Raw genomic sequence first — 72,089 nt, forward strand, 5'->3', positions numbered from 1 at the left:
CATCTTTTTATAGTGTGGGTCCATTAAAAAGTTATCCTAGCTATACTTATATTTAATACTTTTGTCTTTCAATTTTTATACTAAAGCTAAAAGTGATTTGTACACAACCATTACAGTGTTAGAGTGTTCTGAATTTGGCTATGTGCTTGCCTTTACCAATGAGTTTTATACCTTCATATGTTTCCAGGTCGTTAATTAGCATCTTTCTGTTATAACTTAAAGAACTCCCTTTAACATTTCTTGTAAGGCAGGTCTAGTGGTTGAATATCTCCCTCAGCTTTTGTTTGTCTGGGAATGTCTTTATCTTTCATTTCTGAAGGACAGCTTTTATGAACAGAGTTGTCAGCTTGGTTGTCAGTCTTTTCCTTTCAGCACTTTGACTGGTTCGTCCCACTCTCTCCTAGCCTGCAAAATTTCTTCTGAGAAATCTCCTGATAGCCTTATGCTGTTCCCTTGTATGTGACGACTGACTTTTCTCTTGCTGCTTTCAAACTTCTCTCTATGTCTTTGACTTTATGCTTTATATCTTGATTATAATGTGTCCTGGTGCAACTTTGTATGGGATGATTTTGCTTAAGGACCTTTGCGCCTCATGAACTTGGATGTCCATATCCCTCCAATTATTTGGGAAGTTTTCAGCCATTATTTCTATAATTAAGCTTCTACCCCTTTCTCTCTCTCTCTCTCTTCTGGGACACCCATAATGCATATATTGATTCATTTTATGGTATCCCCAAAATGCCATAGGCTTTCTTCACTCTCTCATTCTTTTTATCTTTTTTCTCTTCAGATTTGATAATTTCTACTGACCTGTCTTTGAGTGCATGGATTCTTTTTTCTGCCCGATGGAATCTGCTCTTGAAGCTCTCTATGGTGTTTTTCATTTCACTCGTTGTATTCTTCAGCTCCAGAATTTCTGTTTCAGTCTTTTGTATGAGTTTTACGTCTTTATTGAACTTTCTGCTTTCTTCAGGTATTGTTTTCCTGATTTCCCTGAGTTGTCTATCTCTGTTGACTTGTAGCTGGCTGGGTGTCCTTAAGCAATTATTTTGAATTCTTTGTCAGGCAATTCATGGACTCCATTTCTATGGGGCCGGTTACTGGACAATTAGCTCGTTTCTTCTGTGGTGTCACGTTTCCTAGATTTTTCCTGTTGCTTGAAGTCTTGTGTTGCAGTCTTCATGTGTGAGGAAGCAATCACCTCCTCCAGCATTTACTGACGTTCTTGAGGAGAGAAAGACCTTCACCAGTCAGCCAGGCTAGGAATTCTAGGGGTCTCTGAGGCCTTTTCTATGGATGCACCCGCTCCACTTCTCTTGTTCACTCTTGTGAGGGAGGTGTTAAAATTGTATGTCTCCTCCAAATTACGCAAAGCCTGGCCACTTGATGAAAGCCTCCTATTTATTTTCGTTAGGGCAGTGCCCTGAAGTGTTCAAGCTTGTGTTCCTTTTCCCAATCGAGCAGAGTCCAACCAGTTCACTTTGTGTTCTTGTGCATGATCTGCAGAGACTCAAGTGCACCATCTGCAAGGGTGCACGTGGGGCACTGACTCTAGGGGGGAGCAGCAAATGAAGTGCTGGGGATGCTCGTGAGCTAATTGGGGTTTCTGTAGGTGACATATCCTATGAGGTTTGTGAGTGGGCCTGGTGGTAGAGCCCATGAGGGGCTTTGTGGAAACTGCAGCCCTTTGTCGAGGTTGGTGCCCTGTTCAGTGTGAGCCCTTGACGCTTTTCCCAGCTCTTTGGTCTCCCCAGACTATTCAGCCATGCTTATCCCCTCTGTGTTCTTGGTGGGAGCAGAAAGAAGTGGGCCTCTTGGGCAGTGTCTAGCACAGCTGGGGGAAGTCAAGTGCTCACTACACTCTGACTTTCCCCCATGGGAGAAATTGCAGGCCGAGGGCGTCTCTCTCAGCTTTGAGATGAGCAGCTTTGGAAGAGGATTGACATCGGTAAAGTGAAACTGTTCTTACCCTCCTCAATGTGTCTTTCTTAGATTCTTTTCCTTCCACATGGTTCTGGGACTTCTGCACTGGACACCGGGGCTCCCACAAAGGTACTATCATCCATGATTGATTGCAAGGTAAGTGTTTATTTGGCTATGTGAGGGCTGAAAACTCCTATTCTTCCAACTTCCTGATGTCACACTCTAGAACTATTTTTTGAATGGCAAAATGTTTGAGTGAATAACAAGAGGCAATCCAGGAAAATACTCATTCTCTACTAATAATATACGCATATGTGAACCACAATTGTTTATTTTTAATGTGCTGCACATGGAGGGGCTCATCAAAATGTACTGGAGAGTCATATCCTCACAAATGACACAGCTCATGAGTAAACAGACTATATAGAAGCCCTACCCTCTCACATCTCTCCATCCTTTGCCCGGTAGAAGTTTACATTGTGGATGTAATTTTCTATTGCCATGCTATGGTAGTCCCCAAAGTATGAGCCTATTGCCTAGACATGTCAAATTTTACACTGTGATAGGGGGTGGGTGGGCATATCCAGCAATTTGTCATGGAGCACTACCAGCAACTGTCTCTCTTCTCCTCCACTGCTTAACACTGACAAGAAAGTTACTCCTAGATAAGTTAATGAGTTTCACAAAGGAACAAAGAAAAACATGTTTTGAATGCAATTTTCATAATGACCCAGACCCGTCTGATGATATCTCCTGTTTACACTTGCTAGGTAAGTCAATTTTGCTTTCTGAAAGTAAATTCACATAGGACATCTAGGTCAGTTGTACCTATTTGTGTTAGAACCAAAAGCTTTTGAGTATTTATATTTAAGTTAACAGTTTCACAACTATTCTGTTGCTCCCCTTTCCCATTTCTCTGTGTTGGATAAAGCCACTTCTCCTAAAGCCACTAGCTCTGACCTCCAAAGTGTCCACCACAAAACAAAAAAGATAAAAGAAGGAAAGGCTGTTCCCATTAAATCCTGCCAAGTTACATGCAAGAGAAATGGCTTATCATCCTGCCTTACCAAAATAAACTCAGTGCCTGATAAATGCAGTGCCTAAACTGGACCCCAGACATGCAGATCTTTAATGATAGAGTTTTTTCCCTGCCCCTCCTCAGTGTATAGTGGAGAGTGCTGACAGAGTCCCATTGATGGGACCAAATGTTTTCTAAAAGTTCCTAAGAAACTCGTGATAGTCATCTCAGAGAAAGAATGATTGATTAGAGTATCGAGTCTGACAGGATCAAAATCTGACTTACAGAAGAGTGATAATTAGAACCCCAGGATTTGTCTTTTGGTGAAAAAAGTTGATCCCAATCACCATCAGTTGAGCATAGGTGGACTAGACAAAATTCTTCTGCATCTTACACTGTCAATCTGTTCATTTGTTTGGAATTATAAGAACTAGGTTTGGGACAGAAAGCAGGTCTTGATGTCAGATTCCATCCTGTGACTGTTTATAGATGCTTGCTAAATCCAACTTAAAGGTTCGTAATAGGCTCTGTTGTAGCTAAATGTGTGCCTCCATTTTTGTATCCTGAATTTACGTGTCCCACAAGTAATTCTCCACAATTACATGAGACACACTGACTTGCACAAATACTGTCTTCTCTTACTATTCTTCACTCCAAACATTTCGACTTTCTTCAGTAGGTCTAGAAGCACACACACAGTCTCTTGTCTTTACCAAGTTGTTTGCCTAAGCCAGCAAACCAGAAAGAGCAGAGCAAATCTCTTCTGGACATACAGACGAAGCTGCAGTTTCCCGCACAAATCAGCAAAAGAGGTCCTCGTGGAATTGCCATTTAAAAAAAAAAAACAACCTACAATATATATTTTCCTTCTCCTTTATCTGTCCTCTCTGGGGAGGCACGGACAGGATACAAATACAGGAAAATCTAATGAATTCAGATTCCACTCATTTGTAATTGTTGGAGTTCAGGCAAGGGAACAGGTGTGATGTTTAAACTTTATGACGGTTCCCTTTTCAGTGCTTATTTAAAAGGAAATGACTTGAACTAACATCAAGAGTTGTATACAGCACTTTTATATACACATATTTCACATATTAGTGATAGGTTTATTTCTATACATAAACCTCAACTAGGGGTCGTCAAGTAGACTCAACTTTGACTAGGTCTAATTACTGACAGTACTTGAAATTACTTAAGTGACATTTCAGAGATCTCCCATGATGATCTCAACTTGTCAGTCACTGGGGCTGGTTTTCCAGGTTTTCTGAATTAGTAAGGCTGCACTAATACTACTCTCTGTCGACGAACCTCGTGGGTGACCAGAACACAGAGTTGGGGCCAGACTGGCTGTGGGCAACTCTCGGTTTGCCACCTACTGTATCTGTGACCTCTTAGGAAAGTGATTTAATCCCTCTGTACTTCAATTTCCTCATCTGTAAGTTTCTGTAACAGTACTTAGTCTATAGAGTTACCTCTCTTAAGTGAGTTATCCTTTTCAAGTGCATGGCCCACAGTAATCACTGTACACTTTTCTTTTCAAATTAACAACTAAAACTCATTAGATTTTCTTTAGTTTCCTTTACGCTTGCAGGGGACTTTAAGTCCACAACACTTCCCTGTCCCCACTGCTTAGGCTCTTACAGTAGATTCTACAGTATGCCCTCGATTATGGTTTTCAGGAGGATGTATTTCAATGTTACGTACTAAATTTCATGTGTTATTAGGGGAAAAAGCACGTAAAATGAACACATCAAAGAGGGATGTAAAGAGTAGGTACAGCCCAAGCTTGTGCACTGTGGAGGGTCACCTGGAGGCACCAACATTACAGAGGAGACCAGGAATGTGGGCAATCTCAGATCTCCAGGTCTCCTGAGGATAATGTTTTCCTGCAAAGGTGGATCAGGAGAATCCTACTGTCTTGGACCCTACTGTCAGGAAGGTGACTCAGCCCTCCGAAGCACAGGAGCATTGTGGGTTCCGAAGGCTACGGGTCACGTGGAGGCTGCCATCATGTCGCCAACAGTTATGTGGCAGGCCCAGCCCTACCTGTCATGTCGGCGCCATGGGCTCCTAAACCCAAAGGTCATGCCGTCTCTTTGGCCCTGTTGCCGCTATGGTCGTGTGGTAGGTCCAGCTCTTCAAGTCACTACAGCAGCGTGGACCCTTCTCTCATGTAGCCCTTACTGGCTACGAGCATGTGGAAGCCTCAGCCGTTGACGTCATATAGGTGAGCCACTGCTTAGTGTCACCTGGATGCTATGGTTATGTACCACCCCCGTGCCCATGGTACACGTGAAACTCAGCCATCTCTGTCACGTGAAGCTCGTGGGCTACTAAACACTGCAGATCCATGTAGAGGCAACAATGTGGCTCCTACCACACGTGGCAGACAAAGCCCTTTCAGTGACGTGGGCATTGCGCTACCGCTATTGGTCACGTGGATTCTGCGGTCACATGGCAGGATATGGTCACGCGAGACTCAGCCCTCTTAGTCACGCGAAGATTGAGGGCTCCTGAACCCTGAACGTAACGTGGATCCCGAGGTCATGCGACCCCTTGTGGTCGTGTAGCTCGGCTTAGCCTGCTGAGTTGCCGCCATTCCGTGCGGAAGACTTTAGAACTGCAGTGCGCCCCCTGGCTCAGGGGGAACTCTGTTGAGACTCGGGCTCGGATCGCAATCTCTCCACCAACTTGTATATCCTGCTGCGGTCTGCAGTGTCCGGTAAGGGGGCCGGCAGCCAGTATTAGAAGTTTAGTCAGAGAATTGGGCTTTTGGGGGCGGCCACGCGGCCGAAGACCTGAGAGGGGGCTGGGCAGACGTAGGGGGAGAGCTTCTGAATGTGGCCTGACTTTTGTCCACCGGTCAGAGCAGCCCTGTGGGTGTGTGTGACCTGATCCTAGACCCACGGGAGCTGCTGTCGGTGGAGAGTGAAGCGGCAGAGAGTGTTCTGCATCGGAGGGTGGGGGGGCCGTGGAGGGGGCTGCGGGGCTTCCTGGGCTTGTATGTCGTCTCAGCAGCAGGGCTCTGGAACCCGGACGGGACCCCCTTGCCCGCCCCCACACTAAAGCCTCATGCCTGCTTACCACCCCTCTATCTTCGCTGTCCGTGCAGTGTGACGGCCTCCTCTGACCATGCTGTGATTAAGGAGTCCAGAGACCTCCTAGATGCCGATTTGTATAGATGATTCCAAATCCTATCTTAATTTCTGCCACTTACTCGATTCTGTAAAGATTCTTCTTTATTCCCTCGATGTATTTTCCCCCCACAAACATTCCAAACGTGTGCTCAAGAAAGAAGCAAAGCGGAGCCAGCCCTGATGGCCTGGTGGTTGAAGTTTGGTGCTCACCGCTTTGCTGGCCTGGTTTGGTTCGGGTTTGGAACCGTCTGTCAGTTGCCATAATGTGACGGGGACTCACATAGAAGAACTAGAACTGCTTACAAATAGGATAAACCACCACGCACGGGGGCTTTGGGGAATTAAAAAAAAAGGAAGGTTGGCAACAGGTGTTAGCTCAGGGCGAATCTTTCCCTGCAGAAAGAAAGAAAGAAGCAAAACAGAGCTAGAGGGAGATGGAAAGGGGAGGAAGCGGCAGAGTGGGAGAGGAGGAGGAAGGGAGGGGAGAGAGAGAGAGAGTGAGTTTATTTTCAGGAATTTGATATTTCAGTAAAAGTGTCAAAGTAGCCTTGCTGTGAAGATTCAGACTTTATTTTTATACTTAATTTGAAGTTCAGGGGTTTTACAAAATACTTCTGGGAGCTGGGCAGCGATTTTTCCATGCTTAGGATTTCTAAATGGCTTAAAGCAGTTCAGCCAGACACTATTGTTTCTGGTTCCCCCCATGAGTTTCTAACCATTGCTTCTTAGACTTCTTGAAAACTCCCTCCGTTCCTTCACTTGGAAAATAATAGTGAATTGATTTAAGAAAACACTAGGTAAAATTGTGGGTGATACTCACATTTGGCACGTCACGAAAGTGGTATTGAGTAAGTAAAGTTGAGCGAATAGCAAGATTGTGCTTACATTTATGGGGGATTTGAGTACTTCTTGACAAGTATATTCAAGAGTTCAACAATTCTTCAAGGTTCAAGAATACTGTCATTTGTGATAGTGTGTAATACATGTGGCTGAAATAATACACTTTATTTTTCTCTCATTTCAGCATTTCCAAGTTTGTTCTGCAAACACCAGGGCCAAGAAAGAGCAACAACAAAAATGTACTCTACTTTACAGAAGGATAGGACAAACAGGACTGAAGGTAAATTAATTTCCACACTGTAGGAATTTTTTAGAGAATATGCTAATATGCAGTACGAATCTCCAAGGAAGGGATAGTTTGCCTAACTTACGTGGGAATGGAACATTTTTCCACGGAGCGTCTCGGGTGCTAGTGTTCTTCAGAAAATATTTTGGGAAATCCTGTCCAAACTAAATCTCTACCACTTTAAAGCCTTGTGTCGTTGTTTACTAAAAGCAATGGGATGTATGTTTATAATAATTATAATGTACTCTTCTTTTCACTAAGAAATTACTTACTGCTCTTTCATTCCTTTTATCTTATGTCATTGGCCAGTCTCTCTCTCGCTTAAATCTTGTCAGTTTTTCGTTCTTCAGAGCTAATCCCAATTTCTAAGCATGTTTCTCGTAGCCTGGTGGCAAGAATAAGTGCGTAAGTGCAAATCATTAGGAACGCTTATCTGTAGCAGCAAATATAGTGCCCCCATCTAGAAAGCAAGATACAACTTATCTATCAGGATCAGCAGACACAATGCCTCTCATTTTATACAAATACTCCACACTTTGTCAAAACAGTTTTGTTATTATTATTTAACAATTCTGGCTGCCATGTTTTGACTCTCTATTATATGTCAAGCACTGTGATAACCTCGTGGTCTGAGTTAACTCGTTTAATCTTCAGAAAAATCCTACGAGGGTTTATTTTAATTTACAAACGAGACATGAGAGTCTGGAGAGGCTGAGTTATGCCGTAGCAATAGACAATCCCCAAATCTCAGCGGCTGCTCCTCACTCCTACTGCATGTCCACGGCAGGTGCACGTCCATCACAGGATGGTGGATGTTGGGGGTCTGAGCAATTCTTATTGGAATGATTTGGAGACCCCAAACTGGCAAAGCAGCCACCATCTGGAAAACTGTCAGTCACTGTGCCCGAGGGGAAGAGGGCCCTGGGGGTCTCAAACCAGCAACCATAGGCTCTGGCCCAGAAATAACACATGTCACTCCCAAGCCATTAGCCAGCACTAGTCACATACACGGCCCTGCCCAAACAAAGGGCATCAAGCGAGAAAGGCAGTTCTACCAGGTGCCTGGAACAGGGGAGAAATGGAAGCACTTGGCAGACAGCACCACTGACTACTGCATGATGGGACTGAAACTCAGGGAGACTGAGTACTTGCCTAAAATCACATAGGCAGTAAGTGACAGAGCCGGGATTTGAAGCCAGACACGTATGTTTTCAAAGTCGATGTTCTCTCTATCCTCCTTTCAACATTGTATGCTATGCCCTTAAATGACATTCATATATATTTGTAACAGAGATTCCATGACTTAAATGCTCCAGTTCCCTCTTCCTTAATCATCTGCTATTCCAACAGTGCAACTGAACAGACATGATGGCATTGACCAAAAACAACAGCACTGCTAGGCCACACCTCTCTTCCAAACGAAAGAAGCTACTGGACTTTTGAGCGTCCGTTATATTCAAGAACAAAAATTAGAAACTAGGACCTGATGGTAGATGAAAAGACTGTTTATTGATCATTTGCTTAATAAAAACTAATCTCGTGTCTTTCCACCATTGTCAAGGAAAAATAATAAAAACAAGAGCAGAATGAAACTGCTAACTGATATGAGAGAATTCAACAAAAATGCTAAATGTCAGTACTTTTTTTTTGGTGAGGAAGATTGGCCCCGAGCTAACATCTGTTGCCAATCTTCCTCTTTTCGCTTGAGGATGATGGTCCCTGAGCTAACCTCTGTGCCAGTGTTCCTCTGTTTTATGTGGGATGCTGCCACAGCGTGGCTTGACGAGTGGTGCTAGGTCCGCGCCTGCGATCTGAACCTGTGAACCCCTGGCCGCTGAAGCAGAGCAGGTGACCTTAACCACCATGCCACCAGGCCAGCCCCCTAAATGTCAGTACTTTAGAGACATAGGATAATAAAGAAACCTCTGGCAACAGGGGTCAAGAAAATTAGAGATAAGGCACAGATAAGCCACTTGTGGAATGAAAAAGCTGTCATGCTTGCAGTTACAGCAAAGATTCAAGAGGTAAGATGATAATATGAGAAAGATAGGCTGATACATTTAAAATTTAGATTAAATAGGTAAATCCCAGAAAAAAATATAACTTTCCATACTGGTGTAATAGAAAATCTTAATATTTTTTTTCTTTCTGCTTTTTTCTCTCCAAATCACCCCAGTACATAGTTGTACATTTCAGTTGTGGGTCAGAAAATCTTAATATTATTAAAAGTATTCTTGACGAGGAATACACGAGAAGGCCAAATCATTAGCCAATCTCAACTAGTTACATAAACGCAGAAAAGTGTAAATAAATTAATAGCAAACTAAATCCAGCAATGGCTAAAACAGGTAATACTGCATGACAAAGTTGTGTTTAATCCCAAGCATGCAGCGTAGGTTTAACATTAGGAGGTCCGTAATGCAATTTAGCACGTTAGTGGAATAAAGGAAGGAGGAAAAGATGATTATCACAAAATATCCAGTAAAAACAGGTTTACCAAAAAAATCAAATCACCAATCAGGATTAAACAACAATAATAATAATTCTCGGCAATTAATAAATAGAAAGATATTTCTTTAAATTGACAAGAAGTATTAATAAAGAACAAACTACATCAAACCTCACTCTTAATCGTGAAACATTAAAAGCATTCCCTTTAAAATCAGAAAAGAGACAAAGATGACTCATATGACCACTTCTTTTCAGCATCATCCTGCGTCTCCTAAGCAGTACAGCAAGCCAGAATACATACACGCATCTATACATCCATAAAGAAATAAGTGTAATAATAAGTGAAAATAAAGCTCTCAATACCATATGGTCATCTTCATATAAATTCAGGAGAAGCTACAGAAAATTTAAAAGTGAAAATAAAGATTAATAAGTTTGTAGGACATAAGACTAATATACACAAAATAATTGTGACAAATAGAAAAATACCATTTTCATTCTGAACGTACCATTTACGAAAGCAAAAATTAGGACATTCTGTGAAATAAACTGTGAATCGGCTCCCTTGGTAATTATTCTAACATCCATAAACTCTTACATGCTTTCCTCTTCTATAGAGGCTAGAAAGCTTAAAACATGAAAGAGAACTAGTTGGTGGGTGTGTGTCTGTGACACACACATTAACCAGAATCCCTTGCAGCTAGGGTCCCAAGTGGAATCTCGGTTGTATCAGGCATATGCACCATCCTGAGACTTGGAGGTGTAACTGAATGACGTGGGAGCCCCATATGGCTCAATGACGCGGTCAGCTATGTGTGATGGGAGAGGTCTCTGGGTTTTGTGGAGCGACCATAGCAGGTGCCTAGAATTCAGTCTCTGTCATACATGTCAAGTGGTGGGCAGGCAGCAGTGGTGTTTCAGGTCTAACAGTCCGATAGTGTGAGTGAGCTTCCCCTGGCTGTGCAACATCCAAGGGTACTTTTTCTGGCCGTCACGGGGTTTTTGTAAGCTGTATAACATATTTTACTAAGATATCTTATTTTTATAAAATAGCTAGAATGAATTCTGGCATAGGCAAGTAGAAACCGTGGTTAATAGAGAACTTGACACCGAAACTGTTTGCAAGCAAAGGGCCCTGAAGGAGGCGGGGATCTGGGATAGGTTGTGTGACCTAGTTGGATCTGAAGAGAGTAAGGATCCAGTTGACATTAGAGGATGGGGTATTGGCACTCCAGGGCACGCAGTGGTGAAAGAGTCGCAAAAATTATCACGTGTGTTCACTGGAATTGAAATGTCTTTGAAGTCAGTGTGTCAGTGGAGCAAGCAGCTGCTGTGAGGGACTCAGAGGACACTCCTTTCCCCATGGTATCGGGAAACATGTTGGTGAGGAGAGCGTCTTCACATCTGAAGCGTTCTGAAGTGGCTGACTTGTGTAGGCCACAGGTGAGGTGGGAGGTCCTGCCACTGACATGGTCACCCTCATTTCAGTGGGGATGTTGGGATCCTGGAGCCACAGGCCAAGTAGAAGCACTTAACCCCCCGCGTCAAGGTGAGTGCTCTTGACCTTATTCGACAGCACAGATGGCAGGATGGTCACACTGATTTGACCTACCGTAACATTTGAGGGTGGCTACCTGATCAACAGATCCCTTGGATCTTGAAATATCTGAACAGTCTCTAAAGTTGCAACTGACCAGTGTAAAAGTAAGTAAAATTCAAACAAATATTTATTTACAATAAAATATAAGAACATAAAATATAAATAAATAAAACTTTACATCTGGTGACTTGAGCCATCTTGATGGCGAGTGATGGTCCCTTACTCAGTTCCCAACCTGACCCACAGCACCGTGAACGAAGGGACTACTGAAGAAATTCCCTACAATGAAGTCACAAGAAACTACAGTAAATCTTCTTCCTGGGCTTAGGCAGAGGGATCTCCAGCCATTTACCACAGTTACTGTGCACTTGCTTCAAGGACACTTGCTCCAAGCCAGAGCTCAAGAAGCTTTTCCTGGAAAGGGCCGGATCATAGATATCTGAGGCTTTGCAAGCCTGTTGGGCTCCAATGGAGCTACTCCAGTCCGCTGTGGTGGAAGAAAAGCTGCCATAGACGCAGCAAGGCTGTGTTCCAATAAAACTTTATGTATGGACACGGACGTCTGAGTTGCAAATGATTTTCAGGTGTCAGGAAATAGTATTCTGCTTTTGACTTTTTTCAGCCATTCAAATATGTAAAAACCATTCTTAGCTTGCGGACCATCCAAAAGGAGGCTGCGGGCCAGGTTAGGCCCATGGGCCATAGTTCATCAGTCTCTGCTCGAGCCAAGCTAATGGAATCACTAGGCCCCCAAAACAGCGCTGAGTGGAAACTCAGCAAAATGAGGTGGCAGCCATTCCTAGGGTCTTCTGGCAAGCATCCCAAAAGCTGGTGCTTTTTAACACAGTGGTTGTCAGACTTGGGTGCACGCTGCAACCACATGAAGAGTTTTAAAAATGTGGTTGCCTGGGGCTGCCCCCAATTCCGCTTTGGTGGTTGTGGCTGTAGCCTGGTGCTACTGATTTTTCCCATCTCCCCAAGTGGCTTTAGTGTGTAAACAAGGTTGAGAACTACCTGAACAACTTAAATGATGAGAGTGCAAGTGTTGTACAATATTTAATTTTAAAATCTTATAATTGTGGTTTTGGAATAATAATATTCTAATAATAAATACATACAACATTCCAATAACAATCAATATGTAGCTATGCTGAAAGTATGAAATAAGAATTCCCGTGTAAGAAATGGGGAAGACTCTCTTAGGTAAGAAAAAAAAAAGGAATTGGGACAACACAGTGGCAAGGCAGAGGCCACCAGTGTTAGGGCCAGGGAGGAAGCTCAGCCAGCGGCGAGGCCAGAGCAAGGTGTAGAGTCAAGCCAAGCCCCAGCGAGCCCAGCGCTGACTCAGCAGTGAAGCCTCCTCCGTAGGAGACAGTGAGAACCCAGGCTGAGCACGGAAGGGACGGAAGAAACTCAGCAAATGGAGTGATTTGTACTGAGGGAAGAGAAGAAACAGAGAAAGCTGCAAAAGACCTTAAGATAATATTTCCTCAGAGAGATAAAGGAGTGATGAAGGAAGAAATTATATCCATTATATAAGAACAGAAGACTGACCAGGAAGATGGCTGCTTGAACACAAGGATCTGCTTTCACCTCCTCCTGAAAGTTCGTTAAAACAATATTAGGGGTAAGCAAATCAATACAGTGGGATATTACTCAGCAATAAAAAGGCAAGAACGTGGATGGATCTCAAAAAAAATTATGTTGAGTCAAAGCAGCCAGACACAAAGGAGTACAGGATGTATGATTCCATTTATGTGAAATCATGGAACAGGAAAAACTAATATAGAGAGACTGAAAGCAGATGAAGGTTTGCCCGGGGACAGAAGATGAAGAGGAGTTAAACTGGGCGCCTTCTGGGGTGTGGCACGTCTTCTATATCTTCATTAAGGGGGTGGTTAGCCCTGATCCCTGATTTTTACGAGTAAGGAACCAGGGACCAGGAGAAGGTGGGTGAATCGTCTAAAGCGATGCAGCTTAGTAAGCAGCAAGAAGATGCTCACATCTGCTTATCAGTGATAAGTTCTTCCTGTTATGCCGCGTAAGGAGACAGTAGGAATAGTGCTTCCCTCGAGCACCTGGCAAAACCCCGACCCAGGCACAAGCATCCTCTTCTGCACGTAAAGCATAGATAGGAGAGCCAAAATACTACGCATTTCAGCCACCCATACATAGACACAGTTGATATTCTCACGTGTCCCTTTACCTTGGCTTCTTTATGTTTATATTTACACGTAGGAACATAAACATTCATTAACATCCTCTTCTGAGGAGCCATACTGTAATATACAGTTTTTACCCTGGCTTTTTTTCTTTCACGTTGTATCATGTGATGTGAGGAATATTCCGTGTTGTTTTTTGTAATCTGCCACTTAAGCTGCGACCGTTTCTTGATTAATAATGCTTCTGTTTTAAAGGTTAAAAGTTTGGAAATGGGAACTTAAGCCCCCCACTTAATCCTGCCATATGCCTGTTTTGGTGTCTGATCTTTCAATTTTGGTTCCCTTAAACAAGATGTCAGATTATTTCCTACCGGGGATGCCGTGGTTTAGCATCGCCACTTTATAACGTAGGTTACTAGCTGACACTGCGGCCTGCCCCCATACACCCATCTGTCTTCCTTCTCATAACAACAGAATGTACAACTAACACACGTTCATCCCTTACTAAACACCAGACGTTGCGCAAGGTACCTGACTTAGTAATAGCTAACTTGTTTGTAGTGCTTATTAGGTCACAGGCATTTCTCCGGGGGTTTTCTGTGTATTTCCAAATATTAACTCAGTTAATTCTCACAATTGCCTCACGAGGTAGAAACTCTTTACTACCTTCAATTTAAGGGGGGGGGGGTGAAAAAAAACTTGAGTCACTGTGAGGTCAAAGTTACTTGCCCTGGACCATGTAATTTAGCAGCAGGATCAAACCCTGGTTGATCTGACCTCAAATCCTATGCCCATAACCAATAATGTGTGGCTCTGTGTTAAGGCTGAAATGAGCACTGGGATGGGCCTCACTCAAAGTCCGGTGGGCACTGATGGGTGTGCCATCTGAGACCAAGTTGCACTGAACTGTAGCCTTCTGTCTAAGAGACCCATCGTTGCAGCTGTTCCCCTTACTGTCTCCCCTTTCTCAGACTCTGTGGGAACTGTTTCTCCAGTGTTCGCCGTGAAGGAACAGAGACAGACAAGATCTACTACATGGACACAGAGGAAGGTTTCTAGAGGCGTGCATATTGCCAGGATGAACTCAGTTCCTCAGAGGCTTTTTCCATTTGTGTTTCGTTCTCTTCCCAAGGCTCATCCTCATCTTTCTGACCTTACATCCTTCCCTTGGCCTTTTCATTCTATATGTCAGGTACTCACGTCCCTTCTTTCCCATCTATCCCTGATTCCAAGGACAATCATTTCTACCCCTCTGTGACAATATCAGCCACTCTCCGGTCCCCTCATCCTTCTGTGCCAAAGAGCCTGTACAGCACAGCCATGTGGCTGTAGGCATATATTTAGGCAGGGAATATTTTGTATGGTAAATGTAAAAAGTGAAACGTCTGGGTCACGAAGCGTAAGAATGGCTGGTGAATAGTTTAACCATACAGTAGGAAATTAGGCTCTCAAATACTGTTAGTAGAAATGCATATTGGTGTAAATATCATCAAATATCCTTAAGAAACTATCTCTTACATTTAAAAATATGGATGCACTTCTTCTGGGAAGCTGTAGACCAGGGACTCAGATACTGGACCTGCCCTGCAGCCCAAGCTGTGCTCCACTGGGTCTTTTGGTCTCCACCACTGGGGACGCTGTGTAACCCCGGTCAACCTATGGGTATTGTTCCGTTAATTGTTTTGTACTGAGAACTCTATTTTGTAATTTTAAAAAAATCAATTCAACTATTCAAACACCAATTTTATTTTAAAAATGGATTAAAAAGCATATTAAGGCCAAGAAGCATATATAATGGTCATATGTAATACAGGAGGATCCAGAAAATGTAGAGTCAGATCCAGTTTTGTGTGGCACTGCTTTTACGCCATGCACACACACACACTCTTCCCCTCCTCTGAGACGGTGGCTGTCCTTACTGTCTGTCACAAAGCTGAGCACTTAGAGACACGCCTGCAGGTCCAGACCTTTCTTCCTACACACACCAGACATCCAGGAAGCCATGTCTGCTGGATTCAAGGAAGGCTTCTCCTCGTTTCTGTCACCACTGTTTGCAAAAGCCTCCCTTCCTGAGATCGGAAAACCTGTAGTTTTAGCATTAGTCGACAGGGAAGTACGCAACTCTATTTCCAACTGGACGCTAACGAGAGATATTAAGTTTGCAAAAGGAAAATTCAACACATGCTGGTTTTACAAGCAGGTTATAAAACAGTTCTGCAGCCCAAATTTTTCTGGAATACATAGATGTGGGTAGAAATGGTTGAGTGGTATGCATTCTCAAAAGTGGCTTTGTTGATGATCCCAGGTCTACCTTACATACGTTCACTTAACAAATATTAATTAGACCCTTATTATATGCCAGCCGCTGCCAGCCCAAAGGGACTCGTAATCTGCAAACCCTGTGATCCAAACAGATTTCTGCATCTAGTTCAAGACAGATATTCCACTTGATCCAAGAAACCTGGGCCCACCCAAACTAGCTTCCAGTCACAAAACATCATCCCGGTCTTACAGAAATCTGTCGGTGGGACCTGAAAGTTCACCATTAGAGGAGAACCCGTGCAGTAGCTGGAGGAACACTTAGGATGTGGAGGCAGATCAATAGGTGAGGACACAATTCCTGTCCTGCCACCTACTTGGCTGAGAAATCCTGGGAAATGTACCTAACCCCTGTGAGCCTAATATTCCTGATCTGAAAAGGGACCATGGCTACAGTGGTCATGGATTTCTGCGTGTGAGGAGGTCAAAGAAATCTAGTGAGTCTGCCCAACACGGAGCAACTGTTGGTTGCTGGTGGGCAAGTGTTGGCTTCCTTGTCACCACATCCTTTCCCTACCACAGCAGGGTGCCGTTGCCCTGTACTCAACGACATAGCAATGATGTCGGGGAATTCCGAAATGACACAGGAAGTAGCCGTCTGAACACACAGGGTGTCTTAAAGGATATTCATGACTATTTCCTTGTGGGAGGATCAGCTACTATATGGTAGAGCCTGAGGGAGAACCCAGGCAGCCTGGGTGACAGGCACTAGGTGCTTTATAATACTCCTGTTATCACCTTTGATTCTGGCAGAACAACTGTGAGACAGGGATTGTGCTGAGATGCAAATGTTCAGTAAGTGGATGTATGTCTGTGTGTGTGGGGGGGGGGGGACGGTGGTCCCTCTCTGGCTTCTTATCACGTGCCCACTCTCCTGTGAGATTCCCAAAACAAGGCCATGCCTGAGATTGCTCGTGTCTGAATCACCTTGATGAGGGAGGGGTCTCGCCCTGTTTAGGCACCAGACTTGGTCAGTCTGGGGATTGCTGTAGCTGTTAGCTGGCTCACTTGGACACTTTCCCCTCCGCGATGGTATTTCTGAAGTAATGTTAGTTCTCGAAAATGATTCTGACTCTTGTTATACGCCATATGTTGACCGCATGCCCTTACTCCTCCCTTTAATATTTGATTTCTTCCTTTCATTGGTGGATTTTCAGGAAAACGAGTTGGTTGCCTGGCATTGTCCAAAGGTCCCCGATAGTGTTTCTCTTGGTGGTTGTTATTGTGGTTTAGTATGATTATGAAGTCATGGCTTTTTAACATGTTGATGGGCTTCAAACCATTGTTGTATGGTTTTGAGCAGAGGAGTGAAATGACTTGCCTCATGCTCTGCTGCTGGGTTGAAAACAGACGGTGACAGAGCAAGGATGAAAGCAGAGGGACCAGTTGGTAGGTGCTATAATCCAGGAGATAGGTGTTGGTGTCTTGGCTAGGGTGGGAGTAATGGAGGTGGGGAGAAGCAGCTAGGTTCGGGATATACTTTGAGAGGGGGGCCAAGAGAATTTCCTGATCAGTTGGATGTGGAGTATGAGAGAAAGAGAACACTCCAGGGTGCCTCCAAGTTTTGGGGACTGAGCAAGTGGCATTTCTGGCTCAAATGCTCGATTCATGTCTAATTTCACTTCCAGTGCCACACAGGCAATGTCCCAAAGGTTGTGAGCAGCAGGAGGGTCCTGACAGCGGGCCACACAGTGAAAGCAATGACTTCTCAGAGGAGTTCATCTGAGGCTGGTCCTAATCACTACATCGTGGAGTGATCAGCAGTGAACGAACTTTTACTCATAAGTGTGCCCTCAGCCAACATGGAGTAATTAATTTATAAAATGTACAGCACACAAACCTAGAAAACCTTAAGTATTAGAACCCAAAAGGAAGCTGGTTTCTAACAGCCTAATTACCTGAGTAATCCTCCCTCCCCTCAAACCACTAGGATTATTATCTGCTGGTACACTGTTTGACTTGAATGTGATAAAAATAAAATACCTTTAGTGAATCCACCTACAGGAGAAAGAACTGAGACTATCTTATTTCTGTAGATGCCCAGAAAAACTTCCAAATCTCTCCATATGGTGAATTACAAATGTTGGTGGGGAGTGTTTGGGTGGGAGGGGTGAACAGCAACACAAATCCTAGGAGTGAATACAGGCTGAAATATAACCAAGACACTTTACAAGCGTACCTGTGGCTACAATACCCAATAAAGTAGACATCAGAGCAAAGAAATTAATAAGAGACAAACAGAGGCACTACATAATGATAAAAGGATCAATCCACCAGGGAGACATAACAACCCTAAAAGTATATGTACCAAACAACAGAGCCTCAAAGTACACGAAGCAAACTCTGATGGAGCCGAAAGGAGAAACAGCCATGTCCATAATTATAATTGGGGCCATCAACACCCCCCCTTATGAGCAGGTGATAGAATTACTAGAGAGCAAACCAGCAAGGATTTAGGAGATCTGAATAATACAATAAACTAACAGGATCTACATGATGTAAATAGAACACCCAACAACAGCAGACTACAATGTTTTTTCAAGTGTCTATGTAACATTTACCAAGATAGACCATCTCCTGGACCATCAAACAAATCTCAGCAAATTTAAAAAGAATTGAAACCATACAGAGTATCTTCTCTGACCATAATGGAATCAAATTAGAAACCAAGAGTAGAAAGAGAAAGGGAGAATGCCTGAACCCTCGGATATGGTAGTTGATACATCATTCCAGTTGGTCATTCAGACGCCTGTTGTAGAAGAGCTGAAGTTAGAAAGAGCTGTCTCCTGAGCAGAAAGGCATGTCAGGCTAGGCAAAGAGAAAGCTCACTCTGGATATTTCAAACAGGGTGTTGTTGAGAGCTAGGCTGGAGGCTGTTACATCAGTCCCACCTGACGTTAAAGCTTGTACTACACCGGCAGAGGAAGTACAGCTTGCTGATTGTTAGTGGAATCAGTTTGGTGGCCGATTGGCTTTGGGAAGTGAGAGAGGTTCCCTCCCAGGTACTGGTGTGGTTGCTAGAGAGGCCTGAGAGAAGGCAAGATTCAGATACCTTTCTAGTGTATGACTGGTGTCCCATCTAACCCATGGACGCACACGCCTCTGTTCTTTATAAACCCTGCTGCATTTTTTAAGAGATTCAACACAGTTTCCCCCTCCCGCTCCTCCTGCTCCTCCTCCTCTAACATATCTTCCCTGATAGTGCCCTCTGTCAGATAAGGCTCTCCTGTCTGCGCAGGCAGAGGAGTTTCCTTTCTGGAGTTTGTGGGATTGGTCCCTTAGGGCAGGTTGGCACCTTGCTTGCCCTACCATGGTGTTAGCTCAAGACGTAGTAGATGGTAAATGGACCACTGATGTGTCTTCAAACTTGTATTGTTGTTCCCCTTTCCAGAATACAATGATAGTGGCAGCTTACCTCGAGGAAGAAATAGAAATTGGAGTTCTTTCCGAGGTAATTTTGGCAAAAGGAACCCTCGTGATCACGGTGGATATGAACCTTGGCCTTCACACCACCAGGAGCATGATGGAAACATGGTGATGAGGGATGTCCAGGAGGACCCCCAAGTAAGATGGTAAGTGACCAGGCAGCCTGGTTTGCATGTAGCAGCTCCTGGGACTATGCAGCTGTTTCACTCTCCATGGTGATTTCCTTCTCTCACTGGAAAACTGGAGAATACTGGGAGTGGAATAATGGTTGAGCAATCCTAATTGTAGTCCTGCTGTCAGAGAGGCAAAGGTGTATAGAAGACTTTCTTAGCATTGATGGCCACTCCCCTTCTCTGCACTTCCCCCCGCAGGACGCCCTACACTATTCGACACAAAAACAGAAGAGTGAAATGGCATAATGAAGACCATATCCAGAGGGCTGTGTGGAGAAACAGAAAACCTTTGGAGAGAGAAGTGGGGGATAACACAAAAGATGGAACCCCAGGGAGCTGGTTCAAGATCACAGTGAGTGTCCTACAAAACTGTAGGCAATGTACAGGAGAGAAAGGAGAAAGGTCGGGGTTTCGGGGGTTGTGTTGGGCTCATGTAGAGACACTAAGTACTTTGCTGGGGACAGTTTGTAATCTGTCTTTTTTAGTACAAGGAGTTAACCTTCTTGTTTATCTAAGGGCAAATTCAAAGAAGCCATATAAAGTGAACAGGCTGACTGTAGGGAGAACAGAGGAGCCTGTCTAAAGGCAAAGATGGAAACTACTGTCACAAAGGTGGAGCAGCTCCACACTGGATGTCTCAGTTTGGCTGAAGCTGAGTGTGGAGGATGGGGGTCGAGTCTCTGGAGACATTGTCTGAGGTGCGAGCAGGGTCTGCCCTAGGGAGGATCTCCTGGAACTTTACAAAAAGAAGATCATGCCTACCACTTTAAGTTGATTGTTTGGAGGAGAGCTTTGGATAGAGAGAAAAGGAATGTAGGAAATCTATATTTGGCACAAACATAAGAAATCATGCCAGTCGTCCCTTCTTTTGAAATCCTTTGAAGCGCAATAGAAGGTTGGAAAAGAACACTGCTGGGTCTGTTCTCCAGGCTTGATTCCATGTTGTCTCTCTTCTCTCCAACCCTTTTCACCCCCAGATTCCATATGGGAGAAAGTATGACAAGACATGGCTAATGAATTCAATCCAGAGCCATTGCAGTGTCCCCTTCACTCCAGTGGATGTAAGAGACGATGGCGAAGTCAGATGAGTGGGCACAGGAAAGGGGGAGAGCCCTGGCTCGGCAGGGGCCATGGCCTCTGACGCTATTGCTGTTGCCTTCAATCCCTGTAGTTCCACTACGTGAAAGACTGGGCTCGGTTCTTTGTGCAGGATGCTGGCCCTGCCTCTGCCTTGAGGGATGTGAGCTACAAGATTTGTGGCAAGGAGAACCAAAAGGTGTCTGTTGAGGGCCGTACCTGTACCCAGTCCCGGGGGAGGAGGACAGGCCAAGGGCCCGTGGTCGTCTTTGGAATTAAAGTTCATGGTGCTTACTCCACCTCGCCTTCCTGCAGATATCTATCATTGTTGATCCTTCTGCTGAACCCTACTCTGTGCAGAATAAGTTGGAACCAGAAGAAATGGAGCAGCTAAAGGTAATGCAGATTCAAGGTACATTGTATGCCCACACCCAGACCCACCTCTTCTTCCCCCAGCCCCTGATTTCCCTATCACCACCACAGCCTCAGAGCCTCTCTCTCCATCTCTCCCTGCAGCTGGCCATGAGCAAACGATATGATGTCTCCCAGCAAGCTCTTGACCTCCAAACGCTCCGCTTTGACCCAGGTATGCCTGACAGCAGTAATTCTGAGGCAGGTGAGGACAGAAAGATCTGCCTGGGAGGGAGACTTAGGGATGGTGACGTGGAGAGGGGTTGGTGCTGGCCCTGGACCCATCTCCACCTTCTCATTCTCTCTTCTTGGCTTTCTGAAGACTTGGTGGACCATGACGTTGATATAATCCTGAATCGAAGAAGCTGCATGGCTGCCACCCTGCAGATCATCGAAACGAATTTCCCCAAGGTGAGGCCTTAGGCCTAGCGCTGGTATTATGATGGGGGTGGAACAGATGGGATGGAGGACAGACTTGTCTCCCAGGCCCCAGATGTCACCATCACTCTAACTCTTCTTCCTCAAAAGCTGTTGTCCTTGAACTTGTGCAACAACAAACTGTACCAGCTGGATGGCCTGTCTGACATTATACAGAAGGCCCCGACAATCAAGATCCTGAACCTCTCCAAAAATGAGGTGGGAAGAGGGAGCCAACCAAAGTTGGTTGAGAGTGGGTGGTGGTGCTCATCAGAGTGATGACAGGAGGCAGGTGAAGGTGCCTGTGGGAGAGGGTGGGGGCTGGGTGCGCAGGGGCCCAGATGTCTGTCTTTCCTTGGGACTCCTTTTCCAGTTTCCTCCCCATGTTCCTCAGCTGAATTCCGCGTGGGAGGTGGGCAAGATGAAAGGGCTGAAACTTGAAGAGCTGTGGCTGGAAGGCAACCCCTTGTGTGACACCTTTCGAGACCAGTCCACCTACATAAGGTCGGTGTGAACCCCTGTCACCCTTCTTGGGGACTTTCACCCACGGGAGCCTGAACGACCCCTGACAATGCCCCTCTGCAGAGGTGGTGGGCCTGGTCCTCTGGGAGGACCACAGGCCCTGCCATCTCTTTTCTGTGTCCCTCATCTGTGCTTAGAGGGCTCCTTTCCTTCCTCTGACCAGCTCACCTCTTCAGGTGCTCTGGGCTCTGTTTCCAGAGTCTGCACCTGGCTTGCTCTAGCATGCTCTCCCAAGAGTGTGTTCCAGGCGGCAGGGCTCCTCCTACTTGCCAGGACCAGGAGTCACCAGCCTTGAGCCAGATGCTGGTGACCTGGACTGAGAAGGGCCCTCTGGACCAAGGTCTCATGCTGAGACAGGGCTTCTTGCTTATGAGCCAATAGGGAGATTCCCTCTCCTGCCCTGAGAAGGATCCTTTTTCCCTTAGTTCAAATGGGTCTCCCCTCCGATCCCAGGTTGCCATAGGATCTTTCCTACCCCATGCTGAGGTCCAAGGCCCCGGGTTGCTGTCTTCATGACATCTGTTCTTCTGGCACAATGCCAAGAGCTGGGCACTCCTTGGGAGAAAGCTGGGTTCCCTGAGTCAAGTGGCCAGAAGTGGGTCACCGCCACTGAGAGGGCTTCCTGAGGCACGAGTGAAAGGCAGAGGGCAGAGGTGGCTGAGGAGACAGAAGGAAAGGCCTCTCGGGGGCACTGCCCCTCCCTCCATCCACATGTCACATCATCCTGCCTGGTCCTTCCTTGGAGAACTGGGGGTCACCCAAGAAGGCTGTGATTCCTCAGACAAGGACTTGACTAAGACAGGCACAGGTGCACAGGGGCCATCAGGAGAGAAGGTGGTGATCATAAGAGGGGGCCATAGGCCTGCACCCCATGGTGAGCTGGGACCTGACCCTTTACTCCTTCTGGGGAAGGCCTCCTGCCCCCGTGGCTCCTCCATTTCCCATTCCCAGCTCAGACTGAGCTCACACAAGTGGCAAAGTGTCAACCAGCATCCAGTGGGTCCCCAGCCCAACAAGTGCATGTTTTCCACTCCTACCTCGGGTCCAGGGCCAGCCAGGGCAGATGAAGGAAAGGGCTGCAGCAGGGGAGCCATCACCCCTTTCTTCTCTCTTCTTCCCTGATCCCCACCACCAGGGCAGAGCTTCTTTCTCTTCCCTTTGCTTTGCTTTCTCTCTCTCCTTTGTCTCTACTCCCCTGTGTCTCTCTCATCTCTCTCTCCTACCTTCACTCCCTCTCTGTTCTCATCCCCTCCCCTTCCCTCCCTGCCTCCTGAGCCCGGCCTCACTCACTTCCTTGCCTCAGCATCATGGGCCATCCCTGGAGGTGTCCTGGTCCCGGCAGAATGCTGGACCCCCAGTGAGGTAGCAGAGCCCTGGGCTCCCACCCCATTCCCTCTCCTCTCTGCAGCCTTTGGTGGGGTCTTGGAGGAAGGAAGGGGGGCAGGGAGGGGAAGGAAGCCCTGGACCTGGGCTCCAAATGCTATATTGTGCATGGGGAGGAGTGAGAGCAGTGTAGGTGAGAGCCACCCAGGGGGAAGGAGAAGGAGGGAGGGAAGCCAGGAGGAAGGGAAGGCAGGAGGGAGGGAATACGAATGTGAAGGTGTGGAGTGAGATCTAGAGACTGCGCCTTTCAGACAGTCCATATGACAGATGCTCAGTGCTCAGCGGGGAAGTGGACCCAATAGCCTTGAAATCAGAGGCTGAGTTGGGCAAAGGGGGCTTCTGGACGGGCAGAAGACACTGGGCTGTGTTTATGGTATCAGTATTTTAAATCAAAGGAAGTGCTGCAGCCCCGAACTATCAACCACTTCTTTCTATTTTCGGTTTTGGACAGTGCCATCAAGGAATATTTCCCCAAGCTGTTACGCCTGGTAAGTGCCTACGTTTGTGATTGTCTCTCGCTCACATTGATGGCCTCCACATCTGCCCCCAAGCCCTTTGGGGCTCGCCTAGGTTATATGTTTGCATGAGACCTTTATCCATTTTAAGGGACAGGGACTCCTGAGAAAGACATGAATATATTTGGTGGGAAAATGCCCATGCTAACGCCCACACACACAAAAAGTTGCGTTTAATAGTAGAGACTTCCAAGACCTCATGATGAAGACGCCCACTGTAGTCTTGCCCATGGATTTTCCAGGGCCCTTTCACACCTGACCTCTGACCCTCACCCTCTCCTGGGCCCATCCTTTTCCCTGATCATCTAGGGCCACCTCCCTGGTCTGCACTGCTGACTTCCTCTTCCCTTCTCCAGGATGGCCGGGAGTTACCCACGCCGATTGTCGTTGACGTTGACACCTGCTACTTAAAGCCTGGCAAGGTGAGCAAGAAGGATCAACAACATTGTGGTATCACAAGGGAGGCTTTATCAGCCACATGATCTCAAAGTCTTTTGATTCCAGGAAAGCTGTAAAGGATCTGAGACACTGAAAAATCTAGTCATGCAATTCTTGCAGCAGTAAGTACTCCCGGGAGCACAGGAATGGGGAAGGCTGGGACAGGCCAGGCCACCCAAGCACAGATCTGCTTGTGGGAGTTTTTGAGTCTTATTTGACGTCTACACCACGGAGACAGATTGTCTTCATTGCTCCCCCACAGGTATTACTTCATCTATGACTATGGAGACCGACAGGGTCTTCTTGGTGCTTACCACGACGAGGCCTACTTCTCTCTGAGCATTCCCTTCAACCCCGAGGACCCAGCTCCGTGAGTATCACAGCTCAGACTCTGTTCCTGGGCCCTGTGGCTCCCCAGCAGACACAGGCCAGCTCCTGGAAATCCCCACACTGGACAGATCACCACCTCCTGCTCCTCCTTCTCTCCTAGAAGCAGCTTGTGCGAGTACGTCAAGGATAACAGGAACATAAAGAAGCTCAAGGACCCCTGTGCGTGTGGGAAGATTGGGCAGGGAAAGGGGGCGTGGAGGGGTCAGTCAAGGCCCAGAGTGTGGCAGTCCCTGACCTTCACTCTCATCCCCCCACAGACCTGCGGGTTCAGCTGCTGAAACATACAAAACATGACATCGTGCGCTCCCTCTGTGTGTTGCCCAGAACTCAGCATGAATTCAGCTCCTTCTTGGTAGAAACCTGGCTCCAGACGGTGAGCACCTGCTTCCTCCCTCAGGCGTGCCCAGAAAGCCGCAGGTGGGTAGGAGGTTTAGGTGGTGACTGAGCCCCTGGGCTCTTCCCTTTCAGGAAAGGGTGCTGTGCATCTCTCTCAACGGGGTGTTCAGGGAAGGTGAGTGTATGTGGAGTCCCCACCCCAGATGCCCCACTGCTCCTTCCCCCCGGCTGGGCTCCCTCTCAGAACTCTCCCAGCTTCCCTGGTCCCTTCCCCTCTCTTCCTACTCCAGTAATCTGTGTTCTTCAGTCCCCACTCTGCTTCCAAACCGTCCTGGTCTGACCTGTGTCCATGCCTGTCTGCCCCGCACAGCTCAGGCACAGGGACACAGGCTGTGGAGTTTTGATGTCTCTCATCCCAGATCCTGGCTCTGTGAACTTTGGCCGGTTCCTTAACCTCCGGGTTTCCTCATTTGGAAAATGGGGCTAATAATACCCACCTCTTGGGTCGCTGTGAAAAATGAATCGACTGAGCCTGTAAAGTGGTTGTCACAGAGCCCGACACATAATAGGGTCCCTGGACTGGGAGCAGATTGCTCCTATTGTTGCCCGCTCCATTCCCAACACCCTGACTCCCAGTGAACAACTGTCCCCTTCAGCATGACTATCAAGTCAGATCCTGACTAGGTAATGCCGTGTGAGCATGTAAAGCATGTGCGACTCTTCGGGGGTATTTTTGTTTGTTATTTGTCTTTAAAGTGGTAGGAAAGTCTCAGAGTTCTGTTCGTGCCTTCACACGAACCTTCATCATTGTCCCTGTCAGCAATTCCAGGTGAGTGCTGTGTTGTGAGTGGGAACACCCAGCCCAGCCTGGGCTCAGTGGGTGGGAATGTGGTGGTGTTGACCTCGGGGTTTTCTCAGTATTGTGGAAAGCCACCAGTTAGATCCGAGGAGCAGCCTAGCCTAGTGGGTAAGAGCATGGGGTCTGGAGTCGGAACACTGGGTTCTCTTCATGGCCCCAACACTCACTAGCTGTGTGACCTTGGTTAAGTCACATGACTTCCTTGTGACTCAGTGTCTCCCTCTGAACATGGAGATTAGACTGTCCGCCCCTTGGGCTGTTGTACAGGGTAAATGCAAGTGCAAAATTGTCCCTGGGTTGCAGGTAAAGTACAAATGTAGTGAAGCTGGTAGACAGTCTCTCCAAAGGTGAGCTCTGTGAGAAGGGTGGAGGTACGAGCCAAGGAATCTAGGGGGCAGGCACAGTATAGGGCTCTGGAAGGAATCTGGTTGCTGAGTGGCCGTGGGAGCAGGCTCATTTCCGGGGTTGTGGGGTTGTCCATTCATCAGTTGTCCGGGGGCCCATTTTTCCTCCAGTCTGTGCATCGTGAATGACCAGCTGTTTGTGAGGGACGCCACCCCCAACGAGACTCAGAGAGCGTTCTTCATGCCAGATCCCACACCCACCTCCAGCTCCGTGCCCACCGTCTCCCAGGAGCAGCAGGAAATGGTGCAGGCTTTCTCCACCCAGTCTGGGATGAACCTCGAGTGGTCTCAGAAGTGAGTGCTGGGTGTGCATGGGAATAGGGGCGAGTTGGGACAGCCGGGGGTGAATCAGGAAAACTTGCCGGCGATTTGGAAAAATAACTTTTTGGATATTTTCCTTCCCAAAACAAATTGGGTCCATGAAAATGGTATAATCCCACTATATATGTAAAGGATTTTAAAATTAGTGTAATGCTTAACGACATTATATTGTACATAGAAAATCTGAAAGAATCCACCAAAAGACTACTGATAAACAAGTTCAGCAAGGTTGCAGGATACAAGAGCAATATACAGAACTCATTTGTATTTCTATGTACTTGCAAAGAACAATGCAAAAATGAAATTAAAAAAGAAGCCCATGTACAATAGCATCAAAATAGCAAAATACTTAGAAACAAATGTAGCAAAAGAAGCACATATCTTATACTCTGAAATCTGTAAAACATTGTTGGAATATATTAAATAAGCCATAAATACACAGAAAGACACCCCGTTTTCATGGGTTGGAAGACTTGATATTGTTAAGACGGCAGTAATACCCAGAGCAATCTACAGATTCAATGCAATACCTATCAAAATCCTTCCATGCAAAAATCGACAAGCCTATCCTAAATGTCATATGAAAGTGCACCAGAACAGTCTTGAGAGAGAAGCACAAAGTTAGGGGACTCACACTTCCTGATTTCAAAACTTGCTACAAAGATACAGTAGTCAAGACTGAGTGGTACTGGCATGTGGACAGCACATGAATCAGTGGAATGGAATTGAGAGTCTACAAATAAACCCTCACGTTTATGGTCAATTGATTATCAACCAGAGTGCCGAAAACTTCCGATGGAGAAAAAGTAGCCTCTTCCACAAATGGTGGTGGGACAACTGAAATCCACACGCAAAACAACAAATTTTGACCCTTGACTCACACCCTATGCAAACACATACAGAAAATGGATCAAAGGTCTAAAAGTAAGAACTAAAACTGTAAAAACTTGGAAGAAAACATAGGTGTAAGTCTTCATGAGTTAGGCAACCATTTCTTATATATGACACCAAAAGTACAAGCAACCAAAGAAAAAATAGATAAATTGGACTTCATCAAAATTAAAAGCCTTTGCGCATCAATGGACACTATCAAAAAAGAAAATCCCACCAACAGAATGGGAGGAAATATTTGCAAATCACGTATCTGACAAGAATATATGAAGAACCCTTACAGCTCAACAATAAAAAGACAAACCACCAAATTTTAAAAATGGAGAATATCTGGATAGACATTTCTCCAAAAAGATATATGAATGGTCAGTGAGCACATGAAAAACTTCTTAACGTCATTAGTCATTAAGGAAATGCAAATTAATACCACAATGAAGAATCCTAAAATTTATATGAAACAACAAAGACCCCGAAGAGCCAAAGCAATCCTGAGAAAAAAGAACAAAGGTGGAAGTATCACACTCCCTGATTTCAAAATATACTACAAAGCCATGGTAACTAAAACAGTATGGTAAGACCTGAAACCATGAAAATTCTACAAGAGAACATAGGCGGTACGCTCTTTGACATCAGTGTTAGCAGCACATTTTCAAGTACCGTGTCTGACTGGGCAAGGGAAACAAAAGAAAACATAAACAAATGGGACTACATCAAACTAAGGAGCTTCTACACAGCAAAGGAAACCATCAACAAGATGAAAACACACCGTAACAATTGGGAGAAGACATTGGCAACCATATACCTGATAAGGGGTTAATATCCAGAATATACAGAGAACTCATACTTCTCAACACGAGAAGATCCAACAACTCAATTAAACGGTGAGCAAAAGATCTGAACAGACATTTCTCCAAACAAGATATAAAGATGGCCAACAGGAACATGAAAAGATGTTCAACATCACTAACTATCAGGGAAATGCAAATCAAAACTACAATGAGATACCACCTCACTCCCGTCAGAATGGCTATAATTAATAAGATAGGAAACAATAAGTGTTGGGGAGGATGTGGAGAGAAGGGAACTCTCATACACTGCCGGTGGAGTGCAAACTGGTGCAGCCACTATGGAAAACACTATGGAGTATCCTCAAAAACTTAAGAATAGATCTACCATAAGATCCAGCTATTCCACTGCTGGGTATTTACCCAAAGAACATGAAAACATGAATGCATAAAGACACGTGCACCCTGTGTTCTTCGCAGCATGATTCACAATAGCCAAGACTTGGAAGCAACCTAGGTGCCCATCAAGGGACGAATGGATAAAGAAGGTGTGGTCTAGATATGCAATGGAGTACTACTCAGCTATAAGAAATGATGAAATCCGGCCATTTGCGACAACATGGATGGACCTTGAGGGTATTATGCTACGTGAAATAAATCAGAGGGAGAAAGGCAAATACCTTATGATCTCACTCATAAGTAGAAGATAAAAACGACAAACACACACGTACAAACAGAGATTGGATTGGTGGTTACCTGGGGTGGGGGAGGGAGGGCGAAAGGGTGACTAGGCACATGTGTGTGGTGGTGAATCGTAGTCTTTGGGTGGTGAACATGATGGAACCTACACAGAAGTCAAAATACATAACAATGTACACCTGAAACATATATGGTGCTATAAACCAGTGTTACCGCAATTAAAAAAGTAAATAAATAAAATAAATTCGAAAAAAACCCAAACCAGAATGAATTACCACTTCACACTCACTAGGATGGCTTTCATCAATAAAACGAATGATAACAAGTGTTGGTGAGGATGTGGAGAAAGTGGAATTCTCGTGTATTACTGGTGGGAATGTAAAATGGTGCAGTAGTTGGGGAAAACATTTTGGCAGTTCCTCAAAAGGTTAAACATGGAGTTCCCATGTGACCCAGTAGTCCCACTCCTAAGTATCTACCAGGAGAAATGAGGTCATACGTTCACTCTAAAACTTGTACAGGAATGTTCACAGCAGCATTATTCATAACAGCCACAAAGTGGAAACAGCCCGAAAGTCCTTCAGCTGGTGAATGGATAAATAAATCTGGTACATCCATATAGTAGAGTATTATTCAGTCATAAAAAAGAACACAGTTCTGATATATGCCATGACATCGATGAGCCTTGAAACCATGCTAAGTGAAAGGAGCCAGTCACAAAACGTTGCGTATTGTACGATTCCATTTATATGAAATGTCCAAGACAGGCAAATCCACAGAGCCCAAAAGCAGACGAGTGGTTACCGGGGTCTGTGGTAAGGGGAGGAATAGTGAGTGATCTCTAATGGTTAAGGAGTTTCTTTTTGAGATGATAAGATTATTTGGGAACTAGATAGTAGTGATGGTTGCACAATCTTGTGAATATACTAAAAGGCACGGAATTGTACACTTTAAAATGGTATGTGCATTATATCTCAATAAAAAATGATTGGAAACTTGTATTTCTAAAATTTTCATTTGTTATTTTCTTGAACATCTTTATCAATATATATTAAGCTCCCTCGTTCTTTTGCACAGCTCTGTTTTTCAGTTTTGAATGCTAGTGATAGACATTTGGGTTTTCCCTGGGTCTTTCTTCATCATTACTCATAGTGCTCGTTCTGGTACATGCGTCCCAGCAAAAACGTGGCATAGATTTAGCGGTGGCACTGCATGGTCAGCGTGTCTGTACTGCGATACTAATGGAGATCACCTGTTCTTCTCCCATTCCAGGTGCCTTCAGGACAATGAGTGGAACTACACCAGAGCTGGTCAGGCCTTCACTACGCTCAAGGTGAGGTCTGGGAATCAAGTGGGTTAAAGCTGGATGTTTCTGGGCCTTCAGGAAGGCCAGGATGGTGGAGCCCAGTGGCCTGGGAATGAAACTCAGGGAGCTGGCCCTTCTGACATCCTGACTCCTTCCCTCCAGACAGGGGGCAAGATCCCAGAGGAGGCCTTCAAACAAATCCCCTGAAAGGAGCCCTTGGATCGCGTCTTTGCCTTCATCCACGTCATCTTTGTTTCTCTTTTCTGCAGCCTACGGCCATGCCCATGCCTGGGGTGGGAGGCCTGGCTGACTGAGAAGGCAAAGTTAACTTGTAGGCCGGGTAACATAACGACCCGAAGGGTCAGTTGTTCTGTGTATTTTCCCCACTCACGATTGCTGTTTATTTTCATAATAAAGAGTGACGTTGCACGTTGTATGCTGTGTGTCCTGGATCGCTCTTGCCCTGCCCCAACCGTGAGCCAATGGGTCCAGGACTGAAAGGCCCTGCCCTCTCCTCCTGCCCCCCATTCACCCTGGCAGTCCCTAGCAGACACATCAGGCTTGAGTCCATAGGTAGTTTGTCAGTAAATCCTGTGAGAAGGGACACATGCTGCTTCCAGAGATTGGCCTTTGCAGGCAGTGTGAATCAGTCAGTTGCTCTGCCTGAAGGCCCGCAGAAACAAGCATGTGACCTGGCACAAAGGGGCTTCACAGAGGATGCCTTCTGCCTGGTGAGGGCTGTGGAAGGAAGGAAGCTGAGGACTCACATATTTGACTTCTTATTCCCCATCATTTGAATGTATTCGAAGACCACACCACGAACAATTTTATGGTTTGCACACAGGGGAATGGGAAATGGGCCTTTTCACACCTCTCACCATGCTTCCATTTGTCTTCTCATCCAGGCACTGTACCGCCCCCTCCCCCTTCCTCAAGGTGGCCTGTGGGAGGGATCTCACTTTAGCACCTGAGAGGGAGGGAGAGCCAGCCTGTCTGCCCAGTGCCTTTCTCAGGGAGCTGACACCAGGTGCTCCAGGTCCATGTGTCTGAGGAGGTTCAGTCGTTCATTCTCACTTCCAAACAACAATAGCACGTGATCTCACGTTCTGGTCAGTTCTGTGCGACCTTTCTCATTGACTAGCAATTAGTAGTTCAGAATTGCAGGCAAGAGTTGAAAGAGACACTTACACAATTCATTTTCCACACTTCCGTGACGTTTGCACTTTAGACGACAAGCAGGCATAAGCTTTGAAATGAAAATAACAGCAATAACAAATTTCAACTTAGAATCTTGTAAATGATGACATAGGTGCGGTGTACCACCTGTTTACAAATTATGCCTCTAATTTTGGGTCTCGCGTACTACCGGTATTTCCAACCACTTGCCACTTTTCCATTCTTTACGTATATTTACATGAAGGATCCATACATTGGCGCGTGCATGTCTTAAAAATATGAACTAAGGGGATAATTGCCATTACATAAGGAATAATTCCATGTTATTCTGTGTGGTGCCTCAGTGATCAACGTCTAGTCTCGGCCTTCTCACCTAGAGTACAGAGACCACAGTGCACACTTCTCAGCCGCAGCCTGAGGAATAGAGGCAGTCTCACACGTTAGCAAACAGTCGCACTGTCTGGCTCAACTCAGGCTCTCCGAGCTGTCTGAGTTCCCTCATGGGCAGGGGCATTGGAAACCATTGCATGGCCCGTCTACTTCGGCTCTTTACACCCTCAGGCTTCCACATCCTCGGACTCCTTCCCTAGCCACCTCAGATGCCACAGTCTTCCAGTTACTCATTCTCCTGCCGGTTCCCTCAATCCCTGCCATGACCTGGGCAAATGCTGACCCTGCTATCTTCTTCCTCATACAGAGGTCCCTGTGCAAACTGTCCTGCTGGACAGGTTTTTGAAGTGTAAATGCTGAGGCAATCTTGCTTTGCAAGATTATTTCTGAAGTTGGGGGGCAACAGGTACTCTTATACATTGCGTCTGAGCACCTACATTGGCGTAGCCATTCTTTAGCATAATTTGGAACAATTTAGTCATAAATACACACACACATATACATGTACACACATTTTCATATAAAGAGAATCATAACGTAGATACATATTGTGTGCGTTTCTTTCAGTTGTAAAATTTATTGACACAAATTTGTTTATAATACTCACTTATTATTATCCTTTAAGTTTTTTTTGGAATTTGTAGTGATGTGTTTTTTCTAAATTGAGGTGAAATCCACATAGCATAAAATTATCCATTTTTTAGAAAAAAATGTTATTGAGTTTGATAGTTAACAACCTTGCGAAATTTCAGTTGTAGATTATTGTTTGTCAGTCATGTTGTAGGTGCACCACTTCTCACTTTGTGCCCACCCTCACCCCTCCTTTCCCCTGGTATCCACTAATCTGTTCTCTTTGTCTACATGTTTAACTTCCACAGATGAGTGGAGTGATACAGAGGTTGTCTTTCTCTATCTGGCTTATTTCACTTAACATAATATTACCCTCAAGGTCCATCCTTGTTGTTGTGAATGGGATGATTTTATCCTTTTTTCTGGCTGAGTAGTATTCCATTTTATATATATACCATATCTTCTTTATCCAATCATCAGTTGATGGGCACTTGGGTTGCTTCCACATCTTGGCTATTGTAAATAATGCTGCAATGAACATAGGGGTGCATGGGACTTTTGGAATTGCTGACTTCAAGTTCTTTGGATAGATACCCAGTAGTGGGATGGCTGGGTCATATGGTATTTCCATTTATACGTTTTTGAGAAATCTCCATACTGTTTTCCATAGTGGCTGCATGAGTTTGCTTTCCCACCAGCAGTGTATGAAGGTTCCTTTTTCTCCGCGACCTCTCCAAGATTTGTTACTTTTTGTTTTGGTTATTTTTGCCATTCTAATGGGTGTAAGGTGATATCTTAGTGTAGTTTTGATTTGCATTTCCCTGATGCACAGCGATGATGAACATCTTTTCATGTGCCTATTGGCCATCCGTATATCTTCTTTGGAGAAATGTCTTTTCATGTCTCCTGCCCATTTTTTGATGAGGTGGTTTGATTTTTTTGTCGTTGAGTTGTGTGAGCTCTTTATATATTATGGAGATTAACCCTTTGTTGGATATATGACTTGCAAATATTTTTTCCCAATTAGTGGGTTGTGTTTTTTTTTCAATCCTGTTTTCCCTTGCCTTGAAGAAGCTCTTTAGTCTGATGAAGTCCCATTTATTTATTCTTTCCATTGTTTCCCTTGTCTGAGAAGACATGGTGTCTGAAAAGATCCTTTTAATACTGATGTCAAAGAGTGTACTGCCTATATTTTCTTCTAGAAGCCTTTTCAAAGTGAGCAATACATTGGTGTTTAGTACATTTAAAATGTTGTGGAATCACCACCTCTATTCTGCTCCAAAACATTGCTGTCACCTCAAAATAAAACCCCATACACTTTAACCAGCTACTCCCATTTCCCCCTCTCCTGCAGCCTCTGGCAAACAGTCTGCTTTCTGTCTCTACGTATTTGTCTCTTCTGGAAATTTCACTTAAATCGAGTCATACAATATGTGAGATTTTGTATCTGGCTTCTTTCACTTAGCATAATGTTTTTGAAGTTCATCCACACTGAAGCGTATATCAGTACTTCATTCCTTTTTTCTGGATGAATAATATTCCAATGTATGTATATACCACAGTTCTTTATCCATTCGTCCCTTGATGACAGCTCACGGACCTATGAATTGTCTCAACCTTTTGAATACTGTGAATAATGCTGCTGTGAGTACTCGTGTACAAGAATCTGTTTGAGCATCTCCTTTCAATTCTTTTGAGTATAGACCTAGGCTTGGAGTAGCTGGGTCATATGGTACTTCTGTCTTTCACTTTGTAAGGAACCACCAAACTGTTCTGCACAGCAGCGGAGCCATTTCGCATTCCCACCAGCAATGTTCAGGAGTTCCAATTTCTCCACATCCTCACCAACACGCCTTATGTTCCTTTTTAAAAAAGTTATAGCCATCATAGTGGATGTGAAGTGGTATCTCATTGTGGTTTTGATTTCCATTTACCTAACAATTAATAAATTTTCCTCCAAGCACTGCTTTTGTTGAATCTCACAAGTTGTAGTATACTGTGTTTCTGTATTTAAGTGTCTAAAGGTATTTTTAATCTCCCCCATGATTTATTCTGTGACCAATAGTTTGTTTAACTGTGTGTTGTTCAGTTGTCACATATTGGTGCATTTTCTGGTTTTCCTTTTTGTTATGAATTTCTAGCTTCCTTCCATGGTGGTCAGAGAAGATACTTTGTGTGATTTCAGTCTTTTGAAATTTATTGAGAGTGACTTTTGTGGCCCAACATAACAGTTTTTCTAGAGAATGTTTCAGGTACCCTTGAGAAGAATGTGTATTCCAGTGTTTTGGGGTGAAGAGTTCTATACATGTCTGTTATAGTAGATTTATAGTGTTGTTGAAATCCTCTACTTCCCTATTGATCTTCTCTCTAGACGTTTTTATCCATTATTGGAAGTGGGATATTGAATTCATCAACTATTTTGTAGAACGTCTATTCGTCCCTGCAACTCTGTCAACGTTTGCTCCATATATATTGGGCTCTGTTGTTTGATGCGCATATGTTTACAATTATTATATCTTCTTGATTAATTGATGCTTTTATCAATATCTGAAAACCTTCTCTGTCTCCTGTAACAATTTTTTACCTAGAGTCTATTTTGTCTGATTTTGGTGCAGCCACCTCAGCTCTCTTGTTCCTACTGTTTGAATGGAATACCTTTTTACATTTTTTTCCATTTCACCCTGTTTCCTTTTTTTTTTGCATCTAAAGATGGTCTTTCGTAGATAGCATATGGCAGTATGTATTTTTTAAATCCATTCTGCCAGTTTCTGTCTTTTAATTGGTAAGTTAACTGCTCTACATTTAAAGTGATTACTGATAATGAAGGAATGTTCTGCCCTTTTGCTATTCGTTTTTTATGTGTCTTATATCTTTTTTCTCCCTCAATTCCCACTAAAGTGGATTATATGTGGTTTATTGATTTCTTTTCTAGCCTATCTTTTTGATTCACTTCTGTGTGTGTGTGTGTGTATAATTTACTTAGTGGTTAGCATGAGTACTACAATTAACCTTCCTAAATTTTAAAAGATCTCCTTTGAATTGACACCAACTTAACTTCAGAGGCATACCAAAGTCTGTTTCTGTACAGACACATGCCCCCCTTTATGCTCTTATTCTCACAGATTACTTCTTTTCACTTTGTGTGACACTTAACATAGATTTATTATTATTGATTCATGAAATTCCTTTCCAATCATGTAGAAGACAAAGTAGGAGTTACCAAGCCAAAATTCAACAATACTGGCTTTTAAGTTTACCTATGTAGTTACCTTTACTAAAGTTCCTTGTTTCTTCATGCGGCTTCATGTTACCGTCTAATGTCCTTTCATTTCAGTGTGAAGGACTCCCGTTAGTGATGTTTGTAGGGCTGGGATAGAACCAACAAACTCCATCAGCTTTTGTTGATCTGGGAATGTCTTAATTTCTCCTTCAGTTTTGAAGGATGGTATGAAGATTAAGAAAGGGAAACCTCATTTAAATGGAGGTGGGAAGCCTTGTACGGAGTGCTCTCACACCCATACCTTCCATCAAAGCTTACCTTACAATTTTGGGTAGGAAGTGCAACTACTTTAGTACTCCAGCAGGAGGAAGGAAGATTTTTCTCTTTGCCTAGCAACAGCCCAGTTAATGAGAAGCCATTCCCACCCTGAACTCTTACTGTCCTCCAATGAATTTTCATTTAGAACAGCCCCTCCCAACTTCCCCCTTTTTCCTTTTCTTTTCTTTTTAATTTTTTTATGCTTTCCACTTCTTCTTTTTTGTTTTGGTGAGGAAGATTGGCCCTAAGCTAACATCTGTTGCCAATCTTCCTCTTTTTTTTTTTTTTCTCCCCAAAGCCACAGCACATAGTTGTGCATCCTTGTTGCAAGTCATTCTAGCTCTTCCATGTGGGATGCTGCCACAACATGGCTTGATGAGTGGTGTGTAGGTCTGTGCCCAGGGTCCAAACCGGCGAACCCCGGGCCTCCATAGCCGAGTGCGTGAACATAACCACTCCGCCATGGGCCGCCCCCCCCGTCCCCGTTTTTCTATAAGAGCAGTCTCTCCTCCTTTGCTCTCTGGATTTGCCTATGGTGTGCTATAGCTTGCATTTCCTGAATTGCAATTCCTCTGGCTATTCCTGAGTAAACTTATTTTGCTGGTAAGGTGAACAAGTATTTTATTTTAAAGTTGACATTAAATGGCGTCAGAAAGTGGGATCCAAGGGATGTGACCCCTGAGTGATGGTCACTCCCGGAATTGAGTGAGGTACCCACATTGAGCCTCTTGTGCTCATCACTTCCATGAGTCACAGCCTACTTTTGGTTTGGTAAGTCTCATGTCAGATTCTGAGCTCTGCTCTCCCTGCATTTTGAGCTCTCTGACTTTATTCGGGGTCACTAAAGGCTTTGTCCTTTCAGGTTCAAGGCTTTGTCCTTGGTATCAAAACTTCATCCTTGGTGAGTACTCAGCTGTTTTCCTTTCAAAAGTGTGCTGAAACTTTGGTAAAGTTCCCTTTGGAGTCAGGCTAGCTAGGAATTTTCTTTTGTTCTTGGAAGAATGTGAGAAATGGGATCCCAGTCATCTAAGTGCTCTAAGGGCAGCCCTCCATCAGGGATCCTGGAGGTTTTATTTTTAAAAACTAGGGTCCCTCCTCGTGAGTGTTTCTAACTGAATGGACCAATTTAGCCAAAATTGATTTAGAACACCAATGGCCATTTTGGAGAATTTTGGATCTCCCCAAACCTGCTTTTCTCAGAGTTAAATCAGAAAGCTGTGGCCCTAAAATTAAACAGATCGAACGGGATGCCTATTGTAATTGGTAGCTTGAGGTCTCCAAGCATATTCAGGACTCTAAAATTGCCTCTCTGCAAAACACCATACCTAAATTAACTGAGACAACCAAACAGCTAAAGGAAAACAAAGTGGCTTCTGAAGCCTCATGTTCCCCTCCCCTAGCTTCTTTGTCTCAGGCTCCACCTCTGATGCCATCTTCCTCTTTCCCTTCTGCACAGCCCTCACCTCTGCGTCCGCATTTAATTCTCTTGCCAAACTCCCTTTCTTCTCTGAGCCTCTCCCTACTTCCTCCTCCTCTGAACGTATCAGAACCTGCCCCTTTAAAGTTAAGTCTCCTGAGGATCCGAATAAACCCCAGATTTCTTATATTCTCTGGACTAAAGCTCAATTGTGAGCCATAGTTAAAGAGTTTCCCAAAGTAACTGAGGACCCCCTTGGGTTTGCTGAAGAATTTAACATAGTCATTCAAACTTATCAACAAAGATTTTCAGGTTTACATCAGTTAGTCTACATGCTTGTTGGTGAAGGTCAGGCGCAACATTGGATGAAACTTGCCCGATGGAAAAACCCTGAAAGGGATTTAGAAAAACAGACCCTTAACTTTTGGCTAAATACCCAAACGACTCGCTAGAGAGCTTCACTGAACAATTACGGTAGCTTTTCCTAAGCCCATTGATTGAAACGAAATGCAGGCTTGCACACAAAAGGCTGATGAACCTGTTCATAACTATCATAATTGGCTTCAGATCGCTATGAAAAGATTCTGGCCTCCTCATGGATGTTAAGTCCACTCTGATAGCCTTTAATTCTATGTTTATTAATGGGCTGAACCAGGACCTTTCCTTCTAGTAAAAAGGACCAGGATGAAATGAGAGACTACGTCCACTCCAAATTTGGTCCATCTAGCCAATCAGCTCGCTTGCAGCCTAGATGATTCATCTAAAAGGAGGACCACAAAAAGCCTTAATTTTCAATTTCAACAAATAGAGGCCCCTAGACAGAACTAGAAATTTTCCAGTCTCTTCTATTATTGTAAAAAGACAAGGCGTTTGAAGAGAGATTGCCTCAAGCATAAGCCCTCCAGGGATTTCCAGCGCTCTAACCACCCTTTCCAGTGCCTTCTTAATCCCCAACGGTGATGCTCTGAGGAACCACAGGGGCTTTTCCAAATTCTTCCCCTTAATCAACTCGGGGAAACCACTCTCCAGATTGGGAATGAATTTTTCTCTGTACTTGTTGACACTGGAGCCACGCTCTTGGTGCTCAACCCCACTGTTATTAAGCAGCCCCTGCCTCAGAGTAGTGAAACGGTTAAGATAGTGGGAGTCTCAAACAAACCCCAACAGGCCCCTGTCTATAAACCCATTCCTTTTTGTTTAGGGAGATACCTACCCCTTTCTCCTTTGTTCCTCTGCTCCTGTTCATTTCTTGAGCTGAGATTTCTTAGAAGAATACCATGCTGGAATTTTTTTCTCCCAGGAGGGGGAAATAATTCTAGAATTTGACAGCAGCAACCAAAATAGTCAATGAGGTGAATTAAATGGCCCTTTGATATCTTTTACTTGCTCCATCTCTCGTGACACTAAAGCTAATTCCAAGGACATTAGTCATTTGTCCCTATTAGGTCAGATACCAGCCTCTTTATGGGCAAAATCTACAACCGCTATTGGCAGAATCCATTGTACACCTTTATTAAGATCCACATAGATCCCTCAAAGCCTCTTCCCGGGATTAATCAATACCCTCTATACACCTCCATAAATAGAGGTGGTCCAGGGCATTAAGCTGATAAACAGAGGATATAAGGCCCAAGGCCTTACTGTGCCTTGCACTAATCCCTGTAACACTCTTATTTTGCCTGTGAGAACACCCAGTGGCCAAGGATCGAGGTTTGTCCAGGACCGCCGAGCAATAAATAACATCGTCATCCCTGGGCACCCGGTTGTTCCTAACCCTAATATGCTACTGGCATCCATCTCCACTGAGCACAAATTCTTTACTGTAATTGATTTATGCAGCATATTATTTAGTATTCCAGCTGATGAAGCTAGCCCATACCTTTTTGCCTTCACTTGGGAAGGAAGACAATTCACCTGGACAGTAATGCCTCAAGGCTTTACTGAAAGGCCTTCTTATTTCTCACAAATCCTGAAGGCTGATCTGGATATTATAAAGTTTCCAGCAGGGGCTCTACTTTTTTGCAATATGTGGACAATTTGCTTCTTTGCTCTCCCCTCCAAACCTCTTCACAGGAAGACAGCATCCACTTGCTAAAGCTTTTAGCCTTAAAGGGACACAAGGAAAACAAGGGAAAATTGCAGTTTGTCCAAACCCAGGTTTGGCATTTAGGACATTTGATATCAAAACCAGGGGTATACTTAGACCCAGACAGGCTTCATGGTGTCCTGAGTTTCCCAAAACCCAAAACTAAACTGTCAACTGTGAGGTTTTCTCAGACTAGTTGGTTATTGTGGAAATTGGATTCCAAATTTCTCCCTTCGGGCCAAACCTCTGCATGTTTTACTAAAGAAAAACAACTCCTATCCAATTTTATGGGAAGAACAGGATGACGTAGTCTTTAAAGCCTTAAAGGAGAGTTTAATGAACCCCTCTTCCCTTCAGCATCCCAATTATCAGCATCCCTTTTTCCTTTTTGTACATGAAAAGGAAGGCAATGCCCTTGATGTGCTCGCCCAAAAACACGGGGACCACCATCGACCCATAGGGTATCATAGCCACCGACTGGACCCTGTGGCATGAGGGTAGCCCCCTTGCCTTAGGGCCATACTTGCTGCTGCCCTTTTGGTTAAGGCCACTGAATAAATAGTTGTGGAATCCCCTTTAACCGTCCTCGTACCCAAAGCAGTGGAAGCCCCCCTAAATTCTCACCACAGCTCAACATCTTTCAGCCACCTGTCTCATCTCTTACAAGATCCTCTTCCTAACTGCTCCTCATATAACTCTTTCTTGCTGCAATCATCTTAACCCTGCTACTCTTCTCCCCTCCATTACCGATGATGTCCCTCTTGACTGCTTAACACTAATGGATCACCTCCTGACCCTTCCCGATGATCTGCAGAAAACTCCTTTGAGTAACGTAGACTTCTCATGGTCCACTGATGATTCTTATTTAAAAGGTGGCGATGGCAAATATTGTGCTGGGTACGCACAGTCAACATCTTTTGATGTAATTGAAGCAGTACCTTTGCCTTTGGCTACTATGGCCCGACAAGCTGAATTATACATACTTACATGGGTCTGCACCCTAGCCAAGGGCAAAACTGCCAACATTTACAGTGATAGTACATACACTTTCAGAGTAGCGCACGATTTTGGCATATTGTGGAAGCATCGTGCTTTCCTCACTTCCAGCAGAAATAAAAGTAAAAATAGCCCTTATGTTTGAGAATTATTGGATGCTATACTTTTACCTGCTGCTTTAGCTATTATTAAGATCCTGGGACAGTCAAAGCCTGACTCTCTGGAAGCTAAAAAAAATCACCTTGCTGACACTGCTGCAAGGAGTGCTGCTCTTAAAGGAATCAACAGCAGTCAAATTGCTACCATGGTCCAACAGATATTTCCCTAAATGATATCTTAGAAAAACTGGCTAGAGAAGCCCCACAATCAGCCTCAGAAAAGTAAAAGCAATATCCTCAGAAAAAGAACTAAACAAAAGAGAGACAAATAATCTACATGATAAGGAGTACAAACTAATAGTCATAAGGGTGCTCACTGATCTTTGGCGAAGAATAGATGAACACAGTGAGAACTTCAACAAAAAACTGGAAAATATAAAAAAGAACCAATTATAACTGAAGAATACAATCATGGAAATAAAAAGTTCACCAGAGGGAATCAATAGCAGAGTAGATGACACAGAAGAATGGATCAGCGATCTGGATGAAAGAGTAGAGGAAATCACCCAAGCTGAAGAGAAAGCAGAAAAAGGAACCGAAAAGGATGAGGACAGTCTCAGGGACATCTGGGACAACATCAAGCATACTAACAACAGTATATAGATGTCCCAGAAGGAGAAGAGAGAGACAAAGGGACAGAGAAACTATTTGAAGAAATAATAGCTGAAAAATTCCCTACCCTGAGGAAGGAAACAGACATCAAGGTACAGCAAGCACAGAGAGCACCAAACAAAATAAACCCAAGGAGGTTCACACCAAAACACATTGTAATTAAAATGTCAAGAATTAAAGATAAAGAGAGAATCCTAAAATCTGCAAGAGAACAGCAAAAGTTACATCTAAAGGAAACTCCACAAGGCTATCAGCTGACTTCTCAGTAGAACCTTACAGGCTAGAAGGGAGTGGCACAATATACTCAAAGTGCTGGAAAAAAAAATTACCCTATACCCAAGAATACTCTACCCGGCAAGGTTATCATTCAGAATGGAAGGACAGATAAAGAGTTTCCTAAAAACAAAAACTGCAGGAGTTTATCACCACTAAACTGGCCTCACAAGAAATGTTAAAGGGACTTATTTAAGTGGAAAGGAAAAGACCACAAATAGGAATAAGAAAACTACCAAAGAAGATATATCAATGGCGATGGCAAATTTACAGAAAAGGTAGTGAGTGGATCAACCACCTATAAAGCTGGTATGAACGTCAAAAGGCAAAAGTACTAAAACTATCTATTTCCATGAGAAGAGGCGAAGGAATACCAAAAAAGAGGTAAAATTTGATATCCAAAACCTAAAATGTATGTGGGGGGAATAAAAGTGTAGGGCTTTTAGTAAGAGATCAATCTTAAGAGACCATTAATGTAACATACATTGCTATTTACATAGGTTATTATATATGAACCTTATGGTAATCACCTGGCAACCAAAAACTTATAATAAATACACAAAAAGAATAAAGAGAAAGGAACCCAAACATAATACTACAGAAAGTCATCAAATCACAAGGGAAGAGAGCAAGAGAAGAAGGAAGAGAGAAAACTACAAAAACACCTAGAAAAAAAGTAACAGAGTGGCAATAAGTACACACTTACCAATAGCTACTTCAGATGTCACTGGACTAAATGCTCCAATCAAAAGACATAGGGTGGCTTACTGGATATAAAAAACAAGACCCATATATATGCTGCATACAGGAGACACACTTCAGACCTAAAAGCACTCACAAACTGGAAGAAAAGGGATGAAAAAAGACATTCCATGCAAAGGGAAATGAAAAGAAGGCTTGGGTAGCAGTACTTGTATCAGACAAAATAGGTTTTAAAACAAAAAGTGTAACAAGAGACAAAGAAGGGCATTACATAATGATAAAGGAAACAATCCAACAAGAAGACATAACACTTATGAATATGTATGTGCCCAACATGGGAGCACCTAAATCCATAAAGCCAATATTAACAGACATAAAAGGAGAAATTGAGAGTAACACAATAATAGAGGACTTTAAAACTCCATTTACATTAACAGATAGATCATAAAAGCAGAAGATCAATAAGGAAACAATGGCCTTGAGTGACAGATTGGAACAGATGGACTTGGTAGATATATATAGATCATTCCATCCAAAGACTACGGAATACACATTCTTTATGAATGCACATGGAACACTCTCCAACATAGAGCACATATTAGCCCACAAAACAAGTCTCAATAAATTTAAGAATGTTGAAATAATACCAGGCATCTTTTCTGACCACAATGGTATGAAACCAAAAATCAGTTATAAGAAGAAAACTGGAAAAGCCAGAAATACATGGAGATTAAACAAAATGCTATTGAACAACCGTTGGGTCAGAGAAGAAATCACAGGAGATATCAAAAAATACCTGGAGATAAATGAAAATGAAAATAGGACATACCAAAATTTATGGGATACCGTAAAAGTGGTACTAAGAGGAAAGTTTATACCAATACAGGTCTACCTCAAGTAGCAAGAAAAATCACAAATAAACAATCTAACAATGCATCTAAAGAAACTAGCAAAAGAAGAACAAATGAAGCCCAAAATCAGAGGAAGGAAAATAATAATAAAACTCAGAGTGGAAATAGATGAAATAGAAACTGAAAAAAAAAAAGAACAGAAAAAAAATCAATGAAACTAAGAGCTGCTTCTTTGAAAACATAAACAAAATTGACAAATCTTTAGCTAGACTCACCAAGACAAAAGGAGAAGGATCACATAAATAAAATCAGAAACGAAAGAGGAGAGATTATGACAGACACCACAGAAATACAAAGGATTATCAGAGAATACTATGAAAAGCTATATGCCAGCAAATTGGATTACCTAGAAGAAATGGATATATTCTTAGAATCATGAAACCTCCCAAAACTGAATCAAGAAGAAATAGAGAATCTGAATAGACCAACCGCTAGTAAGGAGATCAAAACAGTAATAAAAAACCCCCCAGAAAACAAAATTCCAGGACTAGAAGGCCTCACTGGTGAATTCTACCAAATATTCAAAGAAGACTTAGTACTTATCCCTCTCAAACTCTTCCAAAAATTTGAAGAGGAGGGGCAGCTTTCTGTCTCATTCTACGGGGCCAACATTACCCTGATACCAAAACCAGACAAGGACAACACACAAAAAAAGAAAATTACAGGCCATTATCACTGATGAACATAGATGCAAAAATTTTCAACAAAATACTAGCAAATCGCATACAACACATTAAAAAGATCATACACCATGATCAAGTGGGATTTAATTCCAGGGATGCAAGGATGTTTCAACATCCACAAATCCATTACTGTGATACACCACATTAACAAAATGAAGAATAAAAATCACATGATCATTTCAATAGATGCAGAGAAAGCATTCGACAACATAAGGTATCCATTTATGATAAAAACTCTAAATAAAACGGGTTTAGAAGGAAACTACTGCAACATAATTAAGCCCATATGACAAACCCACAGCTAACATCATACTCAATGGTGAAAAACTGGAAGCTATCGCTCCAAGAACAGGAACAAGGCAAGGATACCCACTTATGCAGCTCTTATTTAACATAGTATTGGAAGTCCTAGCCAGAGCAATCAGGCAAGAAAAAGAAAGAAAAGGGATCCAAATTGGAAAGGAAGAAATAAAACCGTCACTATTTGCAGATGACATGATTTTCTATATAGAAAACCCTAAAGAATCCACCAACAAGCTATTTAGAAATGATAAACAAATACAGTAATATTGCAGGGTACAGAATCAACAGACAAAAATCAGTTGCATTTCTATACACTAACAAGTGCAATAGCAGAAAGAGAAATTAAGAATACAATATCACTTACAATGCAACAAAAAGACTAAAATACCTAGTAATAAATTTAGCCAAAGAGGTGAAAGACCTGTACACTGAAACCTATGAAACATTCTTGAAAGAAATCAAAGAAGACACCAAGAAATGGAAAGATATTCCATGCTCATGGATTGGAAGAATTAACATAGTTAAAATGTCCATGCTTCCTACAGCAACCTACAAATTCAGTGAAATCCCTATCAAAGTCCCAGTGACATTTCTCATGGGAATAGAACAAAGAATCCTAAAATTTATAGGGAATGACAAAACGCCCCCAATACCCAAAGCAATCCTGAGACAAACAAACAAAGCTAGAGGTATCACACTCCCTGATTTCAAAATACACTACAAAGCCATAGCAATCAAAACAGCAAGGCAATGGCACAAAAACAGACACACAGATCAATGGAACAGAATTGAGAGCCCGGAAATAAACCCACATCCATGGACAGCTAATTTTTGACAAGGGAGCCAAGAACATACAGTGGAGAGAAGAAAGTCTCTTCAATAAATGGTGTTGAGATAACTGGACAGCCACATGCAAAAGAATGACAGGAGACCATTATCTTATACCATACACGAAAAGCAACTCAAAATGGATCATAGACGTGAATGTAAGACCTGAAATCCTGAAGCCCCTAGAAGAAAACATAGGCAGTATGCTCTTTGATATCGGTCTTAGCAGTATCCTTTTTGAATACAATGTCTCACCAAGCAAGGGAAACAACAGAAAAAGTAAGCAAATGGGACTACATGAAACTAAAAGCCCTCTGCACAGCCAAGGAAGCCATCAACAAAATGAAAAGACAACCTAATAATTGGGAGAAGATATTTGCAAATCATATATCTAATAAGGGGTAAATATTCAAAATATACAAAGAACTCATACAACTCAACTACAAAAAAAAAAACAAACAACCCAGTCAAAAAACGGGTGGAGGATATGAATAGACATTTTTCACAAGAAGATATACAGATGGCCAACAGGCATGTCAAAAGATGTTCAACATCGCTAATAATTAGAGAAATGCAAATCAAAGCTACAAGATAGCACTTCACGCCCATCAGAATGGCGATAATTAACAAGACAAGAAATAACAAGTGTTGGAGAGGATATGGAGAGATGGGAACCCTCCTACACTGCTGGAGGGAATGTAAACTGGTGAAGACACTATGGAAAACATTATGGAGATTTCTCAAAAAACTAAAAACGGAAATACCATATGATCCAGCTATTCCACTTCCAGGTATTGATCCAAAGAACATGAAAACTCTAATTCAAAAAGATATTTGCACTCCTATGTTTATTGCAGCATTCTTCACAATAGCGAAGACTTTTATAGCGAAACAACCTACGTGTCCATCAATGAATAAATGGATAAAGAAGATGTGGTATATATACACAATGGAATCCTCCTCAGCCATAAAAACGATGAAGCCTTGCCATTTGTGACAACATGGATGGACCTTGAGGGTATTATGCTAAGCAAAATAAGTCAGAGGGAGAAAGCCAAATACTGTATGATCTCACTCTTAAGTGGAAGATGAAAACAACAACAGGCAAACACATAGATATAGAGATTAGATTGGTAGTTACCAGAGGGGAAGGGGTGAAGGGGTGAAGGGGAATGGCAAAAGGAGTAAAAGGGCACATATGTACAGTGACGGATGGTAATTAGCCTTTGGGTGGTGAACACGATGTAGTCTATACAGAAATCAAAATATAACGATGTACACTTGAAATTTATATAATGAAAACAAGAAAAATAAAAACAAATAAAACCGTGAATAAAGATTGAAAGTTCAACAATTGTTGGTTTGACAGAAAGCAAGCTCTGGTTTGGGCTAAATAGCAACCTGATCCTGCCGGAGACTCTACAGTTCCCGTTGCTAACCACTGTACATGCCTTGAATCATCGGTCCTCCAATACAGTCGTAACCTTTATGCACCAATACTAGTGGGGAAATATTAATAAGGCTGCAAAAGTGCCTGTTTTGCTTGCCATACCTATCCAAAATACAATTCAGAAAAACCAGTTCACACCACTCCCAGACACATCAAATTGTCCAACGGACCATTCGAGGTTTGGCAAATGGATTTCATACAGCTTTCCCCATCGCATGGATATAAGTATGTCTTGGTCATGGTCTGTTTTTTCACTGGACTGAAAGTTGCCTTGTAGATAGGCCACTGCTGCTTCTGTGGCTAAAATTCTGTTAGAAAAGATTATCCCTAGCTGGGGAACCTCTCTTGAACTTTATAGTGACTGGGGAACTCATTTCATCTGTCAAGTATTTCGACAGGTCTGTGCTGTCTGGCTGGTTCCACAGCACTTTCATCGTGCTTATCATCCTCAGTCCTCTGGGCGGGTCGAACGCACTAACGGCGTCATTAAGACTCAATCGGCAAAGTTTGTAGAAACCCTCCAGATACCCTGGCCAAAAGCACTGCCACTAGTTCTTCCAAATCTTAGGTCTATCCCCTTCGGGACTCGTAAACTCCCCCCTTTTGAGATAATTACAGGACATCCCATGCACCTGGCTCCTGCTACTTTTGATCCACAGCTGATAAAGGGAGACATGCTTCAATATGGTAAAGGCCTAATTGCTTCTGTTGAAAATAACCATGCTTTAGCAAAGCAATCTTTTCACAGCATGCTCCCGGGAGACAAAAACCCCTAGCACCACACTCCGCAGGCTGGAGATTTTGTCTACTGGAAAAGACACCTCCAAAAGGACTCTCTCCAGCCTCACTGGAAGGGCCCCTATCAGGTACTGTTCACTAACCCGTGTGCCTCCACTCCAGGCAGTGGATGCTTGGATTCACGGGTCATGCCTAAAGAAGGCACCTAACCCCAGCTGGACCTTCCCATTTTCCGGTGACCCGAAATTAAAGATTTCCAGGATTTGGAGCTCGTGCTATCTGAAGAAGACAGCTTTCCCAAGATGACCAGACCAGGCCTCAACCTCATATTCTCACTGTTACTTCTCACTTTATTTTCTCCTTCTCTTTCCTGGAAGGACAATGCCAGCGTCTGCATTTCCTAATCTATTGGGAAAGAGGGAAACATCTCCAATTGTTGATTCTGTCATCAGGAGCCTCCGTCTGTCCAAGACAGAAATGACCCATTATTTCACCCTTTAAGTGATTTCACTGGAGTTCCAAATGCTGCTGTAGACTTAAACTGTTCCACAGGTCCATTTCATAAAGTCAGGGTACTAAGCCCATTTGACCTCATTTCTTGCACAATCTAACCCAACTCTGGGATGGGAAAATAAGATCTCTTAAATATCTATATAAGAAACTCTGTGGGACGGCCAATGTAAATTGGGCCATTTGCAAGCTCGCTGACATGCTCATATATTTAGGCAGCCTTTTGACATGTAATAATATAGTATCTGAGACTTGGTTGAATGATTCTAATGCCTCCATAGTGGCAAATGGGTCCATAGATGCTATTACTTCTCAGGGATCCCTATATACACCCTCTGGCTACTCCTTTATATGTGGAGGTTTTGGCTATGGTGGGCAAATCGTTGTCTTGGTAGCTGGATTATAAAAGGGTAATGTGCTCTCATTTGATTTACCATTCTTTTTTCTCTCTATAACTAATCAGAAGCCTCCCATTTGTCCACCCCATTATGCCTCCATAGCTGCCTTAGATGGGAGCTCCCGGGAAACACACATGATTCTGCGTGTGCCTCCATAGAGAGAGCTTTTCTCCACTGAGCCACAGTAAATGCCAAGGAAAATATGATCAGAAATGGCTCCCTAACATTAGCAGAGCTAACCAGTTCCACAGCCAAAATAGTAGCAGCCCAACAAAGATCACTTAACTCATTGGCTAAGGCAGTTTTAGACAACTGCATACTCCTTGTACAACAGCAAACACCACTGGTTGCCCATAGATAAACTCCTCTGGGGAAATAGAAACTCAATTGCATAAAATTAGGGAAGAAGCACATTGGCTACAACAAATTTCACCTGATGACCCCAGGTCTTTTGATACATTTAGCTGGTTACCTTCAGGTTTGGACTCCTGGCTTAGAACCACCATACAAACTGGATTTGTCATATTACTTTAGATTCTGCTCCGTATAACCATTTTTTTTTTTTTTTTAATTAATGTTATGATAGATTACAACCTTGTGAGATTTCAGTTGTACATTTTTGTTAGTCATGTTGTGGGTACACCACTTCCCCCTTTGTGTCCTCCCCCCACCCCCCCTTTTCCCTGGTAACCACCGATCAGATCTCCTTATCAATATCCGTATAACCATTTTTAAAGTTTTGTGCCTGTCGCCTGTCAAACCTTTCTGAAAACAATGTACAATAATTTGATGCTGGCTCAACACTTTGAGATGATCTCCAACGCTTACCACCTTGATAAGATATAGACTTTACATGGGTAATGCCTGAGAGTTCTCCCTCCTAACTGCCCCTGTTACTCAAATGTGGCCAAAATGGTTTCCAACCACTATGCACTTTCCCTTCAAACGAGTTTAAAGGGAAAACTCATTTAAAATGGAGACAGGAAGCCCTGTAGGGGGAGCGCTCATGCACATACCTTTCATCACAGCTTACCTTACAATTTTGGGCAGGAAGTGCAGCTACTTCACAGCTCCAGCAGGAGGAAGGAATGTTTTCTCTTTTTGCCCAGCAATAGCCCAGCCAATGAGAAGCACTGCAGCTCAGCCAATGAGAAGCTCTTGCCACCTCGAACTCTTACTTTCCTGTAACGTCCTTTCGTTTAGAACAGCCCCTCCCAACTTCCTCCCTTTTCTCTCTAAAAGCTAGCTCCCCTCCTTTGTTCTCTGGATTTGCCTATGGTCCACCTTCACTTGCATTTCCCAAACTGCAATTCCTCTGGCTATTCCTGAATAAACTTATTTTGCTGGTTAGGTAATGGGCTATTTTTGTTTTAAAGTTGACAATACTTTTGCTGATTATTGACTGCTTGACTGGCAGATTTTCATTTTTCTTTCAGCACTTTAAATATGACGTCCCATTGCCCTCTGGCATCCATGGTTTCTGATGCAAATCAGCTGTTAATCTTTCTGAGCATCACTTGCACCTGATGAGTTGCTTCTCCCTCAGTGCTTTCAACATTCTCTTTGTCACTGGCTTTTGACAGTTTCATTATAATGTGTCTCAGTGTGGATCTCTTCAAGTTTATCCTACTTGGAATTCATTGAGAAGATGTGTATATTCTGATTTTTCATCAAATTTGGAAAGTTATTAGCCATTATTGCTTCAAATATTCTTTCTTTTTCTTTCCCTCTCACCTCTTCTTCTGGGACTTCCATGATGCATATATGGGTATGCTTGATGGTTTCCCATAGATCCCTTAGGCTTTGTCCATTTTTCTTCATTCCTTTTTTTTTCCTTTCTGTGCCTCAGACTGGATAATTTCCGCTTTCCTATCTTCAAGTTCACTGATTCTTTACTCTGCGTGCTCAGGTATGTTGTGGAACACTTCAGTGAATTTTTCATTTCATCTGCTGTAATTGTCATCTCCAAAATTTCTTTTTGGTGCCCTTTGTACTTTCTTTATCTTTATTGATATTCTCTGTTTTTTCATTCATTGTTTTCCTGGTTTCCTTTGGTTCTTTTCCCATGTTTTCCTTAGCTCCTTGAGAATATTAAAACAATTCGTTTGGAGACATTGTCTTGTAAGTCCAATGTCTGGAATTCTGCAGGGATGGTTTCTGCCAATTTCTCTTTCTTTTTCTTTTTTTCCCCTGTGAATGGGGCATGCTCTCATGTTGCTTGTAAGCCTTGCCATTTTTTGTTGAAAACTGGACATTTTGAATATTATGATGTGGCATCTCTGGAAATCAGATTCTCCTCTCTACTGAGTTCTTGCTGTAGTTGCTTGTTGAGACCTGCTGTCATCCATTTCTTTAGTGACATATCCAAACAATTTTTGCCAAGATCAAAATCCTTGTCATATGTGGTCAAGGAAGTCATCCTTCTATCTTATCAGTGGTCAGAGAGTGACATGACAGAGATTTCCTGAAAGGCCTGGCATCAAAAAGAAAAGGAAAAAAAAAAACCTTCCAGTCTTTATAGATTGGCTCTGAGCTGGGGCAATCCACCAGTGCTTAACCAGGTCACCTCCAACTTGGCCTTAGCCTTCACCTCTTGCTTTGGGGGATCCCAAAGGTGCAAGCCTGGCTTCCTCTCAGACTTCTGCTGAGCCTGTGTCTTTCCTTGTGCGCATGCATTGGACTACAGATTCTCTGCAACACCCTTCAAAACCCTTATTTCCCCAAGAATTTTCCTCCTCACTCTTGGCCTTCCCAGGCTTTAGGGGCTCTCTGCTCCTTGCCATAACCGCCTTCTCTTGCCTCAGGAAGCTATGGGTAGTATATATTTTGGGATTCTTTGGAGAGATGCCACCTAGAAAGCCATTCCTTGCCTGGAAGGGAGAGTGGGTAACAAAGATCATCCTCTGCATTAGTCCCTCAGGGATCCTCCAGGGAGGTCAGAAAGCACAACCACACTTTTTGGAGAACAAGATCCATGATACAACCCCTGGCACCAGCAAAAAGCAGCATGAATGTGGTTGCCAGTCTCATGGCCACCACTGATCTGAAGAATGGGAGATGTTAGGTGGATAAGCAAAAACTCCACAATGTACTTCTTACCAAAATTTAGCAGCCTCTTTCTTCACTCTATATTGCTCTGGTTGCTGTAAATTTATCAGGTTCCAGAGTTCTGATGAATTTGATTCTGTCAGTTTTTGTCAGCTTAATCATTGCTTCAACAGAAGGGCTGATTCTCAATGCTTTCTACACCACTATTTCCATGATGCTAGTCCTTCATGATGACTTTCTTTTATTTCCGATAGTGGCAATTTGTGCCTTCTTTCTCTCTCTTTTTTCTTCATCAGCCTATCTTGTGGTTTATCAATTTTGTCAATAATTTCAAAGATCCAGCTTTCTTTATTCATTGATATTTTCCTACTGTTTGTCCAATTACTATTTCACTGATTTATGCTCTCATATTTACAATTTAGTATTTCCTTTCTTCTACTTACCTTGCATATAATTTTCATTTTTTTCCCTAGTTTGGTAAGCCGGAAGCTTAGGTCATTGATTTTTATCTTTTCTTCTTTTCAAGTGTAAGCATTTAAAAATATAAATTTCTATCTAAGCACTGATTTTTCTCTGTCTCGCAAATTTTGACAAGCTGTATTTTCATTTTCACTTTTTCTGATTTATTGTTTAACCCATAGAATAATTAGAACTATGTTGTTTAGTTTTCAAATATTTTGGGATTTTACAGATATTGTTTGTTACAAATACCAAAAAAAAAAACCATTTTGAGTCTTTTTCCCCCATTTGTAATGTTATGCAAAGTACCTAACAGGGTCGTAAACACATTGTAAGTACAAAGGATACAATGAGCTACCAAATGCAAATTCCCTTACACATAGTATAGGCTTCATATTTTGTAGTTACTCTTTCTCCTCATTTCTGCATCAACTAAATCTCAAGGGATTCTCTCACAGAAGAATTCGTCAAGCCGTAACCTGGAAAAGATTTTGTCTTACCTAACACAGAGTTCTAAATCTTAATTATCTCTTCACAACTCACACCATGAGTTAAGCAAGACTGACAAGAAGGATCAGTTTACTCAGGAAAATACTAGCAGGTTGAGAAGTAACAACTAAGCATCATGATCAAAGGGAAAATAGACTACAATTGTATGTTATGAAACAATTTTTCTAACCTCGAAAAGCCCAGGTAACGTCACTGTGTTGTCATACATTGAACAGAGTAACTGTATAATAGTTGATTGACATATTCATCCATTCATGCAGTGAACAACAATTAGTGGGAATCTATTATGTGTTTTCAATGACGAGCCTGAGGAATTAAGAAGAGGTGAAGTGTTGTTGCAGAGACAATGTCATGTCTTGACCCAATCTCTTTTTGTCATTGTCACACAGATATTTCACAAATTTATGGGGAGCTGGGTGGGACCTTATGACTGAGATTTTCTGACCAATGGAATGAGAGTATAAATAGTATGTGCATCTTTTAGACCTGGATCCTAAAAGCTGCAATATCCCACAGACATATTTTCTTCCCTCTCTTTGTCACATGCCTGGATGACAAGGACACAGAAGAGAACTCCAAAACCACAGAGAATTAAGTCCCTAGATCCAAGGAGTCTGGGTCTCAGAACCACTGCATGGAAGGCTGCATCGGACCGTGACATGAGTGAAAATTAAACCAGGGACTTCAGTGGGAAGTAAACCTTATTTGTATTAGGCATTTGGCAGGTAGAATTATAAGATGACCCCAATATCCCTGTCTCCTGGTGTACACACCCTGCATACTCCCCAGGACTATAAATCTGATGGATTTTACTCACATGATTAGGTTATGTTATATGGCACAGCTGACTTTAAGAAAGGAATATGATCTAGGTGATCCTGACCTAATCACGTAAGCCCTTTAAATCTGCGTCTAGAGGTCCGAGACAGAAGATTCAGAGTTTGGAAGCACAAGAAGGATTTGGCACGTTGGTGTGGCATTGAATATGGAGTGTTTTAAGTGGTAAGGAGCAATTAGTCACCTCTAGATGCTGAGAGTGGCCCCTGACTGACAGTCAACAAGGAAATGGGGACCTCAACCCTACAGCCACAAGGAAGTGAATTTTGCCAACACAACAAAAAAGAATGAGTTTGGAAGCACATTTTTCCTCAGAGGTTCCAGTGAGACCTCAGTCCAGTTGGCACCTTGATTTCAGACTTGTGATACCTTGAGCAGAGAGCCCAGCCATATGCTGGAATTCTGGCCTACAGAACTTTGTGGTAATTTGCTATGCAGCAATGCAAAACTAATGCCGTCTCCTGACACAGAAATATGCTATGGTTAATATTTTTTTAAAAAAGAAAATAAAAGAAAAGCTTTGGTTAATTATCCCAGAAGAGGAATTTCCTAGGAGTTTACAATAGTGAGGATTATTCCTGAAGCTTGAATTGACCATTGGTGGGGTCTGTGGTTCAAGTAGAGATGACCACAAAGAGAATGGGCAGAGTCTAAGGGCACATGGAAAACATGCCATTGAATTCACCAATGCTTTGGTCTGAGAAACGAGGCAAGTGAGTCAGAGTTGGAAGTCTGGTGGGTCCCAGGCATGGTGGGATGGCAAGAAACTAATGCCCTATATTCATGCTTACACATCATGGAAAATCCAATTTACATCGCCATTATATGATTGACTACCAGCAAAAGCAGCCTCTTTATCTATAACAGACAGCAAAGTAATTCTTCTTAGAATTAACTAGTTTAGTTACGTGTATTATACTTCATTTAGTTGAATTCCATTTGGTTAAAATGTTCACTGACAGTAAAGGAAGACACTTGATTTTCTACTTGAATACATCTGCTTCAGTGGGAAATGGCATGAGGTGTTTTTGCTGGATGTAGCTGAGGTGGTTCAAAGGAAAGAACTTGACCCATGACATATGCAAACCTATCTAGTAATGAGCTGAAATATAGTGGAGTTTTGATGCATACACTTTAAATCCCATGTTATCCTATTTTTCTACATCATCTTCATGTTTTCTAATGGAAAAAAAGTGTATAAAAAACCCCACTGGTTCGGTTAGAAGGTGCTTCAGTGAATTATCCTTCTCTTTTTTTTTGGTGTACATTTTGTTGTACATCTGAGGGCTCTTGAACAATGCCATGTTTATTAATGCAATAAACATGCACATGTAATGATGACTGTTTACTTCACCTTTCAGAAATAGGTCTTATTAGTGTAATGAAGTTTTATAATTTCACAATTTATTTTTCCTTATTTTTTCTTGGAGTCCATTCTTTGCAGGTACAAGAAGACAGAAGAACATATTGGCGCAAAATTAACCCTCCCAGCATCTTTGGCCTTGACATATCTTTTTTTTAAAAAATTCTCCTCTTGTTGTATTTTTCATTTTCTGGCCCATTAAACTGTTTGCTGTCTTAGAATAGCTCCTTATCAAACACTGATTGTAACAAACTGGTCTGTCTTTACATCAGGGGGATCATTTTATCATATGGAGATCTGAATTATCAGGAGTTGTAATGAGATTTGACAGGTAGATGCAGACAGAAGTATATTCATGGTAACCTTGTTGAAGTTCCACCTCATGGCAAAGTTATGAAGGAGCAAACTTGCCAAGGTTGCCTGTAACTTTGTATTTCCATGATTTTAATCTCCTTGAATGAATGAAATGGTTTTGTTCTCTGTTAGAAGATACTAATGCCCTGGTCTTTGAAAAATGTTTTTCTTTTCTTTTGAGGCATTGGAATGTGTTACCTAAAAAAAATATGAAATCCACTTTCTCAGGAGACTTGTGAGTCTACTTCATTTTTCTGCAGGGAAGCGGGAAAATGGAACAGATCTGTGATCTCCCAAATTTATTTCAATTCAAGTCAAGTCAACTCAACCCAACTAATTCAATTCAATGTGTAGTAAGTGTCTTTTAATTTGGCAGGCACTGTGTTAGAAGCAGACATTTTGTCTACAGAATTGGGAAAATAGTGCCTGGCTTATCTCACAGTCTTGTTGTAAAGCTAAAATGACATTGCAGAAGTATATAGAGGCTGGCACATAGTATACCGTCAATATACAGTAGTTTTCTTATCATCAGGAAACACCTTGACAGCCTTGATGTAAGATTAATTTGAAATGCAATGTGTTGTGGTTTCTAAACACTGAATGTCTTCAGAGTATTACTGGACAGTGCTTCATACAAGGCAGTGTTGAGAGGCAGTGAGAGCGCCAACAAGTCTAGGTTTAGATCTTGACCTCCAGCACCTCTTCCACGTAACCTCTCCCAGTGCCAATTCACTTGTCTGTTCTAGGGCTGTTTATCCTTTGAACATGAAGTAGCCAGTTGATAGCAGGTCCTCACGAAAAGGTTAACTATATCTGTGATTACTATTATGAGCAATATTTCCTAGATATCTTAGCCTGGGGTCCCCCAAAGGCAGAACCTGAAATGAATGCTTGCATGCAGTAGTTTATTTGGGAAGTGATCCCAGGGAGCAGAGGTAAGGGACTAGGGGAGTGGAGAAAGTGGAACCCTCATACATTGCTTTCGAGATTGCAAAATGGCACAGCCACTTTGGAAGAGTTTGGCTGTTCCTCAAAATGCTAAATCTCAAGAGAAATGGAAACATACATCCACACAAAAACTTGTACACAAATGTTCATAGCAGCATTGTTCATAACAGCCAAAAAGTAGAAACAACCCAAATGCTCATCAGTTAATGATGGATACAAAATACGAGGCAAGTTTGGTTTCTTCTGAGGCCTGTCTCCTTGGCTTGCAGACGGCTGCCCTCTTGCTGCCTCTTCACCTGGTCATCCCTTCATACTCATATAGACATGGTGTCTGTATGTCCTAGTCTCCTCCTCATATAAGGACACCAAATTGGATTAGGGCACGCCCTAACAGACTCACCTTAAGTTAATTCCCTTTTTAAAGGCCCTATATTCAAATATAGTCACATTCTTAGACACTAGGGGTTAAGGCTTCAACATATGAATTTGTGGAAAACACAATTCAGTACATGACAAGTAACAACACTAAATCACAGAAGGAGGAAGGGGCTTGCCCAACGTTCTAGTGGCAGAAGGTTTTCCAACTTTTAGTAAAGTATTTCCTAGGTCAGGCAAAGCCTTGATCTTGCCCAGACTTCCTCTTTGTCAACATGCTGCCTCTATTTACCAAACCTCCAGTCTGACAGTTTATCTGAAATGCCTCCACATTGTCCTCTTGAGGGCACCTATGCCTTTCCTGGCCACAGGTTTTCTTTCCTCAAATTTCTGCTCCAGCTTGTTTATGAATGCCACTGGCCTCTCTGAAGTGGGGGCACATCCTTACACCCCATAACAAGATGGAAGAGATATAATGACAGAGTCCATGAAGCGAGGATGTCCTCTGTTATGGGTTAAATTGTGTCCCCTCCCAAAATTCATATATTGAAATCCTAACTCCCCAGTACCTCAGAATGTGACCTTATTTGGAAATAGAGTTGTTGCGGGTGTAGTCAAGATGAAGTCACACTGTAGTAGGGTGGATCCCTATCAAGTATGACTAGTGTCCTTATAAAAGGGAGAAATTTGTACAGAGAGACACATATAGTGAAGAGGATGTGAAGAACCACAGGATAAGACAAGCCAAGAAGAGAGGACTGGAACAGATCCTTCGCCCACAGCTCTCAGAAGGAATGAACCCTGCTGACACCTTGATTTCAGACATCTAGGTTCCAGAACCGTGAGACAACAAACTTCTATTTGTATTCCCAAACCTTACCACTTGCCTTGTGTCAGTGAGGTTAAGAGTACAGGCTTTGGTAACAGACTGCCCGTTTGATTCCAGATTCTAGCACTCTCTAGCTCTATGATCTTACGCAACTTAATTTCACACTGTGCCTTATTCCTCATCTGTAAAAAGGAGGACGTAATATAACCGATCAAATGGAGTCTTTGAGGGGGCCGCCCCTGTGGCCGAGTGGTTAAGTTCGCACGCTCCACTTCGGTGGCCCAGGGTTTTGCCGGTTCGGATCCTGGGCACGGACATGGCACTGTTCATCAGGCCATGTTGAGGCGGCATCCCACATGCTACAACCAGAAGGACCCACAACTGGAATATACAACTATGTACTGGGGGGATTTTGGGAGAAAAAGCAAAAAGAACCCAAAAAAGACTGGCAACACTTGTTAGCTCAGGTGCCAATCTTTAAAAAAAAATGGAGTCTTTGACACATACACAGATTCAATCTCATGGAAGCGTTCTGAAGATTAAATGGGGTAATTTAGTTACAGATCATGTAACTGTAGCTCATATTGTCAGTGTAATTTCTCATCTAGATGATGCCCGCACCTGCGCTCTTTGTAGGGTTATGGAAGATAGGAAAGGTGGTAGAGAAAGAGAAGTAGCTCCTAAATCCCAGAAGTTTTTGGTTGTGATGTTTCCTCCCAGGATCTGACTTAGAAGATCATGCTGACTTTCACATTTAAGGTGGCTTGTCAGCTAGCCCTGAAGGCCCAGAAGTCCAGGGCAATGAGCACTCTGCAGCTGGAGACTTGCAACCAAATCTTCCAAACCAGTGCTGAACACTCAAGTTTGCATGAAGAAATCAGCAATACGTAGACTCCAGTCACCAAGACTTTCTATCTTCCCTCTAGCTCTGGGATTCAAGGTCTTGGGGTGAGGTTGCATGCAAAGTAAGTCTTCTCACACTTCCAGACAGCTTGCCTTTCAGATAAACTGTCCTCTAACTACTTACCCCACTGCTGAGTTTCTTGCCTTGGGAAGACAACTGCCACTCCAGCATAAGATAGACAATTGTCAGCCACAGTGCTGTACTCCCTTTGCTTGCTAGGCTTATCCCAGGGCTAAGCCACGATGGGGCCATAGGGAACACAGCTCACAGAGGAGCCCCTGCAAATGCAGATTAGTAGTTGCCAAGGATGAGGGCAACAGGGAATTGGGACTGACAGCTAATAGGTACCGGGTTTCTCTTCAGGATAATGGAGATGTTCTTGAATTAGATTGTGGTGATGATTGTACAGCATAATGACTATACTGATGACCTTTGAATTGTATGTTTCAAAATGGAGAATTTTATGTTTGTGAAGTATATCTCAGTGAAAAATATAACAGGAGGGATTGACTTGCACAGCAGAGAAAGCCTGCATCATTTTAGAGAATACCTCAATTGTCACAGACTTTTGGTAGAAGTATGGATGTTAAAGGCACTGCTGGTGAGGGCTCAGAAGGAAACAGGGAATATGTTTTTGGAAACTAGAGGAAAGGGTCAACTTGTTATAAAGTGGCAGAAAGCTTAGCTCAGTTGTGTCCGATATTTGTGTAGAAAGCAGAACTTGTAAGGGATGAACTTGATAATTTATTTGAGGAGGATTCCAAGTAAAACTGCTGAAGGTGTGGCTTGATTTCTTCTTGCTGCTTTTAGTAAAAAGACAAGAGGAAAGACATAATTTGAGGAAAGAACTGTTAGACATAAAGGAACCAGGACTTCATAATTTGGGAAATTTTCAGCCTATTCAGATTACAAAAGATGCTAAAATCAAGAGATACAGTATGCCCTAAAGGGAAAGCCAAGGGTGTGGCTGGACACCCTTTTGCTAGAGCTTCGGGAGGATGAAAAGATCAGAATATTCACTCACACAGAGGGCTCTTTGAGGAGATTAAACATGTGACTCATGGATCCCCTCGACCATCTCAGCAGAATCCAGGAATAGAGATAGGATTATCCAGGAAAGATCTGTGAAAGATCCTCCAGTCAAATGGGGTCCTTGACTCATACACAGTAGACTCACAAGCATTTCGAGAATGTTCTATCAGCAGGAACACTGCCAACTTCAAGTGAATGAGACAGAGAGAAAATCAAATAAAAGGCGGCTGTGGGACTCCTAAAATTCTACAGGTAGGACACAGGCTGATAAAAGTACTCAGCCGCAAACATTCACCATCCTCCAAGAAAAATGGAGGGTGACTCTGCGGACAGAGTCTTGGGTGTAAAGGGTGGAGCCTCAGGTGCAGAGGGCAAAACCTCCAGCCACAGAGGATTATTCCCAGGCCTTGAAGCCTAATGGAATTTGCCTGGTTGGATTTCAAGATTACTTGGAGCTGAAACTCTTTTCTTCATTTTCTCCCATTTGCAGTGGGAATGTCAGTAACTATTATCCTTTGCTTATTCCACCACTGCAATTTGGGAGGAACTAATTTTTTTTCTAGTCCACAGGTCTACTTATGGAGAGAAATTCTACCCCAGGGAGGATCCTACCCGGTTTCTTGCAGACCTGATAAAATGATTTACAGATGAGATTTTGGGCTTGAATTGATATGCCACGTGTTGAGATTTGGGTACTATTGAGACGGGGTGAGTGTATTTTGCGTGTAGGATGGATATAAATCCTTGGGGGTCAGAAGGCAGACTATAGTAAGCTGACAAATGGCCTCCAAGGATATTCATGTCCTGGTCCCTGGAACCTGTGAATGTAATCTTACTTGGCAAAAAGGACTTTGCAGATAGGATTAGGTTAAGGGTCTTGAGAAGGGGAGATTATCCTGGTGGGCAGTAAATGAAATAATAAGTGTTCTTATTAAGAGGAAGGGAGAGGGAGATTTCACGCAGGAGAAAAAGGCAACACAATGACTGAAGCAAGAAGCTATGCTGCTGGTTTGGAGGATGGAGGAGCCAAGGAATACAAGAATGCAGCACTCGAAGTAGAAAAGGCAAGTCAACCAATTTTCCCCTAGAGCTGCCAGAGGGAGGGTGGCCCTGCCAATACCTTTGTTTTGACCCAGTAAAGGTGATTTTGAACTTGACTTCCAGGACTACAAGAGAATAAAAGCAGGTTGTTTTAAGCCACCAAGTTTGAGGCCATTTGTTACAGCAGCCATAAGAAAACAACAGAGGTATCTTTAGAGATCATCTAGTCCAATGGTTTTCAAACAATCCTCAAAACTACTTGTTCCAGCTCTGCTTTAAGTGAAGCTGTTCAGTTTTTATCTCACTCATGGCCTTATGGAAATATTTCATTTTTAAAAAAAAATGACTGGACAGGATTAAACAATAAAATCACTGATTTATTCCAATACACAATTTTACAGATGAAAAATAAAATCCCAGAAAAGTGAAAAGATTTTCCCTTACTCAGCCAGAGAAGACAAACAGAAAACAGGTTTAACTCCCAATTAGAGCTTCTTGTGCCACAGTGCACTAACACTGGAGATAAACTGTGGAGGAATAAATGAAATCATATAGAGAGAGAGATTAAAAGAGTGCCTGGCACACATGTGCTCATAAACGTTATCTATTATTATAATACGTCCTTGCATTTGCATAGACTATCTTTGGAAGGATACACAAAAATCTGGCAACACTGCTTTCCTCTGGGTAGGGAAATGAGACATAGGGGTAGGGAAGAAATTGACTTTTCACCATATATCTTTTTTAATCATGTGCATGTACTACCAATTTATATATATTCTTTTTTTCCCCCTAAACGGTGAGCAGGACTGAATGGAGCTGCTTTTCCTTGTTTAGGATTAAGATTCCTATCTGATGCGGGGTCGGTGAGCCGAGGAGTCGAAAGAAAGATTTCTTGGACTCTCAAGATCTGGCAGTAGTGCTCTTTTATTTAGAGAATAGAATAGCATGGGGACAGGACCCATGGGCAGTCAGAGCTTCTGCTGCCGCTGCTGCTGCTGCCCCCGCTGGCATGGGGACAGGACCCATGGGCAGGCAGAGCTGGTGCGTGGGGACAGGACCCACGGGCAGTCAGAGCTCCTGCTGCTGCCCCGAGTTGAGGGTTAGGGCTAATTTTATAAGGCATGGGTATGTGAATCATTTCTTTACAAGACAAAGGAAAGAACATGAAAAAAAGTTAAAATGGTATCAGTGCAGGTGGGGTCTGGTCGTTGGCTGATCCCATGACTTTTAGACAAGAATCAAATCGGATTAAGTAAAGGTCAGAAGCCACCACCCTAAGTCAGTTACATGAGCTTGCCAGACAGCAACCAACTTAAGTTCTTGCCTTCCCCATTAAGAGTTTCTAGGGATCAGGTCATCTCTCTTCTTCTTCCTGGTACAGAGAGGGAGGCACCTTTTACAGATATTTACCTTACAAATGTAAATGTGTCCCAACAAGGGCAAGTTCCATTCCCCAGAGCCTCCTTCCCTGTCCCTGTTATCAAAAGCAATCAGCCCCAAACAGTCCCGATGCCAAAGAGACACATCCTGGGGTGGCCAATTTCAGGTCCCTACAAGGTCATCCCCCCTTCCTTCACAAACGCAAATGTCTCTCAAAAGGGCAAGCAAAATTCCAGTCCTCAGAGCCTGCTTCTCATCTGCAGTTTTAAAAGTAACCAGCCTAAAAATCCTCATCATAAACCGTTTTAACATTAAGCAGCCTAAAAATCCTCATCACTATCGTCTCTATGTGGAGATAGAGAGCCAACTCAGAATCTCGAAGAAATCAATCATGCCAAACTTCAATTATAAAGCAGAAAGTAAATTTTCATTTCATCCAATGTCTGTATCCACCACCTGCTCAGTCATCTCCACAGGGGTTCCTTCAGAGCACATTTTTCTATAAGATAATCAGGCTTCCAAAATTAAGGTTTAAAAAAAAAATTGTGTTAATATTGGCAATCAGATTAGAAAATTCAACTAGACAAATTTCGCTGCCTGTTTATTCAATACACCACATTCACCAGCCTTAGTCTCTTTCCTGAAACTATCTAAATCACAAGATTAAAACCCTTGAATGATCCATTCCCCAGTTTCTCTGTGTACCCTACATCCGGCCAAAGTAAAAGTATCACTCTATTCACCTAGCTGTGTCAACCACCTGGGATCCACCCTCTAAAGAAATTGTCCTGGGACAAAGGAAACTCAAATCCGATCTGTTACTCTTCTTGGGTTAAGTAAATTATACTTAGCTCTTCTCATCCCCTGAAATGGTGAGGACATTTTTTTTCACCCAGTTATAATATTCCTTAAGTAAATTTCTCTTTTCTCCTGTCCATTCCAAACAAGTTCAAATCCAAACTGACATTTTCCCTAATTTCTTAGGTTGCGGTTGGTCTATTGCAGTTGGCTTGAGAAGGAGTGGAAGAATCTCTACAGTCTCAGAAAACAAGCCCAGGTTCTCGTGTACCCAGAACATCTGTCATTCGTGATGCCGACAGAGCTGAAAATCATAATCTGGCAGTTAGAATTCCAGACTGCAAGTGGGAAGAAGCATGGTGGCTGCCCCACCCTTGAACACCTACATAACTTCTGTCAAGAATCACGGGATGCTCTAAACCTAGAAATATGAAAACAGAGAATCGTTCAGCTATAGAACAGGACCAAGGATGAACTTGACATGAGTCGGCCACTGACCTAACAGCTCGGATTTGGTGTCACTATCAGGGACTCCAACCCTGACCCCCAAGATCACTTGAGAGGGAGAGGGAAAACAATCCCATGGAGGCTGAGAACTGTTCTCAACTCAGTGCTTGTTAGCAGACAATGTGGACTTTCATCCGGTCCCCAGTTTTCATACTGTTTATGCCACACACCAGCAAAGGAGATGGGGCCTCTTACTACTGCTGCATCCTCCAAAATTACGGAAAGATTTGGTACAGGAAGTTGGATTCTGTGTCTTCTCTTGATCTATAACTCAGTGAATTTCTGACTTCCAGAAGCCCTCATGCTCACGCTCTGGGTAACACTACAAAGTTTTTATAGGCCTCACGGAAATGATTTTCCATTGGGGAAAATAATGCTAGCACTTGATGCCTGCCCAAGCCAGAATACTGAAGAATGATCAGCCAGGGAAGTGAAAACTGAGGGCTCACGGGCTTCACAGCTAGTTAAGGATAATGCCACAGAAGCTGGATTCAGTTGCAGCACAGAAGGAACTGAGGTTTGCTTGCAGCTCAGAAGTTTATTAACGAAGGGGATTGGGCCAGTTGGTGTTTACATGCTTGAACGCTGAAGCCATGTGTTCTGGCTGTAGTTAGGAAGAGGACTGGTTGCTCTGCTGGCCATAGGTGACGTCATCCCAGGAACAGGCTGAGCCCTCTCTCCTGGGTCCTTGTTGCCACAGCTGGGGTCCAGCATTATCAGAGACATTCCACTTCTGTTTCTCCTGCCTGAGCCGGAGGGATGATATTTTTTAGGATTTCAGCATAGTAGGGGCTATATACCTGCTGATTGTGACGCATCAGATTGACAAACTTCCAGCCCAGGTCTGCCAACTCCCCCTTGATGAGAATAAGGCCTCCAGGGAAGTCTAGCAGAGATTCCTGCATGCCACGGACCAAACAGCATTTGAGAAACAAACGGATCCGCTGATCTGTGAGCAAGCAAAAACAATGAAAAGAGGAAGATCAAAGAGGTTTCAGGAGAAATTCACATTGCCCTTTGCACTCTCTGCTCATCAAAGTTTAAGTTAACTGAGATACTCACTGACCAACCCACTCATTTGGGTAAATCGTATAAATGAGATTTGTTCCTTGTGTTTTGGAAGAGCGAATGCTGTCAAGCTCCCAAAGACAGTGCACGATCAAAAGATGTTGAGCTAGTAAATTTCTGGCTGTTCATAAGATTACGTGGCTCCAAGTGAGCTCCTGGTGTGCATCTGACCTAACAAGAGGATCCTAGACACTGTACCTGAAATTCCAAGGGCACACATTGCAGCCAGTATGCCAAGTTCAGGCCCACACACCCAAATCTGACCATGTTAAGATGCAAAAGTTAGAAGCAAGCTGGCCAAGTTCACTGCTTCCCCTCCAGCATGGAACATGTTCTACAGTCTAAGACAGCATCAGTTCCTCGGAGAGGAGTAGGGGCCTGCGTGGTAACTTAAAGCATGGCATAGAGACAGGGTTTCCCAACATAGGTCTTGGACTACAAGTAGAGAATGATCAGGGGTGACTCAGTAGGGTTGGTGGGACAGTATCTCACACCTGCAAGTTATATATCCTAGCTGCAGATCCACCTTAAAACCATACATTCACTCTTCAAACTGGAAGAAATCTACTTCAACCCTGCACGTTATAGATAAGGAAACTAAAGCCAAAACATTTTCCCAATGATCATGCTTTTCCATTTTTAAATGGTTCTGTAACTGACTTTCAGGGTTGAGGCTACCTGCGCACCCTCCAAATTCTTGCCATCCCTCCCCACCACCACCATGAGACTCTTACCAATGATGGTACGAACACGGTTCTCCTTCTTGGCAATGTTCTGGAGTTGGCCTGTAAGAGATGCTGTGTTTTTGCTGCTCAGGGCAGAGAGACCCATGCTTTTGAGGCCTTGTTGGATTTCCAGAGACACTTGTTCACTCACACTCAGCATAGCCTCTTCAGGCCTGGAAATGAAGGACAGAAAGCAAAGTGGCCCTGGCAGAAGGGCAAAGCCAGAGAGCCCCGGAGCAGAAGCCAGATCCACTCAAAGGCGAATTTCAGCTCCCCACCATGATTAAACAACAGGACCCAGTGTGTAGGTGAAATACCTTCATAGCTACCCTCAAGGTTCCAGCTAATTCGTGCATACAGTACTATATTCTGCTTCAAAGAACACAAGACAAACTGGACAAGGGTTCAGCTCCATCCTTGGACCCATTCAGTACTCTTTAGTCCCATAAATTTGATCTAAATATTGTTTTAAGATTTCCTTTGGTATTTTCCATGGCTTTTTTTCCTACCTTGCCAATTAAATTGAAAATACATAGAGACTTGGACTTCTAAATCCTCTTTTTACTTTGGTTATGGTGCCCTGCATACAGCGAATGATCAATCGGTTACCGACCAATGGATCACTTTCCAGTTATACATACACAAATCAGTCACCCATTCAAGTACATAAGGACCCATTCTTAGCAAACATAATGAATCGTTTGTAGCAAACTAGCCACACTCTGCTCTTTGGAAAGAAGTTTTATTTTTTCTATCCCAAGCCTCAATAGAACTTATCACAAGACATCAGCAATCTTTGCAGATCGTTCCCAAAGTCCTTTGTGTGGTTTGTGATGAAGTAGAAGCCATACTACATTACCTGCCTGTGTGCCAAAGACCACATACTAGTTTCAACTTTAAGAAAGATCTATGAAGCTTACCTGGAGTTAAATTCCTCTGTCAGGGCCTTGGTTATGCATTTCAGTTTATCCACAAATTCAGGTGAGTTGAATAAAACATTACCAGAGAAACTTCTGGCCACTAGCAAGACTGAGGTCAGGATGGTTAACTGGCGCAACTGGGACTCCATCTCCTGCAGCCGGATTCTGTCCATCAGCAAAGTCTGGTGAAGCACGGAAAAGCAGGTTGCCAGGAGAAAAGGGTTCTAGTGAAGTTGTTGAAAACAAAACCAAAAGGCAATGCTCTAACACACATTCCTACCTCAGGGAATTCTTCCTTGTCAGAATCCGAGAGAAGAAGGTTCAGGTAACCCTGGTATAGCACTATTGTGGGACTGGGGAGCTCCGAGTTGTCAGCTGCCCAATTTGGAAGTGCACAGGCCATAGTGGAGGAGCCGGGAGAGTCAGGAGAACTCGAAGATGGTGGAGTGATGTCTGCTGCTGCTTTGGTTAGCCATTTTGTGGTGCATTCAAGGAGATCTATGACATAGAAGGGAACATGTGAGTATCTTCAAACTCCAAGACTCCAAGAGGAAGGCTTTAAGATACTCTCTAGGTCAATAAAGAAGTGATTTTCTAGGTCTTTCTGTCTTAGAGAAACGCTCCTTCTCCCTATCCCTTACCCAAGGAAGAAATTTTCTAAGCAGAAAATACAAAATACTCTATCACTGTAAGAGGGCAGATCCAAGGTCAAATCTTCCCTCTCCTGCCTTTAAATTTTAAACCTACTGGGCTGCCTGTCGAGGAGCTCCTGGAATTTAGCTCGTTCATACTGGACGGAATGTTCCTTCAGGTAAGGTCGAAGACTCCGGATGGTATAGTTTACCATGTCCATTTTCATCAGGCCCAGAACATGGAAGATACCCCTGTCATAGAGAGAAATCAAATATTTACACTATGAAAGGAAATCTGGTGCAGAGGGGTGGAAGCCAAGCGAGGAGTCCTAAAATTGTTGACTTTAGAGTGAAAAGGGGCCTTAAAAACAACAACCCTACTTCGATTTACAAATAAAGACACAGTAGCCAGGGACCCAAGGCCACAGAGTGAGCTGCTGGCAAAGCTACGGACAGAGACATCTTCTGCCTTTTTAGTTACCAGTCCAGAGCTCTTTCCACCGTAGCCACTCTGTCTTCTCAGCAAAAAGGGTAGTCAGTGGAAGGAAAATGACCAAAGTCCCAACAGCTATCTGTAGGTAGTTGGAATGATGGTGATTGAATTTCTAAATCATTGGGCATATCACTTTACCTTTCTGGGTCTTGGTTCTTCTAACTGGGAAACAGAGATAATCCTCATTCATGTCCCCTCACAGGGTTTGAGTTAGGACACGTAGGAGAACATCTGGAAAAGGGCTGTTTGGAATCTCTAGAAGAAAGAATTACTGTGCTCTAATGTCTTAACAGCATTTCTTAATAGGGGTCCAAATGACCTAAAGATCATCAGACAGGCCCTGAGAGACTGTCCTCAGAAAATAAAAGCCACTAGTCCAGGGAGGAAGAAAAGAGGTATTAGTCAGTTTTTCAGCACAGAAGAGCTAGACAAGGCAGGGGCTCTAACACAGTATCTGGCCCCGAGTTTTTTGGCACCATGTCTAAGGCAGATTTCAGGGACAGTACATTTAGTTTCTCACCTCAGTAACTGCACAGGATCTGTTATGCTCTTTAGTTTGCGCACTGCTTCATCTCGGGCTGGTGCACATAGCAGGGCCATCAAATTAAGAATGTAGTTAGAGAGATGAGGGACATCCAGGGCCCCATGTTCTGCTTCCTGCTTGAGGAGATCCATGTCCAGAGCTTCTTCCACCTCATTTCTTAGGCGGTTCTGGCGTGGTAATAGCAGTGATAGCAAGATCTTCCCAGAAAAGAAAATCAATAGAGCCAAGCTGTTTAGAACCTCAAACATTCCCCAATAAACAACCCTCTTAAGACAAAGGTATCCCAGCCTGTGTCTTTCTGGGGGTCCAGAAACTAGGTCTCTAAATTTCTTATAGAGAATATTTATTATCTCTCTCGGTTTAGGGGCCAAATATAATTCAAGGCTTCATTGGAATCAGTAATAACAGTAGTGCCGTATTATTTTCTGAGCAGAATGAGATAAAGGTATGAATAAAAACAAGAGTGTGATAAAGGAAGTGGAGGATATAAAAACATAAAATTAAAACAATATATAAAATATAAAAGACACCACCACAAGGTGATGAGACAAGCTTAATAAGGGATAAGGACATCTTTAGACTGTTTTACTTCAAAGGGAAATGATGAAATAGGAAAAGCAACCATTAAGGGTCACTTAAAACAGCCTTTTGACTCGAAAGTATAAGTTGCTTGTGGGCAAGGGCTCTCTTATGCATCTATGTGCTTCTGAAACACATGAAACATAGTGAGGATTCAGTGAAAATATTTAATTGAATGATAAACCATGTTGTTATAACAAGATCCCAACTTTCAAGCTTCTTCTCATACAAATAAAACGGAAGCTTCTCCATATTATCTATTTAAGGAGTGGGCCATGTTCAGAAAGGAAGTATGCTACTTAGGATATTGGTAGCCATCAAGAACCCAAAGGTCTGAGATGCCCAGAAACACCATCTACAAACGGGAGGTTGGTTACTCACCTCCTTAACTTCTTTTAGAAGTTTAAGAGCACACGTGAAGTCAGGGGGAGTACTCAATAGCTGCTCTTTCAGATGGTCCCAAAAAGCTTTGTACACTGTGTCCACGAACCTGCCTTCCAGACTATAAGAAGGTTAAATGAGCAAATTGCTCTTTACCATGAGAACTGATATAGGATCATAATCTCCTAAATCCCGAACAGCATTTAAGATCATCAAAGACCATTAGATTGACAAGCCAGGAGCTGTGTTTAAACATGAGCAGAGTTGAATAAACTGAGTTTAGTCTCGGATACGAAGGCATTGGCCAAATCTTCTCAGAAGGGTACCTCATGGTTCCAGAAAAGCTCTCCTCCTGCAGTAGGAAGAACCATGAACTAGGGGTTGAGCCCCTGAGTCCTAGCCTTGGTTCTGCACCCTACCTAAACGTGTGCCTTTAGTCCATAGACTTAGACTTTTGAACTAGGTGATCTTTTCCCTTCAGTCTTGAAATCCAGGAAAGGATTTTTCTTTTTGGTAACGTGCACCCATCTTAAAAGTTTTACGTGGACCTTAAACTCAGCAAGCTGAAACTGAATTCATAAAATCTTCCCCTTTTAAACTTGTTCCTTGTTCTTGCAAACCAGAAAGCTTAGCCCTTTTCCTCTTAAAAAATACAACAGTGAAGGGTGATGTCAGCATCATGGTGGAGTGAGCTTTCCTGGGACTCTCTCCCCTCTAACATATAACAAAAAGGAGCAGCCACATTCCAACAGGAAATATCGTAATAGCACAGGAATCCTCGGAGAGTCACAGCAGCCAAACGACGGAGGGCAGAGAGGCTGGAATCCCCCTCGGAGGAGCTGGAATGGGGTAAGAGAGAACTTTTCTTCCTCCTCTAAAGACTGGGATTGCTGCCGCGGGAGGATCCATGAGGGAAGGAGTGGGGGATGGGTTGTGTGACCGTAGGATCACCCAGGACTCCCTAGCGCCCTTGCAGCCTAGAGGGAAGCCCTCTATTGGGCAAAAGCCTTCATGTGGGGTGACCTCATCAAGCCAGGAAGCCAGGAGACCAGACCAGACAGGGCGAGCTGATCCAGAAACCGGGCACTGCCTGCTAGAGAAAATGGCCCCCTCCCCTCGCCCACGCTGTGCCACGCCATCTCACCTGAAGGGAGGGGGGGCTCAAAATATATGACTCTCGACCCCCACCCAGTGGCGATAGGCTGTAATGGCAACCACATAATATCACAATGGGAAAAACACGTAGCTCTAGCATCAAGGTTCATCAAAACTCCAGACCAGAGAGAAAATACACACACAGAATTCTGTCCTGAAGACTCAGAAATGAGTAAACTAAACGACAATGAATTCAGAAGAGCTATCGTCAAAAAACTCAATGAGGTAAAAGTGAATACAGAGAAACAATTCAATGAGTTCAGGAGCTACTTCACAAAAGAGATTGAAACTGTAAAGAAGAATCAATCAGAAATACTAGAGATGAAAGACAAAACAGAAGCGATAAAACAAGATACAGATTCGCTGAATGCTGATGTGGACGCCATAGAGGAGCGAGTCAGCACAATCGAAGACAGACATCTTGAATTGCTCCAGACAGAGGAGGAGAGAGAACTGAGACTGAAAAGAAATGAAGAAAGTCTCTGAGAAATATCTGACTCAATGAGGAAATGCAACATAAGAATTACAGGTATTCCCAGAAGGTGAAGAGAAGAAAATGGAGCAGAAAGCATGCTCAAAGAAATAATAGCAGAGAACTTCCCAAATCTAGGGAATCAGAGAGAAATATGTGTGGAGGAAGCTTTCAGCCCTCCTAGATTTATCAATGTAAAAAGACTTACTGCAAGGCATATAGTAGTAAAACTGGCAAAAATGAATGACAAAGAAAGAATACTCAGGGCAGCAAGGCAGAAGAAAATAACCTACAAAGGAACCTCTCTCCGACTTTCAGCAGATTTCTCTGCAGAAACCTTACAAGCTAGGAGAGAATGGAATGACATATTCAAAACTTTAAAAGATAATCTTCAGCCAAGAATACTCTATCCAGCAAAAATATCCTTCAGATATGAGGGAGAAATTAAAACTTTCCCAGACAAACAAAAGCTATGGGACTTCATTGCCATGAGACCCCCCCTCCCCCACAAGAAATTCTCAAGAAGGTCCTCATACCTGAAAACAGAAAAAAAGGGAGAAAGGGGTCACAAAACACAGAGTAGGGAGACACATAGAATCAGAATAGGATAGCAAATATTCAACTATAGCATTAGGATAAAGGGAAGGAAAACACCAAAAACAAAGACAACCTTGTCACTTTAATCACCAACTCACAACACAAGTTGAAATAAGATAGGAGAATTCTAACTTAGGAGGGGAGGAGGAAAGGAACTGAGTAAGTTGAGAGTAAGGAAATAAGAAGGCATCAGAAAATGGACTATGGTATGCATGACATTCTGAATACAAACTTCAGGGTAGCCACTTAACTAAAAAGCAGAACAGAGACACAAAAAGTAAATAAGGAAAAAACTAAGAAACACAGAATAAGAAACTGCAGAAATCAATGGGTACACCAAAACACACAGGACAAGAAACAAAGGAAATGCAGGAAAACCAGAGAACGAGTGACAGAATGACAGCATTAAGTCCTCATACATCAATAATCACCCTCAACGTAAAAGGATCGAACTCTCCAGTAAAAAGACACAGAGCGGAAAGATGGAGTAAAGAACAAGATCCAATAATTTGTTGCCTCCAGGAAACACATCTCAGCTCCAATGACAAATACAGGCTCAGAGTGAAGGGGTGGAAGATGATACTCCCAGCTAGTGGCAAACAAAAGAAAGCAGGTGTTGTAATGCTTATATCAGAAAAAGTAGATTACAAGATAAGGCAGGTAAAGAGAGACAAAGAGGGGCAACATATAATGATCAAAGGGAACTACCAATCCAATCTCCATTGCTATGTCTTTCTTTCTCATTGTTTTTATCTTCTACTTATGAGTGAGATCGTAAGGTATTTGACTTTCTCCCGCTGAATAATTTCACTCAGCATAATACCCTTAAGGACCATCCATGTTGTCACAAATGGCCGGATTTCATCATTTCTTATGGCTGAGTAGTATGCCAAAGGGACACTACATCAAGAAGAAATAATGCTTACAAATATCTATGCACCCAACACAGGAGCACCAAAGTTCATAAAGCAGCTATTAACAAACCTAAAAGAAGATATCAAAAATAACACAATAATAGTAGAGGACCTCAACACCTCACTCACACTGTTGGACAGATCATCCAGACAGAAAATCAACAAGGAAACAGTGGAATTAAACAAAAAGCTAAAACAGTTGAACATAATGGACATATATAGAACACTCCATCCAAAAACAGCAGAATACACATTCTTCTCCAGTGCACACGGAACATTCTCAAGGACAGACCATATGTTGGGAAACAAGGCAAGCCTCTACAAATTTAAAAAAATTGAAATAATAACAAGCATCTTCTCTGATCATAATACTATAAAGCTAGAAGTTAATTACAAGAAAAAAGCTGAGAAAAGGACAAAGATGTGGAGACTAAACAATATGCTATTGAACAAGCAATGGATCATTGAACAAATTAAAGAAGAAATCAAAAAATATCTGGAGACAAATGAAAATGATAACATGCCATACCAACTCATATGGGATGCAGCAAAAGCTGTATTGAGAGAAATTCACTGCAATAGAAGCACACCTTAACAAACAAGAAAAATCCCAAATAAGCAATCTCAAATTACACCTAACTGAATTAGAAAAAGAAGAACCAACAAAGCCCAAAGTCAGCAGAAGAGAAATAATAAAACTCAGAGCAGAAACAAATGCTACTGAAACAAAAAAGGCAGTAGAAAGGATCAATGAAACAAAGAGCTGGTTCTTTGAGAAGATAAATAAAATTGACAAACCCCTAGCCAGACTAACAAAGAAAAAAAGAGAGAAAGCTCAAATAAACAAAATCAGAAATGAAAGAGGAGAAATAACAACAGACTCCACAGAAATACAACGGATTATAAGAGAATACTATGAAAAGCTATATGCCAACAAAATGGATAACCTAGAGGAAATGGATAAATTCTTAAACTCTTACAACCTCCCAAAGCTAAGTCAAGAAGAAAACAGACAATCTGAACAGACCAATCACAAGGAAAGAGATTGAAACAGAAATCAAAAGCATCCCAAAGAATAAAACCCCAGGACCAGATGGCTTTCCTGGGGAATTCTACCAAACTTTCAGAGAGGATTTAATACCTATCCTTTTCAAGCTATTCCAAAAAAGTTAGGGAGGATGGAACACGTCCTAACACATTTTACGAGACCAACATCACGCTGATACCAAAGCCTGACAAGGACAGCACAAAAAAGGAGAACTACAGGCCAATATCACTGATGAACATAGATGCAAAAATTCTCAACAAAATTTTGGCAACCTGAATTCAGCAATACGTCAAAGGATCATACATCATGATCAAGTGGGATTCATACCAGGGACACAGGGATGGT

The 72,089-nt window shown here is 42.9% G+C and overlaps 2 protein-coding genes across 4 annotated transcripts in view; one reads left to right on the top strand and one right to left on the bottom strand.

Annotated features, from left to right (window-relative positions):
* The first annotated feature begins 5,209 nt into the window (after nt 1–5,209).
* Nucleotides 5,210–30,523, top strand: LOC103544749 (nuclear RNA export factor 2-like). Of its 2 annotated transcripts, XM_070603469.1 has the most exons (22): nt 5,210–5,663; nt 7,103–7,198; nt 19,128–19,308; nt 19,534–19,687; nt 20,313–20,396; nt 20,507–20,611; nt 20,728–20,808; nt 20,929–20,998; nt 21,146–21,234; nt 21,352–21,459; nt 21,635–21,744; nt 23,597–23,633; nt 24,017–24,082; nt 24,165–24,220; nt 24,361–24,468; nt 24,589–24,647; nt 24,746–24,861; nt 24,957–24,999; nt 25,581–25,653; nt 26,199–26,381; nt 30,056–30,116; nt 30,252–30,523. In XM_070603469.1, exons 2-22 carry the CDS (start codon nt 7,156–7,158, stop codon nt 30,294–30,296), a joined length of 1,872 nt encoding a protein of 623 aa, XP_070459570.1. In that variant the 5' UTR covers nt 5,210–5,663; nt 7,103–7,155; the 3' UTR covers nt 30,297–30,523. The 2 variants fall into 2 exon arrangements, with proteins under 2 accessions (XP_070459570.1, XP_070459571.1); XM_070603470.1 differs by lacking the exons at nt 5,210–5,663; nt 7,103–7,198 and adding an exon at nt 16,322–16,531.
* Nucleotides 30,524–60,439: 29,916 nt separating this feature from the next.
* The window catches only part of LOC103543725 (T-complex protein 11-like X-linked protein 2), a 25,017-nt gene continuing 13,367 nt past the window's right edge, over nt 60,440–72,089 (bottom strand). For both annotated transcript variants that reach the window (XM_070603467.1, XM_070603468.1), the window contains 7 exons: nt 67,559–67,679; nt 66,575–66,795; nt 65,677–65,813; nt 65,210–65,427; nt 64,930–65,111; nt 64,019–64,182; nt 60,440–63,165 (listed from right to left, as the gene is read on the bottom strand). In XM_070603467.1, coding sequence (XP_070459568.1) covers nt 62,933–63,165; nt 64,019–64,182; nt 64,930–65,111; nt 65,210–65,427; nt 65,677–65,813; nt 66,575–66,795; nt 67,559–67,679 — 1,276 coding nt within the window. In that variant the 3' untranslated portion in view covers nt 60,440–62,932. The remainder of the gene's footprint in view (nt 63,166–64,018; nt 64,183–64,929; nt 65,112–65,209; nt 65,428–65,676; nt 65,814–66,574; nt 66,796–67,558; nt 67,680–72,089) is intronic.

The sequence above is a fragment of the Equus przewalskii genome, chromosome X (assembly GCF_037783145.1).
Source record: "Equus przewalskii isolate Varuska chromosome X, EquPr2, whole genome shotgun sequence".
NCBI lineage: Eukaryota > Metazoa > Chordata > Mammalia > Perissodactyla > Equidae > Equus > Equus przewalskii.

Coding starts and splice junctions, on each gene's coding strand:
- LOC103544749 (XM_070603469.1), top strand. CDS start 7,156: ATGTACTCTACTTTACAGAAGGATAGGACAAACAGGACTGAAG. Junction 7,199..19,127: donor TAGGACAAACAGGACTGAAG/GTAAATTAATTT, acceptor TCCCCTTTCCAG/AATACAATGATAGTGGCAGC. Junction 19,688..20,312: donor GGAGCTGGTTCAAGATCACA/GTGAGTGTCCTA, acceptor TTTCACCCCCAG/ATTCCATATGGGAGAAAGTA.